The 71,410-nt window shown below is 44.4% G+C and overlaps 4 protein-coding genes across 4 annotated transcripts; all 4 read left to right on the forward strand.

Moving 5' to 3' along the window:
- The first annotated feature begins 919 nt into the window (after positions 1-919).
- Positions 920-12,619, forward strand: LOC139262555 (ferritin, higher subunit-like). The gene is made up of 3 exons (XM_070877718.1): positions 920-1,048; positions 1,457-1,582; positions 12,464-12,619. The coding sequence occupies exons 1-3, from the start codon at positions 920-922 to the stop codon at positions 12,617-12,619; spliced, it is 411 nt and encodes a 136-aa protein (XP_070733819.1).
- Positions 12,620-25,342: 12,723 nt separating this feature from the next.
- LOC139262556 (ferritin heavy chain, oocyte isoform-like) lies at positions 25,343-29,629 on the forward strand. The gene is made up of 4 exons (XM_070877719.1): positions 25,343-25,444; positions 28,261-28,407; positions 29,038-29,163; positions 29,474-29,629. The coding sequence occupies exons 1-4, from the start codon at positions 25,343-25,345 to the stop codon at positions 29,627-29,629; spliced, it is 531 nt and encodes a 176-aa protein (XP_070733820.1).
- A 4,095-nt stretch (positions 29,630-33,724) lies between these two features.
- LOC139262209 (ferritin, higher subunit-like) lies at positions 33,725-37,217 on the forward strand. Its single transcript, XM_070877354.1, has 4 exons — positions 33,725-33,826; positions 36,032-36,178; positions 36,580-36,722; positions 37,064-37,217. The coding sequence occupies exons 1-4, from the start codon at positions 33,725-33,727 to the stop codon at positions 37,215-37,217; spliced, it is 546 nt and encodes a 181-aa protein (XP_070733455.1).
- A 9,339-nt stretch (positions 37,218-46,556) lies between these two features.
- LOC139262557 (ferritin heavy chain, oocyte isoform-like) lies at positions 46,557-51,096 on the forward strand. The gene is made up of 4 exons (XM_070877720.1): positions 46,557-46,658; positions 49,974-50,120; positions 50,475-50,600; positions 50,941-51,096. The coding sequence occupies exons 1-4, from the start codon at positions 46,557-46,559 to the stop codon at positions 51,094-51,096; spliced, it is 531 nt and encodes a 176-aa protein (XP_070733821.1).
- Positions 51,097-71,410: the final 20,314 nt, after the last annotated feature.

Here is a 71,410-nt window from a genome sequence, read left to right on the forward strand (position 1 = left end):
CCTTTTGCTTTATTGGCGGTGAAGCCTTCAGTCATTTCCCCCCTACTCTGTAGAACTCTCCCTTAACCCCTCTGTTTCCCTACCTTGAGCTTTATCGATGACCTCAAACTGAGGGGTGGTATCTGGTTGTCCGCTGGAATGCCTTGATGTTTAGTTTTGAAGGTGCCAAATGAATGCTGCTTAGTTTTGGTTCCATGGGATGAATGTAGCCAGCAACACTTGGGCCACATGTACAATGTGAATTGTGTGCTGTGACTAGACCTCTACTTTAAGGGCTTTGCTTCCAGTTCTAGTAGTGCCCCTTGCATAGCCTGTACAAAATGGATCTTGGTCAATAAACCATGATTGGAGTGGTACTGTTAATAATAATCATTGACTAATTTCTAAACCTAGACTTGAGCATTGGGTGCCAAGATTTAAGGTTATAGTTTTGAGCATGTTCTATCAAAGCTGAATTGGTAACCATGGGAAGATGCAGCACTGAAGGAGGCCATTCGGCCCATCCTGCCTGTGCTGACAGTTGGGTGGAGCTATCCAACTAGTTCCACTCCCATGCTCCATCCCATAGCCCTGCAAATTTGTCTGTATTATGTCTTTTTTTGTTTAAGCTGTTGCCATTTAATTTACTTCCACCATCCTTTCGAGCAGCCCAGGCATTTATTTTTTTTTAAAAAAAAAGCTTGTCTCCTGTTGCCTCCAGTCCTTTCACCAAGCACTTTTGATTTTCCATTATCCACTCTAGACCATATTAGTGAAGTCAGTCGGCTGGTGCTAGCTTGTGTAACATTGTACATGGAAATTCAGGGAGACTTTGAAAGAAGCAAAATTGAGTTTCTGTACAATACCCACAATAATGGATCTGCCATGTGATACAGAACTACTCTTCTGATCCCTCTGTAGTCCTTCTACTTTGACCGGGATGATGTTGCCCTGCGTCACCTTTGCTGAGTTCTTCAAGGAGCAGTCACATGAGGAACGTGAGCATGCTGAGAAACTGATGGAATTCCAGAATTGGCGTGGAGGCCGAATCATCTTGGCAGACATCAAGGTTTGGTTCCATAAACGAGGGGCCCTTCTGTCTGGCTCCCCTTAGACTGATTGCTCCCAAAACATTTTAAAGCAGTTGGTGCCAATTTACAGCACAGAAATCAGCCGTTTGGACAAACTGGTCTATGCTGGTGATCAGGCTCCAGATGTCTCCTCCCACCTTGCTTTATCCAGCAACATATCCTTCTATTTCTTTTTCCCTCGTGTACTTATTTAGCTCCCGCTTAAATACATCTTTGCTATTCACCTGATCAATTTGATTCCAGTGGTTGATGGCTTAATGCAGTAATTCTATATTCTAACACATTGCTTCATTGTATCTTTGACTTCTGATTGCATTTTTTTCATCCCTAATTCCTTCAATACTTTGTTTAATCCATTGTAAAGGCACTGTGATGTTCCTCTTCAGAAACCAGAGCAGGATGAGTGGAGCAATGGTCTGGAGGCCATGCAGAGAGCTCTGCAGGTGGAGAAGAATGTGAACCAGAGTTTGCTGGATCTGCACAAACACTCCACTGGGAGCACTGACCCTCATGTAAGTTTCTCATGTGGGGTTCTGGGTAAGTTGGAGGTGGTGGCACCTTGCTGTCCTTGAGCCTATTACAAAAATCTCTGCTCAATAGCTTCATGTTGGGGTGTGTTTTTTGGTGCAGTGCAGTGGGGTGGGGGTGGAGCAGCAGCGGTAGGAAGGGACGGGAGGTTGGCCTGCTGTGGACATTGACTAGTAAATATGTCCCAGCAACTATCGTGCAGCAAGTTTAATCTAAATGATGCAGTAATTCCATTGATTTCAATTGCACCAGTTGACTATCCTCCAGTTCAAGAGGATTAAAATCCAAGCACTTGATGGGTAAGCTCTGATGTTCCTAGATACCTGCTCCTGGTCACAACTAGTTTCCCTCTTCTCCTTCAGTTGTGTGACTTCCTGGAGGCCCACTACTTGGATGAACAAGTGAAGATGATCAAGAAACTTGGAGATCACATCACCAACCTTAAGAGATTGGGAGCCCCTGAGAATGGCGTGGGGGAGTACCTGTTTGATGAGCACACCCTTTGGGAGAGCGATTGAACAGACTGCCAGGAACAAGCTTATTGTGTTCAGTACGAGTGTTTATATAATTGTGTGTGAGACCCTGTCCTGTAGCGAATGACAGCCTGTGACTTTGTACAGGCTGTGAGACCTGGCTGTATGATGTGAAAGGTAAAAAAACTGTTCAGTATTGGACTGGATTTTGTCTCATTGTAAATTTGAGTGAGTGGTTGCTTATTTTCAGATTAATGTCAGCCCAGAATTACACTGGGCTGTGTAACCACTTTCTTGTTCCTCCTTTTCTTTGGGTGTACATCTCATTTGTTGAGTTGCATCATCAAGGTCTCGTGTTGAAGATGTCATTCCAAGTCTGTGTATCCATTTAGAGTAAATTATTTGGTGCCTTTCAAGGATTGTTGCAATGCTGTAATCCAACAACTTGCATTCATGTAGTACCTGTAAAAAGGCCTGAACCACATGTGAATGGAACAGATACCCAGGAGCATAGTCCAAGAGGTAAGCTCTTTGGGTGTCGATGATTCTGGGGAGCATGCAGCAAAGTGGATTTGAGGCCAAGATCACATCAGTCGTGATCTTACTGATTAATACAGCAGGCTTGAGGGGCCAAATGGTCAATTCCTGCTATTTCTTATGTAGGGAGGGGACTCTACAATAGGGGGCCAAGGCAACTGAATACGAGTAACCACTCCCACTAGTGATGAATATTCTCTCTGCCCTTTGCCCTTTGCATCAATAGCAACAATTTAACCCCTTGCTACAACAAAATGCCAACTGCTGTAATGTTCAATGTAGGAAGAGTGTTTGTTTAACTATTTCATTCTAAATGAACCCTCCCAGTTTAGGTATTATTTAGTTAAAGTAAACTACCAATGCTGCTTCTGAGTTACTCCTGTAGCATACACTGCAGGTCCCTCACTCAACTAAACACATTGGGCCCAAGTTTCCACAAGAAAAAAAAAACGGGCACCCCTCTGAGCTGGGTGCCCGATTTTCATGCCTAAAAAAATCCTCGGTAGTCTGCACCTACTTACAGGTCCTCTGGCCCTTGGCACAGTCAGCATGAGCTGTGGGGGGGCGGAGCCAGGTCCCGGCGCTGAAAACAGGGCCGGGACCTCTGCACATGCGCGCTACAGTCGGCACGCAAGTGCAGTAGCTCCAGGCGCTGAACTTTGTGGGAGGGGCCCGAAGCACGCAGCCCCTAGCCCTGGCCCAATGGCCTCACTAGGGCTCCTCCCACGGCCAGCTCCTGCTCCCCGCCTGACCAGACTCGCTCTCTTTTCCCCCTCCGCCGACCAGACCCGACCCGACCCGACACCCGCTCCCCCCCCCGCACCGACCCGAGACCTGCTCTTCCCCCCCCCCCACCGGACTGACCCGACCCGATTGCCCCCCCTCTCTTTGCTCTCGCTCTCGCTATCTCTCTTCCCCCCCCCCCTCTCCCGCTCAGCGGCACAAACGGCTGCAGAATTCTCCCTGGCTGAAGCACTTTCACACAGCTAGGAAGATGGTTTATTTAATCTTTTCGTGGCTTATAAATGTTTATTCAGGTTGGATTTATTTGTAGAAGTATAAATAAGGATTTATTGTCGAATTTAATGAGTTCCCTTCCCCCCCACCTCGTTCTGGACGCCTAATTTGTAACCTGCGCCTGATTTTTTAATGTGTAGAACAGGTTTTTTCAGTTCTACAAAAATCTTCACTGGCTCCATTCTACTTTAGTTTGGAGTACGTTTTCACTGTGGAAACTTTCAAATCAGGCGTCAGTGGCCAGACACGCCCCCTTTTGAAGAAAAAAATTCTGTTCTAAACTCGAACTGTTCTATCTGACTAGAACTGCAGAAAAAAAAATGTGGAGAATTGCGATTTCTAAAATAGTCCGTTCTCCACCAGTTGCTCCTAAAAATCAGGCGCGAATCATGTGGAAACTTGGGCCCATTGTTGCTGCTATCGACTTTCTGGTCAGCTTTGTGGGCAAATTGCACATACTATTGATCTCCACCCCCAATGACTGAGCTCATTGAGTGAGCCATGGTACAAGGGGTCAATGGAAGTACAATTGGGTGACTGGGAAATCCACGCTCAACTTCATTTACACAAGTTAACTTTATAAAATTAGTTCAGAGCTGTAGTGAGTGCAATGAAATTGCTGTTGTGTCATTCCATGTATTTGCATCACAAAGAAGTTTCTAGTCACCATATATCGAATGGCAGTATCTGGTGCCCATCGGGGTCACCATTGAGTGTGACCATGTGATGTCCATCAGTTTGCTCGAAGCCCTGTGTGACTGCAGGACATTCACTGCTTAGAAACATAGTAAATAGGTGCAGGAGTAGGTCATTTGGCCCTTCCAGCCTGCACCATTATTCAACAAGATCATGGCTGATCATTCACCTCAGTACCCCTTTCCTGCTTTCTCTCCATAATCCTTGATCCCTTTAGCTGTAAAGGCCATATCTAAGTTCTTCTGGAATATATCCAATGAACTGGCATCAACAACACTCTGCGGTAGGGAATTCCACAGGTTAACAACTCTCTGAAAAAATTTCTCCTCATCTCAGTCCTAAAGTCCAAAATGGCTTACTCCTTCCTTCGACTATGTCCCCTGATTTAGGACTTCCCCAACATTGGGAACATTCTTCCTGCATCTAACCTGTCCAGTCCTGTCAGAATTTTATATGTTTCTATGGGATCCTCTCTCGTACTTCTAAATTTCAGTGAATACAGGCCTAGTCGATCCAGTCTCTCCTCATATGTCAGTCCTGCTATCGCGGGAATCAGTCTGGTGAACCTTCGCTGCACTCCGTCAACAGCAAGAACATCCTTCCTCAGATTAGGAGACCAAAACAGAACACAATATTCCAGGTGAGGCCTCACTAAGGCTCTGTACAACTGCAGCAAGACCTCCCGGCTCCTATGAACAATACAGGTGTAAATACACAGACACATGTTTGATTCACGTGGGTCAACTATGCTAATTGGTGGCATCTCCCCTGAAAGGGCAGTGCCTGTGTTGTGATTGGTGGCTCCGGATCTGAATCACGGCCGCACCCTCTGTCCAATCTAAAGCAGAGTTTTAATCCAAGGGAACACCTCTCATCAGCTAATCCAGGACTGAACCACTTCTGCACTGAAATCCGACATCAGGGCTTTGGATCTCTGAGAAACACCAACGTGAAAGGCCAATGACCAGAGGGGAGAGATGAGGATGATTATTTTTACGCAGCATGTCGGTGTGATCTGGAACACACTGCCTGAAAGGGCGGTGGAATCAGATTCAACAGTAACTTTGAAGAGTGAATTGCATATATACTTGACAAAATTTGCAGGGCTATGGGGAAGGTGCTGAGGAGTGGGGCTAATTGGATTGCTCTTTCAAAGAGCCTGCACAGGCACGATGGGCCGAATGGCCTCTTTCTCTGCTGATAGAATCTATGATGAGCCAGAGAGTTAGAGCATATCTGAGCCTCATCATTTCAATCAGATTTAAATATTATTTTGCCTCACTGAAAGGCGACTGTAAAAGGACGCGTCCAACACACCAAAATGAGGGGCAGGAAAAGATCAGCTGGTCCATCAAGCCTGCCCCAAAACATGCCGGAGTAAATCATAGAATGATAGAATGGTTACAGTACAGAGGGTGGCCATTCGGCACATCGAACCCGTGCCGGCTCTCTGATAGAGCGCTTCAGCTCGTCCCACTCCTCCATCCTTTCCCCGCAACCCTGCTATTAATTTTTCCTTCAGGTACTTATCCAATTCCCTTTTGAAAGCCACGATTGAGTCTACCTCCACCACCCTCTCGGGCATTGCATTCCAGATCCCAACCACTTGCTGCGTAAACATGACGCCTTTGGTTCTTTTGCCAGTCACTTTAAATCTGTGTCCTCTGGTTCTCGACCCTTCCACCAATGGGAACAGTTACTGACTATCGACTCTGTCCAGACACCTCATGATTTTGAATCTCTCTATCAAATGGAGATGTGTCTGTGGGTGACAATGTGTTCAGTAATGTTCACTCCCTCTCATTCTCACTCACTATACTGAATTTTACCAGGCATCATTCCATGAGAATAAAAATGACAGATCATTGATGCCCCCATGTAGCCAATCCTCAGACACATGCCCATTCTCTATATTCGAACTGGGGGCAGTTGACACCATCCACAGGATGGAATTCCCATTCCACTGGCCAATGGTTGGTTTGAATATTGTCTCAGTGCCACAGAAACTTGCAAGTAACAAACTTTGCCAGATTATGAAAAACCCCTTCGGCGAAAGTAGAAAATTATCGTTTCATTCAAGTGAGAGCGTTAAACAATGGCACACTTTCAGATTTGAAGAGGTTCAAGGAACCCAAAGGCAGTGACATCACCAAGACTGATCTCCCCCAGACCCCTCCCCCAAACCCCCTCTCCTTTGTTATTTTGTGCCTGAATTCAGGGAAGATTCCTGATTGACAATCCTTGAGAGCCAATCATCATTGGTGATGTCATACCCTGTTTGAATGCAACTGTTCCAATAGTATAAATACAGGAGCTTGTGCAAGACAGAGTGAGTTTCAGAACTGTGTAGGTGACAGTGAAATATAGATAGTGAAGATGGCTTCCCAAGTGTGTCAGAACTACCACAAGGACTGAGGCTGCTGTCAACAAGCAGATCAACATGGAACTCTGTTCCTCCTATGTTTTTCTCTCCATGGTGAGTAGTGTATTCCTTGTTGCTGCATTCTGAAAAGTTGTTAATTCTCCAGTTCAATGAATTGGCTTTAAGTTGTATTTCTTTTGACTTCCTTCCCTGGGGGAGCAGAGTCTTTGGGCAATGAGGACTTCAGGTGTGTAATACAGGGGGATCTTGTTGAGTTCATGGACTGCTCCCTGTAGCAGCTGCCCTCTATTGATGTTTAATATCAGAAACTAGCCCAGCTGCTGCCTGAGTGTGTGACAGAAGAGCACAAATCTGGTCAGGGGCCTGTTGTTCAGTTTCAGTGGGGGAATTGTAGTGAGTGAAATGTGGGCAGGTACTCACTAGTGTTCTTATTGGAGGTGAAGTACTGAGAATCCTGGTGTTGGAGCCTTGCTTCCTGTGCTGAGATCTCTCTATTACACTATTGCTGTGTAAACTACTGGAGTTAATGGTTATTCTCATTCCATGCACAAACTTGGACTAGAATTGAAGAAGAATAATTTCTATAATGTCTTTCACTACCTTGGCTACAAAGCACTTTGGGAGATTCCAATGAAGGAGTTAAGTGTAGTTACCTGTTATGTGGGAAATGCAGCAGCCAATTGGTGCACAGTAAGCTCCCACAAACTGCAATGAGATAATGATTAGATCATCTGTTTTAGTGGTGTTGGTTGAGGGATAAATATTGGCCAGAACACTGCAGAGAGCTCCCTGCAGTAGTACCTAGCACATAGAGTAGGCTTGAGGGGCCAATGGCTTATTCCTGTCATACATTAAGATCATTGCTGATCTTGTAACTCAAATCCACCTCCTGCACTGTCCCCATATCCCTTGGTATCCAAAAATCTATCATGCACTCTCTCTTGAATATATTTGATGACTGAGCTTCTGGGGTAGAAAATGCCATCCTCAATGACGGATCCCTGGTTCTAGACTCTCCAGCAAGAGGAAACATCCTCCATGCATCTAATCCTCAACCTCTAAGAATTTTGTATGTTTCTAATGCGATCACCTCTCATCCTTCTAAACTCTATAAAATAGAGGTCTAGTCTGCTCAATCTCTCCTCCTTAATCTTTCACATCCACCTGATGACTGACACACTCTTGTGTGAATGACAGAAAGTAGAGGAGGTATTGCTTATCCAGGAGTAGAATTTAGTTTGACTGGACATGAAATATAATACTGAACTTTAGGTTTATAGATTCAGCCAGCAAAGAAAAACTTTCATTGTGCTTTTGGGGGGTGAGGCTCAACTTTGATTGATGAAGTCAATGGCATTTTGCTAGTTTACAAATGGTGTCTATTTTTGAAGGATTAAGAATTCACTAACTAGGGGAAAAATAACTCTGCATTGTATATGAAGATCAAGTTCTAAAGAAACTGTTTTAAATTCTCTCTGCAGTCCTTCTACTTTGACTGGATGATGTTGCCCTGTGTCACTTTGCTGAGTTCTTCAAGGAGCAGTCACATGAGGAATGTGAGCATGCTGAGAAACTGATGGAATTCCAGAATCGCCGTGGAGGACGGATCATCTTGTCTGACATCAGTTTTGGTTGAATAAACTATTGGCCTTTTGTCTGGATACCCTTAGACTGATTGTTTCAAATATCTCCGAAAGCAATTGGTTCCATGGTTGTGGTAGTAGAATGCAATAATTCTATATTCCTATGACACATTATTTATGGTAACATGGATGTCTGGTTGCTTTTTCACCCCTATTTTACTTGTACTGTCTCATGTATTTTGATTGTTCCATTGTAAGTGACTTTCCTCTTCAGAAACCAGAGCAGGATTAATGGAGCAATGGTCTGGAGGTGATGCAAAGAGCTCTGCAAATGAAGAATGTCAACCAGAGTCTGCTGGATCTGCACAAACTCTCCACTGGGAGCACTGACCCTCATGTAAGTTCCTCGTATGGGTTTCTGGGTAAGTTGGAGGTGGTGGAACATTGCTGTCCTTGAGCTGTTTCAAATGAGCTCCATGCCCAATAGCTTTGTTTTTGGGGGGTGTCTCTCCTGGGTTCTTCAGGGTGTGAGGGAGAGGACTGGGAAGTTGGCCTACTGTGGACATTGAAAAATAAATGTGTCCCAATGTTTATAGGATCTAAGCTCACATTGTACAGGAGTTACTGATAGAAACATAGAAACATAGAAAATAGGTGCAGGAGTAGGCCATTCGGCCCTTCTAGCCTGCACCGCCATTCAATGAGTTCATGGCTGAACATTCAACTTCAGTACCCCATTCCTGCTTTCTCGCCATACCCCTTGATCCCCCTAGCAGTAAGGACCTCATCTAACTCCTTTTTGAATATATTTAGTGAATTGGCCTCAACAACTTTCTGTGGTAGAGAATTCCACAGGTTCACCACTCTCTGGGTGAAGAAGTTCCTCCGCATCTCGGTCCTAAATGGCTTACCCCTTATCCTTAGACTGTGACCCCTGGTTCTGGACTTCCCCAACATTGGGAACATTCTTCCTGCATCTAACCTGTCTAACCCCGTCAGAATTTTATATGTTTCTATGAGGTCCCCTCTCATTCTTCTGAACTCCAGTGAATACAAGCCCAGTTGATCCAGTCTTTCTTGATAGGTCAGTCCCGCCATCCCGGGAATCAGTCTGGTGAACCTTCGCTGCACTCCCTCAATAGCAAGAATGTCCTTCCTCAGGTTAGGAGACCAAAACTGTACACAATACTCCAGGTGTGGCCTCACCAATGCCCTGTACAACTGTAGCAACACCTCCCTGCCCCTGTACTCAAATCCCCTTGCTATGAAGGCCAACATGCCATTTGCTTTCTTAACCGCCTGCTGCACCTGCATGCCAACCTTCAATGACTGATGTACCATGACACCCAGGTCTCTTTGCACCTCCCCTTTTCCTAATCTGTCACCATTCAGATAATAGTCTGTCTCTCTGTTTTTACCACCAAAGTGGATAACCTCACATTTATCCACATTATACTTCATCTGCCATGCATTTGCCCACTCACCTAACCTATCCAAGTCGCTCTGCAGCCTCACAGCATCCTCCTCGCAGCTCACACTGCCACCCAACTTAGTGTCATCCGCAAATTTGGAGATACTACATTTAATCCCCTCATCTAAATCATTAATGTACAGTGTAAATAGCTGGGGCCCCAGCACAGAACCTTGCGGTACCCCACTAGTCACTGCCTGCCATTCTGAAAAGTACCCATTTACTCCTACTCTTTGCTTCCTGTCTGACAACCAGTTCTCAATCCATGTCAGTACACTACCCCCAATCCCATGTGCTCTAACTTTGCACATCAATCTCTTGTGTGGGACCTTGTCAAACGCCTTCTGAAAGTCCAAATATACCACATCAACTGGTTCTCCCTTATCCACTCTACTGGAAACATCCTCAAAAAATTCCAGAAGATTTGTCAAGCATGATTTCCCTTTCACAAATCCATGCTGACTTGGACCTATCATGTCACCTCTTTCCAAATGCACTGCTAAGACATCCTTAATAATTGATTCCATCATTTTACCCACTACCGATGTCAGGCTGACCGGTCTATAATTCCCTGTTTTCTCTCTCCCTCCTTTTTTAAAAAGTGGGGTTACATTGGCTACCCTCCACTCCATAGGAACTGATCCAGAGTCAATGGAATGTTGGAAAATGACTGTCAACGCATCCACTATTTCCAAGGCCACCTCCTTAAGTACTCTGGGATGCAGTCCATCAGGCCCTGGGGATTTATCGGCCTTCAATCCCATCAATTTCCCCAACACAATTTCCTGGCTAATAAGGATTTCCCTCAGTTCCTCCTCCTTACTAGACCCCCCGACCCCTTTTATAACCGGAAGGTTGTTCGTGTCCTCCTTCGTGAATACCGAACCAAAGTACTTGTTCAATTGGTCCGCCATTTCTTTGTTCCCCGTTATGACTTCCCCTGATTCTGACTGCAGGGGACCTACATTTGTCTTTACTAACCTTTTTCTCTTTACATATCTATAGAAACTTTTGCAATCCGTCTTAATGTTCCCTGCAAGCTTCTTCTCATACTGCATTTTCCCTGCCCTAATCAAACCCTTTGTCCTCCTCTGCTGAGTTCTAAATTTCTCCCAGTCCCCAGGTTCGCTGCTATTTCTGGCCAATTTGTATGCCACTTCCTTGGCTTTAATACTATCCCTGATTTCCCTTGATAGCCACGGTTGAGCCACCTTCCCTTTTTTATTTCTATGCCAGACAGGAATGTACAATTGTTGTAGTTCATCTATGCGGTCTCTAAATGTCTGCCATTGCCCATCCACAGTCAACCCCTTAAGTATCATTCGCCAATCCATCTCAGCCAATTCACGCCTCATACCTTCAAAGTTAGCCTTCTTTAAGTTCTGGACCATGGTCTCTGAATTAACTGTTTCATTCTCCATCCTAATGCAGAATTCCACCATATTATGGTCACTCTTCCCCAAGGGGCCTCGCACAACGAGATTGCTAATTAATCCTTTCTCATTACATAACACCCAGTCTAAGATGGCCTCCCCCCAGTTGGTTCCTCGACATATTGGTCTAAAAAACCATCCCTTATGCACTCCAGAAAATCCTCCTCCACCGTATTGCTTCCAGTTTGGTTAGCCCAATCTATGTGCATATTAAAATCACCCATTATAACTGCTGCACCTTTATTGCACGCACCCCTAATTTCCTGTTTGATGCCCTCCCCAACATCACTACTACTGTTTGGAGGTCTGTACACAACTCCCACTAACGTTTTTTGCCCTTTGGTGTTCTGCAGCTCTACCCATATAGATTCCACATCATCCAAGCTAATGTCCTTCCTAACTATTGCCTTAATCTCCTCCTTAACCAGCAATGCTACCCCACCTCCTTTTCCTTTTATTCTATCCTTCCTGAATGTTGAATACCCCTGGATGTTGAGTTCCCAGCCCTGCTCATCCTGGAGCCACGTCTCCGTAATCCCAATCACATCATATTTGTTAACATCTATTTGCACAGTTAATTCATCCACCTTATTGCGGATACTCCTTGCATTAAGACACAAAGCCTTTAGGCTTGTTTTTTTAACACCCTCTGTCCTTTTAGAATTTTGCTGTACAATGGCCCTTTTTGTTCTTTGCCTTGGGTTTCTCTGCCCTCCACTTTTCCTCATCTCCTTTCTGTCTTTTGTTTTTGCCTCCTTTTTGTTTCCCTCTGTCTCCCTGCATTGGTTCCCATCCCCCTGCCATATTAGTTTAACTCCTCCCCAACAGCACTAGCAAACACTCCCCCGAGGACATTGGTTCCGATTCTGCCCAGGTGCAGACCGTCCGGATTGTACTGGTCCCACCTCCCCCAGAACCGGTTCCAATGCCCCAGGAATTTGAATCCCTCCCTGCTGCACCATTGCTCAAGCCACGTGTTCATCTGAGCTATCCTGCGATTCCTACTCTGACTAGCACGTGGCACTGGTAGCAATCCCGAGATTACTACTTTTGAGGTCCTACTTTTTAATTTAGCTCCTAGCTCCTTAAATTCATTTCGTAGGAACTCATCCCTTTTTTTACCTATGTCATTGGAGCAAATGTACATCAATTGCAATTGCCTGACTTGACACTTCTCCACTCCCAGAGAATTAAAATCCCAACTCCAGGGGATGCTCTGATGTTCCATTATCTGCTAATGGCCAGAACTCATTTCCCTCTTTTCTCTTTCAGTTGTGTGACTTCCTGGAGACCCACTACTTGGATGAACAAGTGAAGATGATCAAGAAGCTTGGAGATCACATCACCAACCTGAAGAGACTGGGAGCCCCTGAGAATGGCATGGGAGTGTACCTTTTTGACAAGCACACTCTGGGGGAGAGTGACTAAACTGACTGATGGATCAAGCTAATTGTGTTTAGAACTTGTATTTATATAATCAGGCACCTGTCCTGTAGGGAATGATGGCTTGTGACTTTGTACAAAGAGTGAAGACCCATAACTGTAAATAAACTTTTCAACAGTGGGCTGTGTTACCTTGTAAGTTTAAGTGGTTACTTATTTTTCATTAACATAACTTGGTTTCCCTCAAACAAGAATTACACTCAGCTGTGCAATAGTTATATGGGATTCAGTCCTATGAAATGTGTTTATCCTCTAGTGTAATGTATACGTATTGATTGGGATATTCAGGCAGCTGTTGTAAGATCTAAAATGTTCAAGAATGTGTTTGGATAACTGACAGCCCCAAGGGATATTGGCCTACTGACCACAAGCCTGGTCAGAGGTATGGAATATAGACATGTTTAGGGAGGCATCTCGAGAGCTTGGGATTTAGAAGCTGTATAAAATTACCTGTTCCAACTATCTGTCTTTGGACAAATGATAATTCAATCCAACAAGATGTAACATCTGTTAAACACATGGTCAGTTTACCAGTAATTCATTGTCGCACCATTTCAGTCCAGTGAAGAAAAAGTCCTGGATTAGCTTCCTATTTAGTGTATCTGCCTTGTGAAAAACAGTTTGTATTCAGTAGCTGCACCAGATCCTATTCAGTTATCCAGATAATTCAGTAAGTGGACTCACAACACAAAGCCTATAGCAGCAGTGAAGCTTTGTTGGCAGACAAGCAAAATGGCTGGGCACTACAATTGGGTGAGGAGGGAAAGCAACAGGTGTTATCAGCTTGCTGTCACAGCTTCATTGGTTAGTGTGGATATCCTAGTGCGTGTGGTTGTGGGATAGCTTCTCTTCCACCTGCTCCCATCATGGTTGAATAACTTGCCAACACAACCACCATTCACAGTGTAGTGTCCTTAAACCTTACCATAGTTTCACATGAGGCATGTACGTGACCTGAACCTTTATTCCCAGGACCAAGAAGTGCTGACCCTGCGTGGGACCTCCCGTTATATTCCTGGATGACCAGGTGAGGAGTGTCTGCCACACGTTCACCCCCTGTGGTCAAGGTGTGCATTTCTCAGGTGTGTATAGTGTTGTTACATAAAGGTGACAGTTATGTGCCGGTTACAAACATGACATCACCTTCCCCCCGCACCCCGCCCTTGCCACCATCTTTGGGTCAAAGATTCAGTCTTTTAGGCGCTCGACGCTCTCTCTTGAAGCACCGCAGTTGGGGCTCTGGTGGTTGAACCTTGGCATACGTCTCTGTCACCTGAGGTCTGTCTGGGCTGACCGCAGGGACTGTGCATGTTGGTGCATGTCCTTGTTGCTCGTTCACTGGCAGTGGTGTAGGTAACATCTCATGTTCTTCCTCCATGTCCATGTTGAACCTTTTCTTTACTTGGTCCAGATGTTTGCGGCATATCTGCCCATTGTTAAAGTCTGACCACTATGACCCTATTCCCCTCTTTTTTTGCCGTAATTTTGCCAATTACGGTACTCTCAAGCCACTTGCGTCCAAAAGCATAATAACGAATACAGGGTCATTGATTTCTATGCATCTCCCCACTGAGTTGCGATCATGGCACCCGATTTGGGACTGGCGCTTGCCCTCAAAAATGTCTGACAGGATTGGATGAATGAGGGACAGCCGCGTTTCATGAGTAGTTCCGCGGGCGGCACTTCCGTGAGCAAATGCGATCGGGACCTATGGGCCAGCAGGAGGCGCGATAGTCGCGACTGAAGGGAGGGTCCTTTAATCCGGAGCATGCTCTGTTTTATGATTTGAAACGCACGTTCCGCCTGGCCATTGGAAGCCGGCTTGAATGGCACTGTCCTGAAATGTTTGATACCATTACCCGACATAAACTCCTGGAATTTATAGCTAGTGAAACACGGGCCATTGTTGCTAACCAGGATGTCCGGCAAGCCGTGGGTCGCAAAGACCGAACGCAGACTCTCCACAGTGGTGGATGTCGTGCACGAAATCAATATGATGCACTCGATCCATTTCGAGTGTGCATCGACAACAATCAGGAACATTTTTCCCATGAGCGGACCCGCATAGTCTACGTGAATGCATGACCATGGCCTGGTGGGCCAGGGCCACAGGCTAAGTGGGGCCTCCCTGGGGGCATTTCCCAGCTGAGCACACGTCGTGCACCTGCGAACAAAGTGTTCCAGGTCTGAATCAATTCCCGGCCACTATACATGTGACCGGGCAATGGCCTTCAATAACACGATGCCAGGGTGCTCGCTGTGGAGTTCCCTGATGAATGCTTCCCTTCCTTTCTGGGGCATGACTACCTGGCTGCCCCATAGCAGGCAGTCGGCTTGGATGGAGAGCTCGTCCATCTGTCTGTGAAACGGTCTGACCTCCTCGGGGCAAGCTCCATGTGCGGGCGCCCAATCCCCAGTCAGGAAACATTTCTTTATCAGGGATAGGAGGGGATCTCTGTTGGTCCAGATTTTGATCTGGCAGGCTGTGATGGGGGAGCCTGCAGTGTCGAAAGCCTCAACAGCCATGACCACCTCCGCGCTTTGCTCCGACGCCCCCTCAGTGGTCGCCAGTAGGCGCCTGATGAGCGCGTCAGCACAATTTGTGGTGCCAGGCCGGTGCCATATGGTGTAGTCATAAGCAGCCATGTGAGGGCCCACCGCTGTATGCGAGCTGACGCATTGGCATTGACAGCCTTGCTGTTGGACAACAGGGATGTTAATGGCTTGTGGTCCGTTTCTAACTCGAACCTTCTACCGAAAAGGTACTGGTGCATCTTTTTCACCCCATAGACACATGCGAGTGCTTCCTTTTCAACCATCTCGTATGCCCGTTCTGCCTGGGAGAGTGACCTGGAGGCATAAGCCACAGGTTGGAGTTGGCCCTCATCATTACTCTGCTGCAACACGCACCCAACCCCATAGGATCATGCATCATACGTTAAAACCAGTTTCTTACAGGGGTTGGACAAGGTCAACAGCTTGTTAGAACAAAACGGGTTCCGTGCCCGGTTGAAAGCCCGTTCTTGACAGTCCCCCCAAAACCATTCGCAACCCTTATGCAGGAGTACATGTAGCGGCTCCAACAATGTGCTTAAGTTCGGCAGAAAGTTTCCGAAGTAGTTCAAGAGTCCCAGGAATGACCGCAGCTCCGATGTGTTGCTGGGCCTGGGCGCACGACGGATCGCCTCCATTTTGGATTCGGTAGGCCAGATCCCATCTGCGCAACGCACCTGCCCAAAAACGCGACCTCTGGGGCCAAAAACACGCACTTGGACTTCTTTAGTCACAGGCCTACCCGGTCCAGTCGGCATAGCACCTCCTTGATTGTGGAGGTGTTACTCGGTTGTCTCGATCCGTGATTAGGAGGTCATCTTGGAATACGATTGTTCCAGGAATGGATTTAAGCAGGCTTTCCATGTTCTTCTGGAAGATAGCGGCCGCTGAATGAATGCCAAATGGACACCTATTGTAAACAAATAGCCCCTTGTGCTTAGTGATGGTGGTCAGAAGCTTGGATTCTTCAGCCAGTTCCTGAGTCATGTTGGCTGATGTGAGGTCCAACTTGGTAAACAGCTTGCCACCTGCCAGTGTGGCAAAAAGATCCTCCGCTCTCGGAAACGGGTATTGGTCCTGTAGTGACACTCGGTTGATGGTGGCCTTGTAGTCGCCACAAATCCTGACCGAGCCATCCACTTTAAGGACAGGAACGATGGGGCTTGCCCAGTCACTGAATTAAACAGGTGAAATTATACCCTCTCTTAGCAGCCTGTCCAACTCACTCTCAATCCTCTCACGCATCACATACGGCACTGGTCTGGTGTCCGGGGTGATGCGTATCACTACTTTGGTGCCCTTAAAAGTCCCAAAACCTGGTTGAAAAAGTGACTCAAATTTCTGTAGGACCTGTGAGCATGAACTTTTCTCCACAGATGAAATGGCGTGCACACCCTCCCATTTCCAGTTCATCTCGGCCAACCAGCTCCTCCCCAAGAGCGCGGGACCATTCCCGGGACAATCCAGAGTGGCAGCCAGTTCTCCGATCCATTGTGTGTGACCACCAAGTTTGCACTGCCTAGCACTGGGATGATCTCTCTGGTGTAGTTCCTAACTGCATGTCAATGCGTTCCAGTTTGGGCCTGTTAGCTCTGAGTGGCCATAGTTTTTCAAATTGTTGGGCACTCATAAGTGACTGGCTGGCTCCTGTGTCCAGCTCCATGTGTACCGGGATGCCATTTAATAGTACTTTCATCATCATAGGTGGCGTTTTGGTATACGAGCTGTGGATGTCTGCCACATGAACCCGCTGGACTTCAGCGTCCATGGCTTTGCCCCAAGCATCAACCTGCCTTGCAGACTCCTCGTCTTGTTCCTCTGCCTCGTAAATTAGCCTCGCAACGGGTTTTCTGCACATTCTGACCAAATGTCCACTGAAATTACAGTTTCTACAGATAAATTGTTGAAACCACAGGTTTTCGCAGCATGTCTGCCACCGCACCTCCAGCATGAGCTGAGATTGTTGTGAACAAAGGAACTATTACCAGGCATTCCTCTCTAATTGTCTCTTTGATTACTCCTGAGCACTCTGTTGGTGAGTGTCAATGGTCCCATCCTGGGACACATTGTCACTTGTGTTGGCATGAATTGCCGATCCCCCTGCCATTGTCTCTGTTGCCGGCCCACCCGAGAGTCTGTTGCTGCCTGGGCGGTGTCGAATTGCCCTTGCCTGCCTGCGGGGTTCTGAGTCACGTTTACAATGTTAACTCCCTGGTCCATCGCTACGTTGGAACCAGGACTGCGCACGTAAATGATCTTGGTCTCCTCTTCCCCTGCCATGAAGGTCTGAGCTATCAACGCTGCCCTTTCCAAAGTCAAGTCCTTGGTCTCAATAAGCTTCCTGAAAATCCTGGCTTGACCAATGCCCTCAATGAAGAAACCCCTTAACATCTCCCCCCTGCAGGCATCTGTGAACTTACAGAGGCTGGCCAATCGCCGAAGGTCCGCAACGAAGTCCGATATGCTTTGTCCCTCCCGACGCCGGTGTGTGTAGAACCGGTGCTGGGCCATGTGTATACTGCTCACCGGTTTGAGGTGCTCACCGATCAGTGTGCTGAGCTCTTCAAAGGACTTGTCCACCGGCTTCTCAGATGCGAGCAGGTCTTTCATCAGCGCAAAAGTCTTGGATCCGCAGCTGCTCAGTAGATGTGCCCTCCGCTTCTCAGCCGCTTCCTCTTCCAGCCAGTCGTTCGTGCCAAAGTTCTGCTGGAGCCTCTCAATGAAATCGTCCCAGTCCTCACCAACACAGTACCGTTCCTCTGTGCTACCAGTGACCATCCTCATGGGTCACTCATTCTCGTTTTCCCATCGCCAAATGTAGTGTCCTTACACCTTACTATAGAATCACACAAGTCATGTACTGCAGAAAAAGTCACGACGTGACCTGAACCTTTATTCCCAGATCCAAGAAGAGCTGACCCTGCGTGGGACCTCCCTTTATATACCTGGATGACCAACGGAGAAGTGTCTCCTGCAAGTCCACCCCCTGTGGTCAAGGTGTGCATTTCTCAGGTGTATACAGTGTACAGTGTTGTTACATAAAAGTTACAGTTATGTGAAGGTTACAAACATGACACACATGAATAAGGAATTGGGTAAAGTATTGAAAGACTAACGATACTCTAACAAAATTTAATACATCTGGAAGGAGTAAAAGTATTTAATTCCACAAAGCAAAAGGCCCAAGATGTTAAAACCATTTCTACCCTGCCCTGGCCGCAATGCCTAAACACTCAATTTATAAGCTACTATCAATTTTATTTTTAGTACCATTGTGAATTTCATTACTATCACCCTGGATTAGATCTCCATTTCTCTCCTTCGTGGCGATGAATGGATACAAATGGTATTGCTGCAGTTCCAATAATCCAGTGTTTACAAGTTATTTTTAGGAATTTAGCTGAGAACTTTATTGAGTGCAATTAAATTGCTGTGTACAGACATTCCAGGTTAATGTTTTCGCAACATTCAAGCACCTTTGGTATATCAATGTTACAAAATGTCATATATTGATGAGCCACAGTTCCATGAGTCAGCCTGGGTTTGCGTGCTGATGCGTTTGATAGCTTCATGTATTCAACAAAATCTCCAGCTCACTCGATGTGAAACTTTACAGGTGCTCATGTTTTAAGAATTACTTACAATTTACAGCACAGGAAAAGACCATTCGGGCCAACTGGCCCATGCTGTGGTTTAAGCTTCTCCCACCCCACTTCATCTAGACTTATTAGCATATCCTTCTAATCCTTTCTCCCTTATGTTTATCTGGCTTTCCCTTAAATGCATCTATACCCTTTGCATTCAGAGTTATTACTGCGAGTAGCTCAGTAAACGCACCGCTGCTGCTGTGGATTTTCTGTTAAGCTGTGTGGGTAAAGAAGTGAGTAACAGCTATAGAGACCCGCAATGTTTGAGCTCAAGGACAGCTTTTATTGCCCGTCACTAATTGCCTTTGAGAAGGTGCTGATCAGCCATCTTCTGGAACCGCTGCAGTCTTGTGGTGAAGGTACTCCCACAGTGCTTTTAGGGAGGGAGTTCCTGGATTTTGCCGCAGTGACGAAAAAGGAATGGTGATATATTTCCAAGTCTGGTTGGTGTGTAACGTGGAGGTGAAATTGCAGGTGATAGTATTCCCAAACTTCTGCTGCCCTTGTCCTTCTAATTGCTAGAGCTCGTGGGATGGCTTGTGCTGCTGAAAAAGCCTTGGCGAGTTGCTGCAGTGCATCTTGTCGATGGTACACACTGCAGCCATGGTGCACCGGTGGTGGAAGCAGTGAATGTGGAAGGTGGTGGATGGGATGCCAATCAAGTGGCCTGCTTTGTCCTGGACGGTGTCGAGCTTCTTGATGATTGCTGAAGCTGCACTCAGCCAGTCAAGTGGAGAGTATTCCACCACACTCCTGACTTGTGCCTTGTCGATGCTGGAAAGACGTTAGGTGTCAGGAGGTGAGACACCCAGCGCAAAATACCCAGCCTCTGGCCTGTTCTTATTACCACAGTATTTATGCAGCCAGGCTAGTTCAGTTTCTGATCAGAGGTGACCCCCAGGGGTTAATGCCGGGGAATTCAGCGATAGTGAATGTTAAGGGCAGGTGGTTAGACTCTTGCTTTTTGCAGATAGTCATTGCCTGGCACTTGTGTGGTGCCATTGTTACTTGCCCATTATCAGCCCCACACTGAATGTCATCCAGGTCTTGCTGCATGTGAGCATGGACTGCTTCATTGTCTGATGTCTTGCAAATGGAACAGAACACTGTGTAATCATCAGCGAACATTCCCACTTCTGGCCTTTATGATAGAGGGAAGATTATTGATGAAGCAGCTTAAGATAGCTGGGCCAAGGACACGGCCCTGAGGTATTCCTGCAGTGATGTCCTGGGGCTGAGATGATTGACCTCCAACAACCACTTCCTTTGTGCTAGATATGAGTCCAGCTCGTCGAAAGTTTTCTATATTCGCATTGACTTCAATTTTACAAGGGCTACTTGATGCCACACTCCGTCAGATGCTGCCTTGCTGTCAAAGGCAGTCACTCTCACCTCACCTGGAATTCAGATCCTTTGTACATATTTGGACCAAGGCTGCAATCAGATCAGGAGCTGAGTGTTTCTGGCACAACGCAAACTGGGCATCGGTGAGCAGATTATTGTCAACAAATCTTCCATCACTTTGCTGATGATTGCTGATGGGGAGGTAATTGGCCTGAATGGATTTGTCCTGCTTTTTCTGGACAGGACTTACCTGGGCAGTTTTTCAAATTGTTGGCTAGATGCCAGTGTCTCTGTACTGGAACAGCTTGGCTAGAGGCGTGGTGCAATACAAATCTTTAGTTGTTGAAGGATCACAATGCCTCATGGATGCCCAGTTTTGAGCTGCTAGATCTGTTTTTGAATCTATTGCATTTAACACTGTGGTCGAGACACTCGCTACGAAGGAGGGTGTCCTCAAAGTGAAGACAAGACTTTGTATCCACAAGGACTGTGTGGTGGTCACTGCTACCAATACTGTCATGGACAGATGAATCTGTGACAGTTGATTGGTGAGGACGAGTTTAGTAGATTTTTCCCTTGTGTTGATTCTCTCACCATCTGTCTCAAGCCCAATCCGGCAGCTTTGTCCTTCAGGACTCAGCCCGCTTGGTCAGTGCTACCGAGCCACTCTGGGTGATGGCCACTGAAGCCCATTGCTACTATCAGTGCATCTTACAAGTGGCCTTCAACATGGAGGAGTACTGATTCACCAGCTGAAGGAGGGCGGTAGGTGGTAATCAGCAGGAGGTATCCCTGCCCATGCTTGATCTCAACCCATGGGACTTGATCGGGACCAGAGTAACAGTTGAGGACTCCTACCACTACTCCCTCCCGACTGTAAACCTCTGTGTCGCCACCTCTGGTGGATCTGCCATTCTGGTGGGACATGACATACGCAGGGATGGTGATGGAGGAATCTGGGACATTGGCTGAAATGTATGATTCTTTGATTATGACTATGTCGGGCTGTTGCTTGACTAACCTGTGGGACAGCTCTCCCCATTTTGGCACAAGATACCAGATGTTAGTGAGGAGGACTTTGCAGGGTCGACTGGGCTGGGTGTACCATTGTCATGTCAGAAGCCGGTGCCGAGGTCGATACCAGGTGGACTGTCCTGTTTTATTCTTACTAATGCTTCTCGTAGTGGTCTGTTACAAATGAGTGGCTTGCTAGGCCTTTTCGGAGGCAGTTAAGACTCAACCACATTGCTTTGAGTTTGGAGTCGCATATAGGCCAGGCCAGGTAAGGACGGCAGATTTCCTTCCCTAAGGACATTAGTGAAGCAGATGGGTTTTTAAGACAATCCGCTAGTTCCCTGGGCAACATTACTGATACTAGCTTTTTATTCCAGATTTTAATTTACTTAACTGAATTTAATTTCCCCAGCTGCTGTGATGGGACTTTGGATCATTAGTCCAGGCCTCTGGATTACTCGTCCAGTAACATAACCACTATGTTACCGTACTCTTTGTGATGCTTTCACTATAAAGGATAAAACTGAGTACTGTGAACAATGAGCAATTGTGACCTTAGCTCCTTTAATAACACTCCAGTGTGCAGGAACCTCGTGGGTGGCATGCTTATATACCGTGCTCCCAAGGGATGCTCGGATCCCTTTGGACTCCCACAATTAGGCCCTCTGGTGGTGATGTAATACAGGGTGCAAGGGGTTAAATACATAAAACTTTGCATATCTCAATGGCATTTTTGGAGTATCGATGTCACCACAATTCATACGTTGAAGACGCACAATTCTACAATTTAGGTTGGTTTTGCATGCTGATGGGTTTGATGGCTTCATGTTTCCGACAAAACAAATTCTTCAGCTCACTGATTGTGAAAAACTTTACAGGTGCCCGTGTTTTAAGAATTACATAGAATTTACAGCACAGAAAAAGGCCATTCAGTCTGGCAAATTGCAGTGGTGAGCGGTTCTTCCCGAATGTAAAACGCATCAAGGATGAGGTGATGAACCGAATGGGACAAGATTGATTTAATAGTCTTTCAATCATGAGCATGGAGAGTGAGAGGACTTGACTTCACACACTGAGCCTCCTCCCAACTTCATTTAACCCTATCAGCATATCCTTCCAATCCTTCCTCCCTCATGTGTTTATCTAGCTTCCCTTTAAACGCATCTATGCTTTTTGCCTCAACTATTCCTTTCGATAGCGAGTTAAACATTCTTAATACTCTCTGAGTAAAGAAGTTTCTTTTGAAGTCTCTCTTCGATTATTAATTCTAACTTTCTATATAATTCTATGGAGAACAGAACTGTGCACAATACTCTAAGTGTTGTCTCGCCAAGGTTCTATATAAATTTAACATGCTACACAGGGATGTGGTTCAGTTCACCTCAACCGTCTTGTCCGTGTGGCCGAGGAGCTCATCCCAGAGTCACAGTGCGGATTTCGTCCCCTACGGGGAACAATGGACATGATCTTTGCAGCACACCAACTGCCGGAAAAGTGCAGGGAGCAGCGCCAGCCCTTATACATGACATTTTTCGATCTTACAAAGGCCTTTGACACTGTCGACCATGAGGGCTTATGGAGCGTCCTCCTCCGTTTTGGCTGCCCTCAAAAGTTTGTCAACTTCCTTCGCCTGCTCCACGACGACATGCAGGCCGTGATCCGTATCAGCGGATTTGTTGCAGACCCATTCCTCGTCCAAAGCGGGGTCAAACAGAGCTGCGTCATTGCTCCAACGCTTTTCTCAATCTTCCTCGCTGCCACGCTCCACCTCACTGTCAACAAGCTCCCCGCTGGAGAGGAACTAAACTACAGAACCAGTGGGAAGCAGTTTAACCTATGCCGTCTCCAGACCTGGTCCAAGACCACCCAAAACCTCTGTCGTTCAACTGCAGTATGCGGACGACGCCTGTGTCTGCGCACATTCTGAGGCTGAACTCCAGGATATATTCGATGTATTCACTGAGGCATATGAAATCATAGGTCTTACGATTAACATCTGTAATACAAAGGTTGTCCACCAGCCTGTCCTCGCCGCACAGCACTGCCCTCCAGACATCAAGATTCACGGCGTGGCCCTCGACAACGTGGACCACTTCCCATACCTTGGGAGCCTCCTGTCAACAAAGGCAGACATTGATGCGGAGATTCAACATCGCCTCCAGTGCACCAGAGCAGCCTTCGGCTGCCTGAGGAAAGAGTGTTCGAAGACCAGCCTCAAATCTACCACCAAACTCATGGTCTACAGGGCTGTAGCAATATCCACCCTCCTGTATGGATCAGAGGCATTGACGACTTACAGAAGGCACATCAAGTTGCTAGAGATATATCGCCAAAGATGTCTCTGCAAGATCCTGCAAATCCCCTGGGAGGACAGATGCACCGACATCAGTTTCCTCGCCCGGGCTAACATCCCCAGCATTGAAGCAGTAACCTCACTCGATCAGCTTTGCTGGGCAGGCCACTTAGTCCACATGCCAGACATGAGACTCCCTAAGCAACTGCTCTATGCAGAACTCCTTCATGGCAAACGAGTCAAAAGTGGTCAGCGGACATGTTTCAAGGACACCCTCAAAGCCTCCCTGAAGAAGTGCGACAGCACCACTGACGCCTGGGAGACCCTGGCCGAAGACGTCCCTAGGTGGAGAAAGTGCATCCGGGAGGGTGTTGAGCTCTTCGAATCTCAAAGCTGCGAACATGAAGAGGTCAGGCGCAGGCAGCGGAAGGAGCATGTGGTAAATCAGTGCCACCCACCCCCTTCCCCCGATGAATATCTGTCCCATCTGTGACAGGGTCTGTGGCTTTCATGTTGGACTGTTCAGCCACCAAAGAACTCACTTTAGGAGTGAAAGCAAGTCTTCCTTTATGCCGAGCGACTGCCTATGATGATGGGTTCAGCTGCAGGTATTCCTCGCTCTGAGTTCAGAACTGCGCTCATGGATAACCCTCATCTGTGGCTTTTTAGCTCTAGAATTGACTATTTCAATGCTCTCCTGCTAGCCTTACATGCTCCATAAACTTAAGCTTATCCAAAACTCTGCTGCCTGTATCCTAACACACATCTAGTCCCACTCACCCATAACCCCTGTGCTTGTGGACCATCATTGGCTCCCGGTCTGACAGCGCCTCAAATTCAAGATTCTTATCTTTGTATTAAAATCCCACCATGGCCCCTCACTCACCTCTTTTTCCAGCACATTGATAACATCGGTGCCTTTTCCTGCTCTCACAATAAACTGGAAAATTTAATTCACTATGTTCCCAATTTTCACCCTTCACTCACCTTCACATGGTCCATCTCTGTCACTTCACTTCCCTTTCTCGACTTCTCTGTCTCTATTTCTAGACATAAGTCTATCGACAAATATCCAATGAGTTGTTTGGATGTTGCTTCAAACCCGCAGATACCTGCAAATGACCAACCCACCGAACAATCCAGAACTATTAAAAAGACACTGACTCGCAAACAACAGAGGATTCAATGAATCTTTCAAGGTGGCCATGAATTGGTCCAGGCAGAGCACAGTCGATGGGTGTTCTCTCCATCTGCCTGCCTCTCTTCCGCGACTTTTTCCGTGCCCGAGTGTCCCTGGAATGGGAGCACGCGGTGTCTGCCGGTATGCTTGAGGCTTTCCGTGACCGGTGGGCACCAGAGGGACTGGAGTGCAGCGTGGATACAGGGAAATAAAGTAACATTTTTCAAGTTTTTATGTTAGTTTTGTCATAATGTGGATCTTACAGTTTATTCCCTCTTATAAAGGGGGCACTTATTGTTTAAGTGTTTCCGATAGTTGAATTAAACATTCCAATAATTAGCCCAAAGAATAGAGGATCCAATTAAACCTGTGACTCGGGATATTTGAACTGTGTTTGAGGAAAGTTTGGACAATTGAGATCCTCATTGAGTTGTCAGCCAATGAAGCTCATTCTTCAAAGATCTGACTGGCTGTGGGAGTCCATCCCCCTCCTCCCTTTACTTGATTGGTGCTCTGAGAGGCTGCAACTTCTGATTGGGTATTGAGGACTGCCACTCATCATCAAGAGTGCCACACCCTGGATTATCCCTCAGTGTAAATATAGGAGTTTGAGCTTTGCTCAATGTTACCTTTGTAATTTGATAAATTTTTTACTTTGAAAAAAATAAAACATTAAGATGGCTTCTCAAGTGCGTCAGAACTATCACCAGGACTGTGAGGATGCTGTCAATAAGCAGATCAACATGGAGCTCAATTCCTCCTATTTTTATCTCTCTATGGTGAGTTTTGTGATTTTTGTCACTTCACAATGGAGACTGTGTAATGTCAATTTATGAAATCCTGTGCTGTACCCAAACCACCTTTTTCTATCTGCACACCCCCTTCAATTTATGTCGTTAATTCATTGTAAAGCTACAATATAATACAATTTATCTTCCTGTGAATTCATTAACAAACTCTCTCTGTTCCTTGCAGTAGCTGAATCATCATCATCTGATTATCTTTAAACATTTTCCTGGGCTCTTTAGCTTGATCAAGTTTATTTGGAATAAATTCTACACTCAATGTGAGGAATTCAGAATTTGTATCCTCATTCTAAATCATTCCATGGACTTTCCTTACATTGCTGGTTGAATGGGTGATGTCATAAAAATACAGCTGGGCCATTTAGGAGGGAAGTCAGGAAGTATTCTTTCCCACAAGTGTGGTGGAAATCTGAAACCCTTTCTTTCCCAGCCATCCCTCGCCTCCACAGGGGGAGGATGGGAAGAAAGTGTTACAAATGTTTCTGCTTCCCTCCTGTTCCTAGTGTTTCTAACCTCTGAATTTTAAACACCAGTTTGTATCCCTCTGTCTTTCCTCCAACTTTAACCACCAATAAAACAAAAAAAGTTAATCATCAATTGTCTGTGCTCAGCAGCCTCTCCTTTAACCCCTCTGCTTTCCTACCCTGCGACCTTCACAAGCACCTTAAATTCTGAGAGGTTCTCATAACTTTTATTCTGTGGTCTCTGGTTCTCCTCTACAATGCTTTGATTTGTGTAGACTGTGCCAAATTAATGCTGCCTGTGGTAGTTTTAGTTCCTTGGCATGAATGTAGCCAGTAAAATTCAGCTGGTTTTTCTCCTTTTTTGTATGTTATGAATACTACACTATGATTAGATCTCCAGTTTCGGAAGCTGCTTTGACTTCCAATACTGCCCCTCAACTAGCCTATACAAAATATATTTGGGTCAATCTACAATGATTATTGGAATGTGCTACTGGTGACCAGTGTATAAATTTTGTGGCAATTCCTTCACTAATTTCCAGAGCTACAATGAATATTGGGTGCCAAGATTAATGTTCCAGTTTTGAGCATGTTCAATCAAAGCTGAATTGGTGATCATGGAATGATGCAGTACAGGAGGCCATTCAGTCCATTGTGCCTTGCTGAATGTTGGGTGAAGCGATACAACTCCATGTGTTCCCATAGCCTGCAAATTTGTGCAAATCAGTAAGAGGATGAGACTGGGGAATTAGTAATGGGGCACATAAAGATGGCAGAAAATCTGAACAAATATTTTGTATCTGTCTATGGTAGAGGACAGTAACAACATTCCAATGGTGGATTGTCAAGGGGCTATGGGGTGGGGGGGGGGATGCGGGGGAGGAAGTTAATACAATCTCAATCACCTAAGGAGGTAGTACTTAGTAAGATAATGGGGCTAAAGGCAGATACATTTCCTGGACCTGATGGCTTGCATCCTAGAGTCTTAAGAGAAGTAGCGGCAGGAATTGTGGATGCATTAGTTGTAATTATCCAAAATTCCCTGGATTCTGGGGTGGTCCCAGCAGATTGGAAAACTGCAAATATAATGCCCCTATTTTAAAAAAGGAGGCAGACAAAAAGCAGGAAACTATAGACCAGTTGGCCTAATGTCTGTGATTGGGAAAATGTTGGAGTCCATTATTAAAGTAGCAGGACATTTGGGAAAAGCAAAATTTGATCATAAATCCATGTTGACTCTGCCTGAAGGGGAAGTTGTGTTTGGCAAATTTGCTGGAATTCTTTTGAGGATGTAACGAACAGGGTGGATAGAGGGGAACCAGTGGCTGGTGTATTTAGACTTCCAGAAGGCATTTGACAAGGTGCCACATAAAAGATTGCTGCACAATGTAAAAGTTCATGGGCTTTGGGGGTAATATATTAGCATGAATAGAGGATTGGCTAAGGAACCGATTCGGGATAAATGGTTCATTCTCTAGTTGGCAACTAGTAACTAGTAGTGTTGCAGGGGATCAGTGCTGGGACCCCAACTATTTACAATCTATATTACACCCAGTTCCTTCTTCCAAGTTAGTAACATAGCCTAGTTTGCTGTTCCTCCCAGCTTTTTCATCAGTCACATGTGAGGAGGACACACAATTCTGCAAAAGGACATAAGCAGGCTGTGAGTGGGCAAATTTTTGACTGTTGGAAAGGGAGTTCATGCACTTTGGCAGAAAAAAAATCTAAGAGCAGATCTTTATTTAAAAGGATAAAAATGAAATTCAGAAGAATGAGGTGATCTTATTGGAATGTATAAGCTTGAGGGGGTTGACTGAGTGCATGTAGAGAGGATGTTTCCACTGATGTGGGAGACTAGAACTAGAGGGCATGATCTTAGAATAAGGGGCTGCCCATTTAAAACTGAGATGAGAAATTTCTTGAGGTTTGTCAATCTGGAATTTATTGCCTCAGAGCTGTGGAAGCTGAGACATTGAATAAATTTAAGCCTGAAATAGTCAGTTTCTTAAATGACAAGGGGTTATGGGGGAGCGGGCGGGGAAGTGGAGAAGAGTCCATCATCAGATCAGCCATGATCTTGAATAACTGAGCAGGCTCGAGGGGCCGTATGGCCTACTCCTGTTCTTGTGAAGTTTCCCTATTGCTGGAGGTGAGATTATCCACTGTCTTTGCCAGGTTAGTTGAGTAGGTGTTAGTTTCCATAACTATGTACATACAAGTTCAGTGAGAGACAGCCCTTGAAAGGAAGAAAAATGAGTGGCTTCTTGTACAATGTCTGAGGATGGGTCTGCCATACAATAATCAACTACTCTTCTCTCTCCATAGTCCTTCTACTTTGACCGGGATGATGTTGCCCTGCGTCACTTTGCTGAGTTCTTCAAGGAGCAGTCACATGAGGAACGTGAGCATGCTGAGAAACTGATGGAATTCCAGAATCGGCGAGGAGGACGGATCATCTTGTCTGATATCAAGGTTTGGCTCAATATACAAGTGGCCTTCTGTCTGGCTCCCCTTAGACTGATTGGAACCAACTGCTTTAGAATGTATTGGGAACAATTTGCAGCACAGGAACCAGCCATTTGGACAAACTGGACTATGCCGGTGATCAGGCTCCAGACATTGTCCTCCCACCTTGCTTTATCAAGCAACATATCCTTCTATTCCTTTTTCCCTCATGTACTTATTTAGCTTCCCCTTAAATACATCTGATATTCACCATCAATGTGACACCAGTGATTGATGGCTTAATGCAGTCATTCTATGTTCTAACACATTGGTTCATGGTAACCTAGACTTCTGATTGCATTTTTTTCATCCCTAATTTCCTTCAATACTGTCCTGTTTCCAAACCTGTTTACTAGTTGTACTATTACATATGTGCCACTAGAGGGCACTGCAGTCAGATTGTAGATTACCTGTACAGGTATGCCAGGCCAAGTATAACAGGCAGGCCACCATGTGTGATCCTCACACGAATTGCATTAAATGGACTAAGGTCACTACAATACATTGCCTTGTGGAGTCATTATCAGAACATCTGAAGGCATAAAAAATACTTGTTTGTTTCATCCATTGTAAAGGAACTGTGACTTTCCTCTTCAGAAACCAGAGCAGGATGAGTGGAGCAATGGTCTGGAGGCCATGCAGAGAGCTCTGCAGATGGAGAAGAATGTGAACCAGAGTCTGCTGGATCTGCACAAACTCTCCACTGAGAGCACTGACCCTCATGTAAGTTCCTAATGCTTCAATGTGGGCTTTTGGGTAAGTTGCTGTCCTTGAACTTAATTTTAAAAGATCTCCATGCCCAATAGCTTTGTGTTGGGTCTATTTTTGGGGGGAGATATTGTACATGTGTCTGATCCCAGCACCCTTTTGTACAGCAAGTTTTCATCTAAATGATGCAGTAATTCCATCAATTTCAATTGCACCACTTAACTATCCTCCAATCCAAGAGGATTAAAATCCAAACTCCAGGGGTAACCTCCAATGTTCCTTGATATCTGCTACTGTCATAACTCATTTCCATTTTCTCCTTCAGTTGTGTGACTTCCTGGAGGCCCACTACTTGGATGAACAAGTGAAGATGATCAAGAAGCTTGGGGATCACATCACCAACCTGAAGAAACTGGGAGCCCCTGAGAATGGCCTAGGAGAGTACTTGTTTGACAAGCACACCCTGGGGGAGAGTGACTGAAGCTTCTGACCAGTACTCGTGTGTGGTGTGTGGGTGTCCTGGGCTCTTGATGTGAAATGTAATTAACTAAATAAACTGTTCAACATTGGACTGGGTTTTGTCTCCTTGCAAGTTTGAGTGGTTGCTTATTTTCCATTTACCATAACTTGTTTGCAGCACAAGTATTGCACTCAGCTATGCAACAGTCATACATTGGTTACAGCCCGGGAGGCCATTCAGCCCATCAAACCTGTGCTGGCTTGCCAAGAGCACTTCAGCTAGTCCTATTCCCCTGCACTTTCCCTGTAGCACAGCAATTTTTATTCTTTCAGCTACTTGTCCAATTCCACGATTGAATCTGCCTCCACCACCCTCTCAGGCAGTGCAGTCCAGACACTAAGCACTCACTGCATAAAAGTTTTTCCTCATGTCCGCTGTGGTTCTTCTGTCAATCACCTTAAATCTGTGTCTGCTGGTTCTCAACCCTTCTGCCAGTGGGAACAGTCCTAATAATTTTTCTCTTTTTGCTGGGTTAATTTTAATATTTATATTCATAAAAACATATAGGAGCAGCAGTAGGCCATTCAGCCCTTTAAGCCTGCACCGCCATTCAATATGATCAAAACTGATCCTTTAACATCACCATGTTCATGCTTTTACCCCATAGCCCTTGATGCCTTTTGTATCAAGATATCTATCTTTCTTCCTCCTTTTTAAATAGTGAGGTTACATTTGCCACCATCCAATCCGCAGCAACTGTTTCATAATCTATAGAATTTTGAAAGATGACAACCAATGCATTCACTATTTCGATGGTTACCACTTTTAGTACTCTGGGATGCAGATTATCAGGGCCCTGGTGATTTATCAGCTTTCAGTCCCATTAATTTTTCCAGCACTATTTTCTTACTCATATTCATTCCCTTTAAGTTCTCTTGCTCACTAGACCTTTAGTTCCCTAGCATTTCTGGGATGTTATTTGTGTCCTCTTCTGTGAAGACAGCTGAAGTATTTAATTGTCTGCCATTTCCTTGTTCCCCATTATAAATTCTCCTGTTTCTGACTGTAAAGGACCTACATTTATCTTCAATATCTTTTTCTTTTTATGTACTTGTAGAAACTTTTGCTGTCGGTTTTTATGATCTTTGCAAGTTTAATCTCATACTCATTTTTCCCTCTTAATCAATCTCTTGATCCTTTTTTGATGAATTCTAAACTGCTCCCAATCCTCAGGCTTGCTACTTTTTCTGGCAATTTTGTATAACTCCTCTTTGGATCGAATATTACCCTTAATTTATTTTGTAAGCTGTGGTTTGGCCAATTTTCCTTTTGTGTTTATGTACCAGAAAGGAATGTATAAATGTCGCAATTCATGCATTCGTTCCTTAAATGTTAGCCATTTACTATCTATCGTCATGACTTTTAATTAATATTCTCAATCTATCATAGACAATTAATTCCTTACACCTTCGTAGTTTCCTTTGTTTAGACTTATGACCCGAGTTTTGGATTGGACTACTTCACTTTCCATCTTCTTGATGAATTCATGAAGAAATTCTATCATGTTATGGTCACTTTCCTAAAGGACCCTGCATAAAAAGACAATTAATTAACCCCTTTTCATTGCACAAAACCCAATCTACGACAGATATCCAGACATGTTGAAGACCTCATTTCAATTCTACGTATATCTTGCAAATTCTATTCATGCATTTCATTCTTGTGTTGCAATGCTGTAATACAACAGCTGAAATGGTCAAGTGTCTTAAAGGAGGCAGAGAGGTTTACATCATGTGATTAGTCCATTTGGCCACTCAAGCCTGCACCTCCATTCAGTAATATCATGACTAATCTGATCTTGGCCTCAACAATTTCCTGCCTGTTCCCCATAACCTTTGACTCCCTTATCGTTCAAAAATCCATCTATCTCCACCTTAAATGTATTCAATGACGCAGCCTCCACAGCTCTCTGGGGTTGAGAATTCCAAAGATTCACCACCGACTGAGTGAAGAAATTTCTCCTCATCTCAATCCTAAATGGCCGACTGCTTATTCTGAAACTGTGAGCACGTATTCTAGACTCCCCAGCCAGGGGAAACATCCTCCCTACATCTATCCTGTCAAGCCCCGTCAGAATGTACTGCAGAATTACCGTAGTACATGTAAAATCAGACAGAATGCACAAGTGCAAAAGGTGTCTTCTCAGATATTTAAAACATAAAAAAAACCACATACACATTCAAAACTTGCATGGATCTAATAATAGGGGCGAGGCAGTCCTACAAATACAAAGGTATCGAGATGGGCTGCTGGGTGGGAAATGGCATTAAATTTGGGAAGATGCAAGAGAATGAGAGAAGGGAAGTTAATTCGACAGTGGGAACACAAACTAAATGGCTCTGGGCCACAAGCCACCAACACAGGAGTTGAGTCTGGGAATCGCGGAGGTAGAGACCGTGGAGAATTTAGAGATGATTGAGCTAGATATTGACAGACAAGGGGTAGTACTGAGGGAGTGCTGCACTGTTGGAGGGGAAGTACTGAGGGAGCATTGCACTGTCAGAGGGACAGTACTGAAGGAGCGCTGCACTTTCGGAGGGGCAGTACTGAGGGAGTGTTGCACTGTCAGTGGTGCAGTACTGAGGAGTGCTGCACTGTTGGAACGGCAGTACTAAGGAACTACTGCACTATTGGAGGGGCAGTACTGAGGGAGCGCTGCACTGTCAAAGGCGCAATACTGAGGGAGTGCTGCACTGTCGGAGGGGCAGTACTGCGGGAGCGCTGCACTGTCAGAAGGGCAGTACTGAGGAAGACCAGCACTGTCGGAGGTGCTGCCTTTCGGATGAGGCGCTAGACCGCTGCTCACTGAGGTGGACATAAAAGATCTCAGGATGGTATTTCGAAGAAGCGCAGGGGGAGTTCTCTCTGTTATCCTTGACAATATTTATCCCTCAACCTAAACAGATTATCTGGTCATTATCACACTGCTGTTTGCGGGAGCTTGCTGTGCGCAAATTGTCTGCCGCACGCATTGTTGTAATTTCCTACATTACAACATTGACTATACTTCCAAAAATACTTCATTTGTTGTAAAGACCTTTGGGACATCTTGAGACCATGAAAGGCGCTATATAAATGTAATTATTTCTTCTTTCTAATAGGATAAGCGTTCCCAAGGCTGCCACAATGAAGTCTAGATGCAAGGAGATATTCGGATGCAAGTCTTTCTTTCTTTTTGGACAGCAGTCCATTTCATTGTTTGTAAAATGTCATGGTAACATAACAAGAACTCAAAATCCCACGGTCCTCGCCACATTCTAGCTCCTGTGTGTACAGGTGCTCACTAAACTTGGAAGTGATGGAGTATCTGAGCACTTGCGCTTGTCACATTCCTCACACGCACTGTCCAGTCACCTGACCCGCTGTCGGTTGCTTTGCAGACTCACTGGTCTGCCTTTGGATGTTGCATCCGCAGATACCTGAAAATGTTCAACCCACTGAACCGCGCAGAACTATTAAAAAGACACTGACTTGCAAACAACGGAGGATTCAATTAACCTGGGCAAGTGGGCCATCAACAGGGTCGGGCAGTGGCTGTTCGAGGTGTTCATTCGGTCCGACTGCCCATCTCTCTTCCACGGCTACGTTCGCGCCCGGGTGTCCCTGGAGATGGAGCATGCGGCGTCCATCGGCACGCTCGTAGCCTTCCGTGAGAGAAGAGACTGGAGTGCATCATCACCTTGGGTATAGAATTTTAATTTAATTTCTTAAGTTTCCTCTAACATATTTTTTAGCAGTCTTTATTGGTTATGCTCCTTTAAAAAGAGGGTACATGCTTGACTTTATATTGACAATTGCCGGCAAAAAGCAGAGTCATTCAATGATGTTCATTCTTCAAAGTTCATGACTGGCGCTGGGAGTCATGGCCCCTCCTCCCTTTACTTGATTGGTGCTCTGACAGAGGCTGCAACTTGTGATTGGGTATTGAGGAATGTCACTCACAGCTAGGCTGTCCCCCCCTGGATTATCCAGCAGTGTAAAGACAGGAGTTTGAAATTAGCTAACTCTCAGCTTCTTGCTTCAATAAGGCTTAGAATTTTGGAAAAGCAAATTAGGATGGCTTCTCAAGTGCGTCAGAACTACCACAAGGACTGTGAGGCTGCTGTCAACCAGCAGGTCAACATGGAGCTCTGTTCCTCCTATATTTACCTCTCCATGGTGAGTCTTCTATTTCTGAGCACTTCACAATGGAACCTGTGCAATGTGAATTTACTGGATTCTGTGCTGTATCCGGCCCACCCCTCACTTGTTACACAGTGAATTCATTTGTTAAAGCTATACTATAATATAAGATATCACCTTGTGTATTCTTTAACAAACTGCCTCTCTATTTCATGCAGTACCTGAGCCATATTTGGAGAATCTTAATGACTCACTTTCCTGGGCTCTTGTGAGCTTGTAGTTGAAGTTTGTTTGGAATACACTCTGCATTCAATGCATGGAATTCTGAATTCATATCCTAATTTCTAAACCACTCCATGGCCTTTCCCTACCTTGCTGTTTGCAATGAGGGTATTCCATCTTCAAATTAGAACCAGGCCATTTAGGAGGGAAGTCGGGAAGCAATTTTTCAAACGTGTGGTGGAATTCTGGAACATAGTCTCTCTCCCTGCTTCCCACATTCCACCCACCCAAGGCTGTGGCTGCCTGGGCAAGGTTTTTGTTGGGTAAGGGTATCAAGAGATTAGAACATAAGAAATAGGAGTAGGCCATTTGGCTGATCTTCTCCCTCAATTCCACCTTCCTGCACTATCCCCATAATTTCGGTAGTTCCCAAAAATTCATTGACCTCTGTCTTGAAAATACTCAACGACTGAGCATCCACAGTCCTCTGGGGTAGAGAATTCCATAAATTCATCACCCTCTGAGTGAAGAAATTTCAACTCCTCTCAGTCTTTAATGGCCAACCCCTTGTTCTCAGACTGTGACCCCCCTGGTTCTATATTTCCTTAGTTAGGGTAAATATTTTTTCATTAACCCTGTCAAGCCCCTTAAGAATTTTGTTTAATTAGATTTGTACCTCATTCTACTCAACTCTAGAACATTGGCCTAGTCTACACAATCTTTCCACATAGGGCCATCTCTTCATTCCAGGAACAAGTCTAGTGAACCTTTGTCGTTCCACCTCTAATTCAAGTATGTCCTTCGTTTGGTAAGGAGAACAGGACTGTAGACAATACTCCAGGTGTGTCCTCCCCAATGCCCTATATAATTATAGCAAGACTTCTTTACTCTTGAACTCTAATCTCTTTGTAACAAAAGCTAACCTACCATTTGCTTTCCTAATTACTTGCTGGATAATTGGAGTTAAGCTGCAGATCTGACCATTGAACGGTGGAACAGGTTTGAGGGGCTGAATGGCCGACTCCTGTTCCTAATGTTCTTGACCTCCTCGCTTTAGGTACCAGTTTTTGCCCTTCTGTCTTTTCTCTAACTGTCTTTGTTTTATTGGTGGTAAAGCCTTCAGCCATTTTCCCCCTAATTCGGCAGGACTCTCCCTTAACCCCTCTGCTTCCCTACCTTGACCTTTACTGATGACCTCAAACTCTGAGGGGTGGTATCTGGTTGTTTGCTGGAATGCCTTGATGTTTAATGTTGAAGGTGCCAAATGAATGCTGCTTAGTTTTGGTTCCATGGGATGAATGTAGCCAGTAACCCTTGGGCCAGATGTACTACGTGACTTGTGCACTGTGACTAGATCTCTACTTTAAGGGGTTTGCTTCTAGTTCCAGTAGTGCTCCTTGGCTAGCCTGTACAACATCGATCTAGGTCAATAAACCATGATTAGAGTGGTACTGTTAATAGTAATCTCTCTCATTTGTAACTCTACAATTGGGTGCCAAGATTAAGCTTATTGTTTGAGCATGTTCTATCAAAGCTGAATTGGTAACCATGGGATGATATAGCACCAAAGAAGGCAATTCAGCCCATCAAGCATGTCTGAAAGTTGGGTGGAGCTATCAAACTAGTCCCACTCCCCTGCTTGATCCCAAAGCTCTGCAAATTTGTCCATATTATGTCTATTTTTAACTGTTGCCATTTAATTTACTTCCTCCATCCTTTTCAAGCAGCCCATGCATTTAAAAAAAAAGTTTCCCATTGCTGCCTCTGGTTCTCATCCTTTTGCCAATCACCTTTCATGATTTTCTATTATCCAGCCTCCCTATTGCGAGGGGATTATCCCCTCTCTACCACATTAGTGAAGTCAGTAAGCTGCTGCTAGCTTGTTTAACATTGTACATGGAAATTCAGGGAGACTTTGAACCCTTTGAAAGAAGCAAAATTGAGTTTGACTATATGTACAATACGCACAATAATGGATCTGCCATGTGATACCCAACTATGCTTCTGATCTCTCTGCAGTCCTTCTACTTTGACCGGGATGATGTTGCCCTGCGTCACTTTGCTGAGTTCTTCAAGGAGCAGTCACATGAGGAACGTGAGCATGCTGAGAAACTGATGCAATTCCAGAATCAGCGTGGAGGACGGATCATCTTGGCGGACATCAAGGTTTGGCTCCATAAACGAGGGGCCTTCTGTCTGGCTCCCCTTAGACTGATTGATCCCAATACATTCTAAAGCAGTTGGTTCCAATTTATAGCACAGGAACCAGCCATTTGGACAAACTGGTCTATGCCGGTGATCAGGCTCCAGACATCTCCTCCCACCTTGCTTTATCGAGCAACATACCCTTCTATTCCTTTTTCCCTCATGTACTTATTTAGCTTCGCCTTAAATACATCTATGCTATTCACCTGATCAATTTGACTCCAGTCTTAATGCAGTAATTCTATATTCTAACACAGTGTTTCATGGTATCCTAGACTTCTGATTAAATTTTTTTCATCCCTAATTCCTTCAATACTGTGTTTGTTTAATCCATTTTAAATGAATGAGAATTTTCTCTTCAGAAACCAGAGCAGGATGAGTGGAGCAATGGTCTGGAGGTGATGCAGAGAGCTCTGCAGATGGAGAAGAATGTGAACCAGAGTCTGCTGGATCTGCACAAACTCTCCACTGGGAGCACTGACCCTCATGTAAGTTTCTCATGTGGGTTTCTGGGTAAGTTGGAGGTGGTGGAACCTTGCTGTCCTTGAGCCTATTACAAAGATCTCTGTCCAATAGCTTCATGTTGTTGTGTTTTATTTTGTGGGGGGTGGGGGTGGCGAGGTAGGAAGGGACAGGAGGCTGGCCTACTGTGATCATTGACTCGTAAATGTGTCCCCGCAACTATCGTGCAGCAAGTTTAGTCGAAATGGTGCAGTAATTCCATTGATTTCAATTGCACTACTTGCCTATTCTCCAATTTAAGAGGATTAAAATCCAAACTCTCGAGGGGTAAGCTCTGAAGTTCTTTGATATCTGCTCCTGGTCATAACTCGTTTCCTCTTTCAGTTGTGACTTCCTGGAGACCCACTACTTGGATGAACAAGTGAAGATGATCAAGAAGCTTGGAGATCACATCACCAACCTGAAGAGACTGGGAGCCCCTGAGAATGGCCTGGGAGAGTACCTGTTTGACAAGCACACCCTGGGGGAGAGCAATTGAACTGACTGCCAGGAACAAGCTTATTGTGTTTTATATAATTGTGCGCGAGATTCAATCAAGTAGAGAATGACGACTAGTGACTTTGTATAGGTTGAGACCTGTGCTCTTGGTGTGAAATGTAATTAACTGTAAATAAACTGCCCAATATTGGACTGCGTTTTGTCTCCTTGTAAATTCGAGTGGTTGCTTATCTTCAGATTAACATGAATTGGTTTACATCAGACTAGAATTACACTGGGCTGTGTAACAGCTTTATTTTCGATTTTCCTTTAGATGTAAGTTTAATTTACTGAGCTGGATATTCAGTGTTGCATGTCGAAGATCTAATTTCAATTTGGTTTATAACTTGGGAGCAAATTGTCTTCTTGCCTTTCAGTGATTGTGTTGCAGCAGAGGTGAAGATAAATGCTGTAACACAACAATTTGCCGATTTTATATAGCTCCTTTAACATAGTACATTTCACTAAGACATTTTGCAGGAGTGTCACTAAATACGTTTTGAGTGAGACACATGAGACAGGAAGGTATTAAGGAGTGTCTTAGACGAGGGAGGAGGGAAGAGAATTTTCGGGGTGTGAACTTTGAGCTTGGGCCAAAGTAACTGCTTCTACTGGTAAATATTCTTTCTGCTCTCTGCATCAATGGCAACTCTCTTTAATCCCTCAATACAACAAACTCTCAGCTGCTGTAACTGTATTAAAATGCAAGGAGAGTTTGCCAATGAATTAGAGTGACATTGTTTCATTCCCAGAAACAATCCAATTTCAAGAATGGTATCTGCTTGGGAAGAACAGTCTAGGTATTTATTGTAAGCTTCTACCAGTCCCACTGAGTAGTACCTGTGGGATACACTGCAGGTCGCTCACGGAACCAAGCTCCATGCTGCTGCTGCAGAATTTCTGTGCTACTTTACCCACAAAATTGACCAGAACGAGCTTGACCCATCCACCTCCACGGAGGTGTGTGGGGGACCTGACCCATCCACCTCCATGGCACGAACCTGGTATTGCAGTACTTCCAGGAACGGTGCAGTGGCTCTAGGCCTTTTGGCTAAGAGCATTGGCACAGAGTGATCCTTGGCGTGTGCAAGGTGACCTCTGGCGTTTGTGATTTGACAAAGAATTGGAACGATTGGCTACGAATTTCAAAAAAAAAAAAAAAATTGACCAGAACGACTGGCAACCAGCAATGTCTGAGCTCATTGTGAGAGCTCCCTGAACCCAGGGTACTAAAGGTAACTATGATTGTGAAATACACCTGAAATAATATATTTACTTACTGGCCTCTTGGGGCAAAAAGTGTGGATTCCTTTTAGGGGAGAGGACTGAATTTGGTTCTTAACATTTTCTCTGTTTTGTCTCTCTCTGGATTGAATAACCTGTCTACTTCGACTCCTACATGTATAAAAAGTTGTACAAGGCATTAAAGGGAGAAGTAATCATGAATTGCACTCGAATAACATGTAATTCTTCGGGAAAGAGTAAATGTATTTCATTAAATGCAAAAAGCAGTTAACTTAAACACCAAGCAAAAACAATAGATATTTCTCCTGCCTCACCACACCCTTCCACAAATTAATAAACCCAATACAGCTCCTCCATAATCTTATCCATTTGTGCATTTCATACCAAATAGCAATCAGCCTCTCCAAATCCTGCTGGATCCCCATGTGTCTCTTTCACTGCAGGAATGGATTCAAATGTTCACACTACAACTGTTTATCCAATGTTTATAAATTAATTATTTGAGAACTGCACTGCGTGCAATAAAATTGCCATCTTCAGTCATTCCTTGTTAATGTCTTTACATCTCTCCAAGTTTCCAGTCACCTTATTTGCTATTGTATGAAAATTCATCAAGGGCCAAGGAAGCATCTCACCACCTTGGGCTTTCTGTGCCTATCACCATCCCGATTCCCCACAGGGAGTGACACTGAATTCGAAGAGATCCTGTGGAAAGGATCAAAGGTTCCCTCAGACCCAGTAACCATAGGCCTGAATCAAAGTCTCGAGTGCCCACCGGGGTGGCCATTGAGTGTGACTATGTGATGTCCATCAGTTTGCTCAAAGCCCTTTGTGACTGCATCATGGATCCTTCGACCAATACAGGTGTAAATACCCAGATACATGTTTGGTTCAGGTGGGTCAACATTCTCTCTCTATCCACTCTATCAAACTTTTCGTAATTATAAGGACCTGTGGTGTGATTGGTGGCTCCGGATCTGATTCATTGCCACTCCCTCTGCCCCATCTAAAGCAGAGTTTTAATCCAAGCGAATGCCTCTCATCAGCTAATCCAGGACTGAACCACTTCTGCACTGAAACCAGACATCATGGCTTTGGATCTCAGAGAAACACCAACATGAAAGGCAAAGGACCAGAGAGGAGAGATGAGAATTGTTTTTACACAGCGAGTTGTTGTGATCTGGAACACACTGCCTGAAAGGGCCATGGAAGCAGATTCAACAGTAACTATGAAAAGGGAATTGGATATATAAGAGGAAAGAAAAATATTGTAGGGCGATGGGGAAGGAACTGAGGAGTGGGACTAATTGGATCACTCTTTCAAAGAGCCTGCACAGGCATGATGGGCTGAATGGCCTCCTTCTGTGCTGTATGAATCTATGACGAGGCACAGTTACAGAACAACTGAAGAGGGTGCAAAAAAGATTTACAAGGATAATACCAGAAATGTGAGGATATACCTATCGTGAATGGATAAACAGGCTGAGTCTCTTTACTCTTGAAAAGAGAACGCTGAGGGGGGGGGGGTGACCTAATAGAGGTCCTTATAATTATGAAAGGTTTGATAGAGTGGATACAGAGAGAATATTTCCACTTGTGGGAAAGAGCAAAACTAGAGGCCATCAATATATGATAGACACCAAGAAATCCAATAGGGAATTCAGGACAACCGTCTTTACGCAGAGAGTGGTGAGAACGTTGAACTCGCTACCACAGGTAGTGGTTTAAGTGAACAGTATGGAAGCATTTAAGGGGAGGATAGACAAGCATAAGATGGAGAAGGGAATAGAGGGTTATGCTGATAGATGTAGAGGAAAGGCGGGAGGCTCGACTGGAACATAAACACCGGCATGGACTGATTGGGCCAAATGGCATATTTTCCAAAGCTCTGATTGGCTCTGGGCTTCAGCCCCACCCCGCCCCCCCCCCAAAAAAAAAGCAAGAATATGGTGTTGAGATAGAGGATCAGCCATGATCAAATTGAATGATGGTGCAGACTCTAGGGGCCGAATGACCTACGACTGCTCCTATTTTTCTATGTTTTCTTTGTTAATTGGTAACTGGATTCAAGGAAGATTCCTGATTGGCTCTCAGGGATTGTCAATCATCATTGGTGATGTCATTCCTTCTTTGAATTCAGGCTGTCCCAGTCGTATAAATACAGGAGCTTGTGTGAGAAAGGGTCAGTGTTAGAATGTGGCAGGTGATTGTGAGAAATAATAGTATAATATAGATAGTGAAGATGGCCTCCCAAGTGTGTCAGAACTACCACAAGGACTGTGAGGCTGCTGTCAACAAGCAGATCAATATGGAGCTCTGTTCCTCCTAAGTTTACCACTCTATGGTGAGTCTTGTATTTTTGTATTCTGAAAAGTTGGAAATTCTCCAGTTTGATGAACTGTCTTTAAACTGTATTTTTCTGGACTTCCTTTCCTGGGGGAGAAGTGTCTATGGGCAGTGAGGACTTCAGGTGTGTAATACAAGGGGATCTTGTTGAGTTAATGGACTGCTCCTTGTAGCAGCTGCCCTCTATTGAGGTTTAATATCTGAAACCAGCTCAGCTGCTGCCTGAGTGTGTGACAGAAGAGCATAAACCTGGTCAGGGGCCTGTTGACCTGAGACAATGTTCAGTTTCAGTGGGGGGACTGTAGTGAGTGAAATGTGGACAGCTCCTCACTAGTGTTCTCATTAATTGGAGGTGAAGTACTGAGAATCCTGGTGTTGGAGCCTTGCTCACTGCTGAGATCTCTATTACACTATTGGTGTGTAAACTACTGGAGTGGAGGATTGTTCTCACTATCTGAATCTTGAAGTAGAATGGAGAATAATCATTTCTATAGTGCCTTTCACTACCTTGGAATGTCCCAAAGTGCTTTGTAGCCAATGAAGGAGTTAAGTGTAGTTACCTGTTATGTGGGAAATGTTGCACCCAATAAGTGCACAGTAAGCTCCCACAAACAGCAATGAGATAATGATCAGATCATCTGTTTTAGTGGTGTTGGCTGAGGGATAAGTATTAGCCAGGACACTGCAGAGAGCTCCCTGCAGTAGTACATGGAACATAGGAGTAGGCCATTGGCCCCTCGAGCCTGCTCTGTCATTCAATAAGATCATTGCTGATCTTCTACCTCAACTCTAGTTTCCTGCAGTGTCCCCATATCCCTTTGTTCCCTTAATATCCAATAATCTATTGATCTGTCTTGAATATACTCTTCTGGGGTAGTGAATTCCAAAGATTCACCACCCTCTGAGGGAAGAAATTTCTCCTCCCCTCAGTCCTGAATGGAAATTTCTCCTCCACTCAGTTTTATTCTTGACTACCCAGCCAGGGGAAACATCTACCCTGTCCAGCGCTGTAAGAATTTTGTATGTTTCATTGAGATCACCTCTAATTCTTCTTCTTAACTCTAGATAATATAGGCCTAGTGTAAATGTCTCTTCCTTGAGATCTTTCACATCCACCTGAGATGGGGCCTCTGTTTGACCGGAAGTATTACTTGTCCAGGAGTAGAATTGAGTTTTACTGGGCATCCCTAATCCTGTTACAGGGAGGAGTGGTTATCCAACTCCGATTAGTGAAGTGAAATGCACTTTAGCTAGTTCACAAATGGTATTTATTTTTGAAAGACTCAGAATTAGCTAACTAAGGGGAAAATAATAATCTTGCATTGTGTATGAAGATCTAAGTCTGAAGAAGCTGTTTAAAATTCTCTCTGCAGTCCTTCTATTTTGACCGGGATGATGTTGCCCTGAGTCACTTTGCTGAGTTCTTCAAGGAGCAGTCACACGAGTAACGTGAGCATGCTGAGAAACTGATGCAATTCTTGAATCGGCGTGGAGGACGGATCATCATGTCTGACATCAAGGTTTGATTCAATAAATGAGTGGCCTTCTGTCTGGCTCCCCTTGGACTGATTGATTGTTTGAAATACTTTCTAAAGCAATTGGTTCCAATTTGATTCCATGGTTCTGGTGGTGGAATGCAGTAATTCTATATTTCTGACACATTGTTTATGGTAACATGGATGTCTGGTTGCTTTTTCACCACTATTTTCCTTGTTCTGTCTTGTGTATTTTGTTTGTTCCATTGTAAGTGAACTACCTGTGACTTTCCTCTTCAGAAACCAGAGCAGGATGAGTGGAGCAATGGTCTGGAGGTGATGCAGAGAGCTCTGCAGATGGAGAAGAATGTGAACCAGAGACTGCTGGATCTGCACAGACTCTCCACTGGGAGCACTGACCCTCATGTAAGTTCCTCATGTGGGTTTCTGGTTAAGTTGGAGGTGGTGGAACATTGCTGTCCTTGAGCTGTTTCAAAAGAGCTCCATGCCCATGACCCCCTTTGTTTTTCGGTGTCACTCGTGGGTTCTTCAGCGGGTGGGGAGAGGACCGGGAAGTTGGCCTACTGTGGACATCGAGAAGTAAATGTGTCCCAGTGATTCTAGGATCTAAGCTCACATTGTACAGGAGTTACTGGATCATTAGAGCAAATTTACATCAATCTCAATTGCCCAACTTGACCCTCCTCCAGTCCAAGACTTAACATCCCACCTCGAGGGGAAGCTCTGATGTTGCGTGATATCTGCTACTGGCCATAACTAGTTTCCCTCTTTCAGTTGTGTGACTTCCTGGAGACCCACTACTTGGATGAACAAGTGAAGATGATCAAGAAGCTTGGCAATCACATCACCAACTTGAAGAGACTGGGAGCCCCTCAGAATGGTGTGGGGGAGTACCTGTTTGACAAGCACACCCTAGGGGAGAGTGACTGAATCTTGTGTTCTGTACTTGTGTTTTATATAAATGTGAGACTCTGTCCTGTAGAGAATGATGGCTTGTGAATTTGTACAGGCTGTGAGACCTGGGCTATTGATGTGAAATGTAATTAACTGCAAATATACTTTCCAATATTGGACTGGGTTTTGTCTCCTTGTAAATTTGAGTGGTTACTTCTCTTCAGATTAACATTTGGTTTACTTCAGACAAGAATTACACTGGGCTGTGTAACTGCTTTATTTTCCTCTTTCCTTCAGGAGTAAGTCTAATTTATTGAGCTGGATATTCATGGTTGAAGATCTAATTTCAATTCTGTTTATACCTTGGGAGCAAATTGTCTTCATGCATTTCTATATTGTGTTGCAACCATAGGTGAAGAGAAATGCTGTAACACAACTTGCTGATTATATAGCTCCTTTAACATAGTAAATGTTCCAAAGCATTTTGCAGGAGTGTCAGTATATTTGAATGAGACAGGAAAGATGAACAAACTCTTGGTCAAACAGGGAGGCTTTAAGGGTGTGTCTTAAAGGAGGCGGGAGGGAAGAGAATTTTCGGGGTGTGAACACTGAGCTTGGGCCACAGTAACTGCTTCTACTGGTAAATATCTTTCTGCTCTTTGCATCAATGGCAGCTCTCTTTAGTCCCTCAACATAACAAACTCTCAGCTGCTGTAACGTTGGCAAACTCTCCTTGCATTTTAACAATGAATTAGAGTGACACCATTTAATTCCAGGAACAATCCAATTTCAAGAATGGTATCTGCCCTGGGAAGAACAGTCTAGGTATTTTAAAGTAAGCTTCTACCAATCCCACTGAGTTGTCCCTGTGGGATACACTGCAGGTCACTCACACAACCAAACTCCATGCTGCTGCTGTAGACTTTCTGGTCAATTTTGTGGATAAAGTAGCATGGAATGATTGTGGAGACCAGCAATGTCTGAGCTCATTGTGGGAGCTCCCTCAACCCATGGTATTGTAAGTGGTTTTGCTCTGTTATTTCAAATCACCCTTCCCCATTCCCCCACCCCCTTAATCACTTCTAGACCCCAGGATTATAGTAGTGAACAGCATACACCATTATAGACAGATCTTTCAGTCTCAACCATCACAATGCTTTTATTCGAGTTAAAGCACACACTTGCTTCCAGTATAAAACGCCCTGGTGGTGTGAAACAAACACAGTACAAAACACAACACTGCCCCATCTGAACAGGCCCCCTATTGCAAAGTATCCACTACTAACACACTCCTGATTGAGTGGTGCAATATTGATCTAATCTGTCCAACAGACTGTGCTTATGCCTAAACTCCTAAGGCTTGAATGGGACACGACACCCCTTCACACTATGCGGTGGTCTAAAGGATATGTGGGCTGGGATAATGCTCACCAGTTACCCCTCTGGCTTACTCGCTGCTTCTCCCGCTGCGTCGTATCTTCTGGTTCGGTACCAACCTGTGGTTTGCAAGTCCGAGTCTCAAGGTCAGGTTCCCAGTCAAAATAGTGAAGCTCTTTTTTTCGTAGATGGTTTATTCTCTCCGTCCCAGACAGAGTACTCGGTCCCTGAATGCGTTGAACGAAGCAAGCAAGTGTAGAAGAGGAAAGAGAGATGGCAGCAAACTGTCTTCTCTTATACCTAAAAAATGTTACTGAATCCTTGAGCCAAAAAACTGTCCTTTGCCTGTGAAGGCCCAACTAAAGAGCATGAATCACATCTCTGGCCTGTGTCTTTGTTACCGGGCTCTTCCTGGGGACAAAGGCTTCAGCGAGTCTGGGTGCCAATAACTTCCTTTGTTCCGAAGTTCCGGGTCTATCTCATTTCAGGATGATGGTTTGAGCACTGACCAGTTTACCTGATCTCTCACTGATGGGTTCCCATTACATGATGAATTCAAAGAGATCCTGTGGAAAGAATCAAAGGTTCCCTCAGACCCAGTAACAGGCCTGAATCGAAGTCTCTGGTGCCCATCGGGGTGGCCATTGAGTGTGACCATGTGATGTCCATCAGTTTGCTCAAAGCCCTTTGTGACTGCATCATGGATCCTTTGACCAATACAGGTGTAAATACCCAGATACATGTTTGGTTCAGGTGGTTCAACATTCTCTCTCTCTATCCACTCCATCAAAACTTTCATAATTATAAGGACCTGTGGTGTGATTGGTGGCTCCGGATCTGAATCATTGCCATCCTCTCTGCCCCATCTAAAGCAGAGTTTTAATCCACCGAACGTCTCTCATCAGCTAATCCAGGACTGAACCACTTCTGCACTGAAACCAGACATTACAGCTTTGGATCTTAGAGAAACACCAACATGAATGGCAAAGGACCAGAGCAGAGAGATGAGAATTTTTTTTACGCAGCAATTTGTTGTGATCTGGAACGTGCTGCCATGAAAGGGCCGTGGAAGCAGATTCAACAGTAACTTTGAAAAGGGAATTAGATATATAGGAGGAAAGAAAAACATTGCAGGGCTATGGGGAAGGAGCTGAGGAGTGGGACTAATTGGATCCCTCTTTCAAAGAGCCTGCACAGGCACGTTGGGCTGAATGGCCTCCTTCTGTGCTGTATGAATCTATGATGAGGCACAGTTACAGAACAACTGAAGAGGATGTAAAAAAGATTTACAAGGATGATACCAGAAATGTGAGGGTATACCTATCAGGAAAGGATGAACAGGATCGGTCTATGTACTCTTGAAAGGAGAAGGCTGGGGGGGGGGGGGGGGTGACCTAATAGAGGTCCTTATAATTATGAAAGGTTTGATAGAGTGGATACGGAGAGAATGTTTCCACTTGTGGGGAAGAGCAAAACTAGAGGCCATCAATATAAGATAGTCACCAAGAAATCCAATAGGGAATTCAGGAGAAATTTCTTTATGCAGAGTGGTGAGATTATGGAACTCACTACCACAGGGAGTGGTTTAATGAATAGTAGGGAAGCATTTAAGGGTAGGCTCGAAAAGCATAAGAGGGAGAAGGGATTACAGGCTTATGTTGATAGATTTAGAGTAGGAAAGACGGGAGGAGGCTCAAGTGGAGCATGAACGCTGCCATGGACTGGTTGGGCCGAATGTCATGTTTTACAAAGCTCTGATTGGCTCTGGGTCTCACTCCCTTCCCCACACACCCTCTCCTTTTTAATTGGTGCTTGAATTCAGGGAAGATTCCTGACTGGCTCTCAGGGATTGTCAATCATCATTGGTCATGTCACTCCTTGTTCGAATGTCGGCTGTTCCAGTAGTATAAATACAGGAGCTTGTGTGAGATAGTGTTAGTGCCAGAATTGTGTAGGTGATAGTATAAATATAGATAGTGATGATGGCCTCCCAAGTGTGTCAGAACTACCACCAGGACTGTGATGCTGCTGTCAACAAGCAGATCAACATGGAGCTCTGTTCCTCCTATATTTACCTCTCCATGGTGAGATGTGTATTCCTTGTTGTTGCATTCTGAAAAGTTGTTAATTCTCCAGTTCCATGAACTGGCTTTAAGCTGTATTTCTTTGAACTTCATTCCCTGGGGGAGAAGAGTCTTTGGGCAGTGAGGACTTCAGGTGTGTAATACAAGGGGATCTTGTTGAGTTAATGGACTGCTCCCTGTAGCAGCTGCCCTTTATTGAGGTGTAATATCTGAAACCTGCTCTGCTGCTGCCTGAGTGCAACAGAAGAGCACAAACCTGGTTAGGGGCCTGTTGACCTGAAACAATGTTCAGTTTCAGTGGGGGACTGTAGTTAGTGAAATGTGGGCAGCTCCTCACTAGTGTTCTCATTAATTGGAGGTGAAGTACTGAGAATCCTGGTGTTGGAGCCTTGGTCACTGCTGAGATCTCTATTGCCCACTTGCTGTGCAAACTACTGGAGTGGAGGATATTTCTCACTCTATGCCCAAACTTGGATTAGAATGGAAGAATCATCATTTCTATAGTGCCTTTCACTACCTTGGAATGTCCCAAAGTGCTTTGTAACCAATGAAGTAGTTCAGTGTAGTCACCTGTTGTAATGTGGGAAATGCAGTAGCCAATTACTGCACAGTAAGCTCTCCAACTGCAATGGGATAATGATCAGATCATTGGTTTCAGTGTGTTGGCTAAGGGATAAATATTTGCCAGGACACTGCAGAAATCTCCCCTACCTAGAACATAGAAGCAGGATTAGGCTAACTAAAGAAATAAAGGATGGTATCCAATTTTAAAAACAAGGTCATACAAAGTGGCCAAAACTAGTGGGAGGACAGAAGATTGGGAAGCTTTTAAAAGCCAGCAAAGATTGACTTAAAAAATGTTTATGAAAGGATGCTAGACTAAAGTAAACTAGCATGAGATATAAAAACAGAAAGCAAGAGTTTCTATAGGTATATTAAAAAGGAAGAGTGGCTAAAGTAAATGTTGGTCCCTTAGAGGGTGAGACTGGAATTAGTAATGGGGAACATGGAGATGGTAAACTCTGAACAAATATTTTGTATCAGTCTGTATGGTAGAGGACACTAAAAATATTCCTATAGGGGGGAGGAACTATCACCATCACTAAGGAGGTGGTACTCAGTAAGGCAGATACATCCCCTGAGCCTGATGGCTTGCATCCTAGGGTCTTGAAGAGGAGTAGAGGCAGGGATTGTGGATGCATTGGTTGTAATTTACCAAAATTCCCTGGATTCTGGGGAGTTCCCAACAGTTTCAGAAAACTACAAATGTCTATCTATAAATCAGGAAACTATAAACCAGTTAGAGGAAATTTGGTCAGGCAGTCAGCATGGATTTATGAAGGGGAAGTTGTTTGACAAATTTGCTGGAATTCTTTTGAGTATGTAATGAACTGGATGGATAAAGGGAAACCAGTGGATGTGGTATATTTGGATTCCAGAAGGCATGTGACAAGGTGCCACATAAAAGGTTACTGCACAAGATAAAAGTTCATGGGCTTTGGGGGTAATATTAGCATGGCTAGAGGATTGGCTAACCAACAGAAGAGTTGGGATAAATGGTTCAATCTCTAGTTGGCAATGAGTAACTAGTGAGGTGCTGCAGAGATCCATGCTGGGACCCCAACTATTTACAATCTATAACGACTTGGAAGAAGGGACTAAGTGTATTGTCAGTAAACTTGGCTACATTACAAAGATAGGAGGAAAAGCAATGTGTGAGGAGGACACCCAAAAATCTGCCAAAGGACATTGACAGGCTAAGTGAGTGGCAAAAATTTGGCAGATGGAGTACAATGTTGGAAAGTGTGAGGTCCTGCACTTTGGCAGAAAAAAATCAAAGCCAGTTATTTAAATGGAGGAAAAATTGCAAAATGCTGCAGTACAGTGGGACCTGTGGGTACTTGTGCATGGATTACAAAAGGATAGTATGCAGGTACAGCAAGTGATTAGGGTGGACAATGGAATCCTGACCTTTATTTCAAAGGGGATGGAATATAAAAGCAGGGTAGTCTTGCTACAGTTATACATGGTATTGGTGATGCCACACCTGGAATACTGAGTGCAGTTTTGGTTTCCATATTTATGAAGGGATAAGCTTGCTCTGGAGGCAGTTCAGAGAAGGTTCACTAGGCTGATTTCTGGAGATGAAGGGGTTGACTTGAGCATAGGTTGGGCCTCTAGACATTGGAATTCAGAAGAATGAGGTGATCTTATCAAAACATGATTTTTGAGGAGGCTTGACAAGGTGGATATAGAGGATGTTTCCACTGATGGGGGAGACTAGAACTAGAGGGCATAATCTTAGAATAAGGGGCTGTCCATTTAAAACTGAGGAGAAATATCTTGAGGGTTGTAAATCAGTGGAATTTGCTGCCTCTGAGCTGTGGAAGCTGGGACATTCTATAAACTAAGACTGAAATAGACAGTTTCTTAAAGATGTTATGGGGAGCAAGCAGGGAAGTGGACCTGAGGCCATGATCAGATCAGCCATGATTGTATTAAATGGCAGAGCAGGCTCGAGTGGCTGTGTGGCCTACTCCTGCTCCTATTTCTCATGTTGTATGTCGAGTGTTCTTTACCCCTCAAGCCTGTTCTATCATTCAGTAAGATCATTGCTGCTGATCGACCTCAACTCTACTTGCTGCACTGTCCCAATATCCATTGATACCCTTAATATCCACAAATCTATTGCTCTCTGTCTTGAATATACTCAATGACGGAGCCTCCACAGCCCCTGTGGTGGAGAATTCCAAGGATTCACCACCCTGTTGAGTGGAGAAATTTCTCATCTCAGTCCTAAATGGCTGACCCCTTAAGAGACTGTGACCCTGGGTTCTAGACTCCAGCGAGGGGAAACATCCTCCCTGTGTCTAATCCTTCAAGCCCTGTAAGAATTTTGTGTATTTCCAATGAGATCATCCTTCTAAACTCTGGAGAATAGAGGCCTAGTCCACTCAATCTCTCTCTCTCTCTCTCTCTCTCTCTCTCTCTCTCGATATTTCACACCCACCTGAGGACAGAAGTTTTGTGTAAATAACAAAGTAGAGGAGGTATAGTTTATCCAAGAGTTGAATTTAGTTTGACTGGACATGAAATATAATCCTGAATTTTAGTTTATAGTTTTTCTTTGCTGATTGCACCTTTCATCCTGTAATAGGGAGGTGAGGCTCAACTCAAGTGAATTGCATTTTGCTAGCTAACAAATGGTATCTATTTTTGAAGGTTTAAGAATTCACTAACTGGGGCAAAAATAATAATATTGCATTGTATGTGAAGATCAAGGTCTAAAGAAGCTGTTTTAAATTCTCTCTGCAGTCCTTCTACTTTGACCGGGATGATGTTGCCCTGCGTCACTTTGCTGAGTTCTTCAAGGAGCAGTCACATGAGGAACATGAGCATGCTGAGAAACTGATGGAATTCCAGAATCGGCGTGGAGGCCGAATCATCTTGGTGGACATCAAGGTTTGATTCAATAAATGTGTGGCATTGTGTCTGGATCCCCTTGGACTGATTGTTCCCAATACATGCTAAAGCTGGAATTGGTTCCAATCTGGTCAATGCCAGTTTTTATGCTCCACATGAGCCTCCTCTCTCTCCTGGCTTCATCTAACCCAATCAACATATTGTTCTATTCACTTGTCTATCATGCACTTGCCTAGCCTCCCCTTAAATATGCTGTTTGCTTCATCAATATGACTCCAATGTTTGATAGCCTCATAGCAATTTTATATTCTAACACATTGGTTCATGGTAATGTTGATCTTTTTTTATTGTATGTTTGTTTAATACATTATGTGAATTGTTTTTTGTTTCCAGAAACCAGAGCAGGATGAGTGGAGCAATGGTCTGGAGGTGATGCAGAGAGCTCTGCAGATGGAGAAGAATGTGAACCAGAGTCTGCTGGATCTGCACAAACTCTCCACTGGGAGGACAGACCCTCATGTAAGTTGTTAATAATTTTAATGTGGGCTTTTGGGTAAGTTGGAGGTTGTGGAATCTTGCTGTGCTTGAGCCTAATTAAAGGCTCTCCATGCCTAATAGCTTTGTTGATGGATTATTTTTGAGTTGTGGGAAGGAATGAGGGTAGTTGGCCTACTGTGGACATAGACTCGTAAAGGTGTCTGTGATCCCAGGATCTGAGCACCTATTATGCAGAAAATGTAATCCCAATTGCACCACTTGACTATCCTCCAGTTCAAGATGAATTAAAATTTAAATTCTCAAGCAGAAGTTGACATTCCTTGATATCTGCTCCTGGACATAACTAGTTTCCCTCTTTCAGTTGTGTGACTTCCTGGAGACCCACTACTTGGATGAACAAGTGAAGATGATCAAGAAGCTTGGAGATCACATCACCAACCTGAAGAGACTGGGAGCCCCTGAGAATGGCTTGGGAGAGTACCTGTTTGACAAGCACACCCTGGGGGAGAGTGACTAAACTGACTGGATCAAGCTTGTTGTGTTTAGTACATGTATTTATAATTAGACCCTGTCCTGTAGGAAATGATGTTTTGTGACTTTGTGCAAAGAGCTGAGACCATCACTCTAAATAAATTGTTCAACATTGGATTGGGTTTTGTCTCCTTTTTAAGTTTGAGTGGATGCTTATTTTTCATTTCACATAATGTGGTTTACATCAAACAAGAATTATACAGGGCTGTGTAACAGTGCTATGGGATTCAATCCAATGAAATTTGTTTATCCTCTTGTGTAATGTTGATTTTTGTATTGACTGGGCCATTCAGGCCCCTGTTGTAAGATCTAAAATGTTTCAAGGGTGCATTCAGACAGTTGACAGCCTGCTGGGTTATTGGCCCAGTGACCAAAAGCAGAGTTAAGGAGGTGCAGAGATGTTTTAGGGAGGGAGCTCCAGAGCTTGGGACTTGGACAGCTGTATAAAATTACCTGTTCCAATAATCAGCCCTTGCATAAATGACAATTTTTAATCCAACAAACTGCAAGTTGAAACATGTTAAACTGAAATTTTGCCAGTAAATCAGTGTTGCACCACTTCAGTCCCGTGAAGAAAGTCCTGAATTAGAATCCTATTTTAATAACTATTGGCCCTGGCATTAGTGAAGAGCAATTTGTATTTGGTAGTTGCTACAGATCCTGTTCAGTTATCCAAGTAGTTTAGTAACAGAATTCACCACTGCTGCTATAGCCTTTATGTTAAGCTATGTAGGCAGACAAGCAATGTCTCAGCACACTGAACTCTGCACTACAATTGGGCGAGGAGGGAAAGTGACAGGTGGCATCAGCTTGCTGTCACAGCTTCTTGGTGTGGATACCCTAGTGGATGTGGTTCTGGGACAGCTTCTCCTCTGCTTGCTTCCATCATGGTTGAATAACATGCCAACACAACATAGATTCACATGAATAAGATATTGAAGGATGGACTACACTCCACCCAAATATAATCCTCTTGGAAGGAGTGAATGTGTTTCATTAATTAGACAAAGCAAAAGGCCAAGAAGTTAAATCCATTTCTCCCTGGCCCCAATGCTTAAACCCTCAATTTATACACCACTATCAATTTGTATTTGGTCCCACTGTGCATTTCCTAACCATCATCCTGGATTCGATCTACATTTCTCTCCTTCACAGCTATGAATGGATTCAAATGTTAATGTTGCAGCTCCAATAATCCATTGTTTGCAAGTTATTTTCAGGAAATTAGCTAAGAACTCTCGGGTGCAATTGAATTGCCATGTACACCCATTCCAGGTTAATGCCTTAGCAACTTTCAAAAGCACCTATGGGGTATCAATGTAACAAAATGTCATATATTGATGAGCCACAGTTCCACGAGTCGACCCGGGTTTGCATGCTGATGGGTTTGATGGCTTCATGTATTTAACAAATATTTGTTCCTGCAAATCCCCTGGTAGGACAGATGCACCAACGTTAGTGTCATCGATCATGCCAACATCCCCAGCATTGAAGCGGCGGGTCACATTGTTCGCATGCGTGACACAAGACTCCCAAAACAAGTGCTTTACTCAGTACTCTTATACGGCAAGCGATTTCCCCAGGTGGGCAGAGGGAAATGCCTCCTTGATAAAATGCAACATCCCCACCAGCACCTGGGAGTCCTTGGCCAAAGACTGCCCTAACTGGATGAAGTGCATCTGGGATTGCGCTGAGCACCTTGAGTCTCACTGCTGAGAGCATGCAGAAACCAAGCGCAGGCAGTGGAAGGCGCGTGCAGCAAATCAGTCCCACCCACCCTTTCCTTCAACAACTGTCTGTCCCACCTGTGACAGAGATTGTAATTCCCATATTGGACTGTTCAGTCACATAGGGCCCAAGTTTCGGGCCGCGCCTAAAATGACGCAGCCTGGACCTGGATGCCCGTTTTTCGCGCCAGAAAGTGCGCCTAAAAAAAAACGTACCTATTCTCCAGCTCCCTGGAGGCCCTCTGGAGCTGGGCGCAGCACAGCACGAGCAGTAGGGGGCGGAGCCAGGTCCCTGCGCTGAAAACAGTGCCGGGACCTGTGCGCATGCGCGCTACAGTGTGGGAGGGGCCCGAAGCACGCAGCCCCTAGCCCTGGCCGAATGGCCTCACTGGGGCTGCGTGCATAAGGCTCCTCCCACCCGACCCGACCCCTGCTTCCCCCCCCCCCCGGACCTCCGCGACTCTTCCCCCCCCCCCCCCCCCCACCACCGGACCTCCGCGACCCCTCCCCACCGAGACCCGACGCCACCTACCTGTAAATCCAGCCCGAGGCCTTGGGCCCGGCCATTCAGCCTCCTCTCCCTCCCCCCCTTCCCTCCTTCCCCCCTCCTCTCTCTTTACCTCCCTCATCTCTCCTTCCTTCCCTCCCTCCCTCCTCTCTCCTTTCTTCCCTCCCTCCCTCCCTCCTCTCTCCTTCCCTCCCTCCCTCCCTCCTCGCTCCTTTCTTCCCTTTCTCCCACCCTCCTCTCTCCTTCCCTCCCTCCTATCTCCTTCCCTCCCTCCCTCCCTCCCTCCTCTCCCCTCCCTCCCTCCTCTCTCCCTCACTCTCTCCCTTCTCCCCCCACCCCCGTTCCCCCCGTCCCCTCGCTGTCAGAAACACAGACACTGACAGACAGAGAGTGAGAGACACACACACACACACAGATAGAGACACTGACAGAGACACACTGTGGGGGCAGTCCCAGCACGCTGTTGGAGGACTCCCGGTGCTGCAGTCAGTAAGTAGAAAATGTTTTATTTATTGATTTTTTAAAACATTTTTTATTTTTTATTAATTTTTTTTGATTGATTTATTGGTTGATTTATTGATGTATTTATCATTTATTATTGATGATGGCTCTTTATTTGTAAAACTGAAGTGTTTAATGTTTGTAAACTTCCCTTTAAATCCACCCCCCCCACCCATTCCCTACGACTAATTTGTAACCTACACCTGTGTAGACAAGGTTTTTTCGAACGTACAAAAATTTTCACTTACTCCATTCTAAGTTAGTTTGGAGTAAGTTTTCACTGCCTAAACTTTGAAAACAGGCGTAAGTGGCCGGACACGCCCCCTTTTGAAAAAAAAATTCTGTTCCAAAGTGAAACTGTTCTAACTGATTAGAACTGGAGCAAACTAAATGCCGAGAATTCAAATTTCTAAGATACTCCATTCTAAACCAGTTGCTCCAAAAAAACAGGAGCAACTCAGGCCGAAACTTGGCCCCATAAGAACTCACTTTTAGAGTGGAAGCAAGTCTCCTTGATTTCGCGGGATGGACTATCATGATGATGATGATGATGTATTCAACCAAGTCTCCAGCTCACTCGAGGTGAAACTTTACAGGTGCTCGTGTTTTGAGAATTACTTACAATTTACAGCACAGTAAAAGAACATTCGGGCCAACTGGGCCATGCTGTGGTTTATGCTCCATGTGAATCTTCTCCCACCATACTTCATCTAGACTTATTAGCACATCCTTCTATTCCTTTCTCCCTTGTGTTTATCTAGCTTCCCCTTAAATGCATCTGTACTCTTTAGATTCAGAGTTATTAATGCAGGTAGCTCAGTAAATGCACCACTACTGCTATGGATTTTCTATTGAATTGTGTGGGCAAAAAAGCGAGTAACAGCTACAGAGACCAGCAATGACTGAGCTCAAGGCCAGCATTTATTGCCCGTCCCTAATTGTCCTTGAGAAGGTGCTGGTCAGCCATCTTCTTGAACCGCTGCAGTCTTGTGGTGAAGGTACTCCCACAGTGCTGTTAGGGAGTGAGTTCCTGGATTTTGCCCCAGTGACGAAGAAGAAATGGCGATATATTTCCATGTCAGGATGGTGTGTAACTTGGAGGGGAACTTGCAGGTGATAGTGTTCCCAAATTCTGCTGCTTGTCCTCCTAGTTGGTAGAGCAAGTGCTGCTGAAGAAGCCTTGGCGCGTTGCTGCAGTGCATCTTGTCGGTGGTACACACTGCAGGCACGGTGTGCCAGTGTGGTGTAGGATGTTTGTTTTACACTTTACCTTGTTTCGTAGACCTCGGGAAGTACAGGAAAAAAGGACTACACATGATGCACAGTTTAGGCTTAACTCAGTGTCAGTTTTATCACGCAAAACCTAACTAAAAACTACAGAACTAGACTTCGAAGAGAATTAACTGAAGACATACAATCACCCATCCAGTTCGTAGCTGTAATCGCAGATTGTAGGTTCATGATCATTGGTTCCGTGACTGGTTGTTCCCTCTTCTGGTCGTTCTCTTCAGTTCTGTTTCTTTCCGTTTGCTTCCGTTCCTTTCCATTTGCTTCCGTATTTCGCCTCTGAGCTGCTTCTGGCTTGTATACTTATATCCATTATAAGAATAATACCCCTGCTGAGCTGCAGTTTCCGATAATGTGTTTGTATCGATACATTGTTGGTGGTGATCCATTTAACAGACTGCCATGATGAACATGGATGTCCCCAATTTGCACATGGAGTCTACAGGGCAAAAGATAACTCCTTATCTGAAGTACCCCATTCTTCAAAAATGTACACCTTGTGGGATCCCTTTGTTTTTCTGGTTCCTTGCAGACTTGGAGTCTTCAGAGAGAATTGTTTTTTCCCCCTCTGGCCAATCAGTTCAGGGGCTCTTCTATGGGTTTATATCAAATGTATCAAACCCATTGTTTCTATGCATAAACCGGTCTGGTTCTCAACTGCAGAGATTGTCCTTAATTGGCGATGAGTCACCACCTGCCCCAGGCTGGCACCCTTTTTCTCCCTTTGTCCAGTCAATCCCAAAAACTTGTATTAAATCAATTTAATCAATTTTTGTTCGTGGCCTCTTTCTGTGCCTTCTGTAAAAGTGTGTAACCTTACAGTGGAGGCAGTGAATGTTGAAGGTGGTGGATGGAGTGCCAAACAAGCCGTTTGCTTTGTCCTGGATGGTGTCGAGCTTCTTGAAGATTGTTGAAGCTGCACTCATCCAGGCAAGTGGAGAGGATTCCACCACACTCCTGACTTGTGCAGTGTAGATGGTGGAAAAACTTTAGGAAATCAGGAGGTCAGACACTAACCACAGAATACCCAGCCTCTGACCCGCTCTTGTTACCACAGTATTCATGCAGCTGGTCTAGTTAAGTTTCTGGTCAACGGTGAGCCCCAGGGGTTTATGCTGAGAAATTCAGTGACAGTGAATGTTAAGGGCAGGTGGTTACAACTCTCGCTTGTTGCAGATAGTCATGGCTTGGCACTTGTGTAGCGCCATTGTTACTTGCCCATTATCAGCCCCACACCGAATGTCATCCAGGTTTTGCTGCATGTGGGCATGGACTGCTTCATTTTCTGAGGTGTTGCAAATTGAACTGAACATTGTGTAATCATCAACACACATCCGCACTTCTGACCTTATGATGGAGAGAGGGTCGTTGATGAAGCAGCTGAAGATGGTTGGGCCTAGGACACTGCCCTGAGGAACTCCTGCAGCGATGTCCTTCGGCTGAGATGCTTGACCTCCAACAACCACGACCATCTTCCTTTGTGCGAGATATGACTCCAGCTAGTGGAGAGTTTTCTATATTCGCATTGACTTCAATTTTACTAAGGCTCCTTGATGCCGCACTCCGTAAGATGCTGCCTTGATGTCAAAGGCAGTCACTCTTACCTCTGGAATTCAGCTCCTTTGTACATGTTTGGACCAAGGCTATAATGAGGTCAGGAGCTGAGTGGTCCTGGCGCAACCCAAACTGGGCATCGGTGAGCAGATTATTGATGAGTAGCACTGTCTACCACATCTTCCCTCACTTTGCTGATTATTGAGAGTAGACTGATGGGGCGGTAATTGATTGAAATGCATTCGCCCTGCTTTTTGTGGACAGGATGTACCTGGGCAGTTTTTCACATTGTCAGGTAGATGCCAGTGTCTCTGTACTGGAACCGCTTGGCTAGAGGCGCGGCTAGTTCTGGAGCATAAGACAGCTAGGATGATATCGGGGCCTATTGCCTGTACAGTATCCAGTGCGCTCAGCTGTTTCTTGATATCATGTGAAGTGAATTGAATTGAATGAAGACTGGCTTCTGTGGTGGTGGGCACTTCAGGAGAAGGCCGAGAAAAATCATCCATGAGACACTTCTGGCTGAAGATTGTTGCAAATACTTCAGCCTTGTCTTTTGCACTCCTGTGCTCGGCTCCGCCATCATTGAGGATGGGTTTATTCATGGAGCCTCCTCCCTCCAATTGTTGTTTAATCGTCCACCACCATTCATGACTGGATGTGACAGGACTGCAGAGCTTTGATCTGATCCGTTGATTGTGAGATCGCTTAGCTCTGTCTAGCATGTAACTTCCACTGTTTAGCATGCATGTAATCCTGATTTGCAGCTTCCCCAATTGACAACTCATTTTTAGGTGCGCCTTGTGTTGCTCCTGGTATCCTCGTCTGCACTCCTCATTGAACCAGGATTGGTCACTTGGTTTGATTTTAAAGCTAGAGTGAGAGGTATGCTGGGCCATGAATTTACAGATTGTGGTGGAATTCAAATCTACAGTTGCTGATGGCACACAGTGCTTCATGGATGCCCAGTTTTGAGCTGCTCGATCTGTTTTGAATCTATTCCATTTAACACTGAGGTTGAGCCACTCACTACGAAGGAGGGTGTCCTCAGTGTGAAGACAGGCTTCATCTCCACAAGAACTGTGTGTTGGTCACTGCTCCCAATGCTGTCATTGGCAGATACATCTGTGACAGGTAGATTGGTGAGGACGAGGTCAAGTAGGTTTCTCCCTTGTGTTGGTTCTCTCACCATCTGTCGCAAGCCCAATCTGGCAGCTATGTACTTCAGGACTCAGTCCGCTTTGTCAGTGCTACTGAGCCCCTCTTGGTGATGGACATTGAAGTCCATTGCTACTATCAGTGCTTCTTCCAAGTGGCCTTCAACATGGAGGAGTACTTAATCATCAGCTGAGGGAGGGCGGTAGGGGGTAATCAGTAGGAGGTTTCATGCCCATGCTTGACCTCAACCCATGGGACTTGATCAGGTCCAGAGTAAATGTTGAGGACTCCTACCGCTACTCCCTCCCAACTGTATACCACTGTGTCACCACCTCTGGCGTGTCTGCCCTTTCGGAGGGACAGGACATATGCATAAATGGTGATGGAGGAATCTGGGACATTGGCTGTAATGTATGATTCTGTGATTATGACTATGTCGGGCTGTTGCTTGACTAACCTGTGGGACAGCTCTCCCCATTTAGGCACAAGATTCCAGATGTTAGTGAGGAGGACTTTGCAGGGTCGACTGGGCAGGGTGTACCATTGTCATGTCAGAAGCAGGTTCCGAGGTCGATACCAGGTGGACTGTCCTGTTTTATTCTTATTAATGCTTCTCGTAGTGGTCTGTTACAAATGAGTGGCTTGCTAGGCCTTTTCGGAGGGCAAATTAGAGTCGACCACATTGCTGTGGGTTTGGAGTCGCATATCGGCCAGATGAGGTAAGGACGGCAGATTTCCTTCCCTAAAGGACATTAGTGAAGCAGGTGGGTTTTGACAACAATCCGATTGTTCCCCGGTCAACATTACTGAAAATAGCTATTTAATCCAGATTTTTGTTTAATTAAATGAATTTAATTCCCCAGCTGCTGTGGTGGGACTTTTACTCACGTCTCTGAATTATTAGTCCAGGCCTCTGTATTACTAGTCCAGAAATATAACTACTTTGTTACCGTACTCTTTATACCTCTCAATGGCACTTTTGGAGTATCGATGTCACCACATTTCATACATTGATGAGTCACAATCCTACACTCAGGTTGGGTTTGCGTGCTGATTGGTTTGACGGCTTCATGTTTCAGACAAACCAAATTATTTTGCTCACTCGATGTAAAAAACTTCACAGGTGCCCGTGTTTTAAGAATTACATAGAATTTACAGCACAGAAAAAGGCCATTCACCCCATGCCAGAGTTTGCATTCCACATAAGCCTCCTCCAACCCCACTTCACGAAACCCTATCAGCATGTCTTTCCAATCCATTCTCCCTCTTGTGTTTATCTCACTTTCCCTTAAATGCATCTATGCTTTTTGCCTCAACCATTCCTTTTGATAGTGAGTTCCACATTCTAACTGCTCTCTGAGTAAAGAAATTTCTCTTGAATTCCCTCTTAGATTTATTTGTGACTATCTTATATTTATGGCCCTTAATTTTAGACTCCCCCACAAGTGCAAATAATTTCTCAACGTCTACCTTATCGAATCACCTTTATAATTTCAAAGGCCAGAATGATGTTGCCCTGCGTCACCCCTCAGCATTCTCTTTTCTCAAGAAAAGAGTTCCGTCCTGTCCAATCATACCTAATGGGTATAACCTCTCGGTTCTGGTATCATCCTTGTAAATCATTTTTGCACCTTCTTCAATAACTCTGCTCCTTTTTGTAATATTCTGCTTAGAGCAGAGACGGCTAAGAGGAGATTTGATCAACTTGATAGAGGTGTTCAAAACCATTGAGGGTAAATCAGGAGAAACAGTTTCCAATGGCTGAAAGGTCAATAACCAGCGGGTATTAAGGTAATTAACAAAAGAATCAGAGGTGACAATAAGAAAAACTTTTTAACTGAACGAGTGATTAGGATTTAGAATACACTGCCTGATAGGGTGGTGGAAACAGATTCAACAGTAGCATTCAAAAGGGAATTGTATAAATACCCTTATGGGGTATTTGGGGATTATGGGGAAAGAACCGGGGAGTAGGACTATCTGGATTGCTCTTCGAATGAGCTGGCACAGACTCGATGGGTCAAATGGCCTCCTTCTGTGCTGTACTCCTCTATGATTCTATGGAGACCAGAACTTTGCATAGGACTCCAAGTGTTGTCTAGCCCAGGTTCTATACAAATTTAACATGCTGAACAGGGATATGGTTCAGCTGCAGGCATTCCTCACTCTGAGCTCAGAACTGCGCTAATGGTTAACCGTTTGCTTACGAATCACAAAATATGTCAGGTCAATGTTCCCCCCCACTCCATGCTAATAACATAAGAACATAATTTGGTGCAGGAGCATGCCCAATGGCACCTTGAGCCTGGTCCACCATTCAATAAGATCATGGTTGATCGTCAACTGTACTTTCCCACCCTATCTCCATATCCTTTGATTCCCTGTGCTGATACCTTCTGACTCAGAGACAAGAGTGTTAGCAACTGAGCCAAGGTTGATCAAATCTTGCATTTATATGTCCGTTTCCTCCAGGACAGCCCAAAGCACTTCATAGCTAATGAAGTTCTTTTGAAGTTCAGTCTCTGTTTTGTAGCAGCCAATTTACACACAGAAAGGTTCCCCATCAGTCTGTTTACAATGGGGCGATCTGGATTTGGCTGAATGTACACAGGTGGATTTGTAACACTGCTCCAACTTAAGGAGACAGCCAGCCCCACTCAAAATAAATGCAAAGTCCTATATGTATGGAGGCTCAGGGAGGGACAAGCAATGAAGGGCTGCAACAACTGAGGATTGTGCCCACAATCAATCAGTGGAGAATCAGGTTGTGGATATTGACAAGTTCCTGTGTTAAGAGCCATCTTGTAAAGTCTGTGTGTTGTGATGTCATAATGAATATACAACTTTGGCGATGTAGGATAGGATTTCTGGATACGTTAGCTGAAATTTTTGCTGGTGAATGATTCAGCCAACAAGACTTTGAGGGCTTATTTTTTTGAATAACAGCTAAAAATCCAAAGAAAATTTCAAGCACACTTGGCTGAACTGAGGATTCCAGATGGCTGCGCCTCTGGGAATAACTGGGCACTTGGATGAGTTTCAACGTGACTGAGGGACATTCGGAGCGTGTGTGGAGCGGCTAGAAATCTTTTTCACGGTGAATAGTATAATCGAAGTCCCCGATTTTGAAACCCGTAACTGGGTGGTTTTGGAAAGAAAACGGGCAATTTTCCTGAAAGAAGCAGGCCCCGAGGTGTATGAATCCCTGAAAAATGTGTTTGTTCCTGTCAAGCCAAATGACACTTCACTTATGGAGATTCTAAACAGCACTAAAGTCTTGATCCCCTAGAAATTGCTGAAAGTTGTCATTTCAGAATACGAGATCAGTTAACTGACGAAAGTATGTGAGTACATTGTAGCATTATAAAATCTGTCCATTTGCTGTCATTTCGGAAATTTTCAGGACTAAACATTGCATGACTGCTTTGTTTGTGGGGTGAAAAATGAAGCAAACATAAAAAAGGTGTTGACAACTCTTAACTTGACTTTTGATTTAGATTGTCAAACAGCAATGTCAATGAATATGGCCGACCAATATTCCCAAGTATTTTGAGCCATTTCCAGTCATCAGATAACCGAGGTGAATCGTCTGCAGATTAACAGAAAAAGGCAGTTGGGCCCCAAGGCCTCAGCCACTGGACAAAGCAACAATACATTGAAGTCATGCTATCAGTGCCTGGGATTGCTCAAAATTGTCCATATATGAAGACAGAGTGTTTCTTCTTCAGGAAAACTGTGCATCTTGCGAAGGCATGCTCACTGAAGAGTAAACCAACTTTCAAGACTATAAGTAGAAATCCCCAGAGACTGAATAAGATGGAAGAAATGCAACAGGACGAGGAGATACAAATCATCAGGAGCATGACGGTATGTAACAGCGATTCAAAAAGTATCGCCATCCAAGTAGATGGTGCAGGAAACAAGAATACCCATGGAAATTGACACTGGCACATCCATGAGCATAGTACCAGAATCGCTATATCTCTACAAATTGCATAATTTTATATTGGAGAAATACAAGGTAGAGCTGTGAGGCTACTCAGGAGATAACATTCCTATAGTAGGAAATACAAGGATCAATTTCAGAGCTTGCCTCTCTTCGTAGTAGCAGGAGACAAGCCTGCCTTATTAGGTAGTAACTGGTTGGGACCAATGAAGCTGGATTGGAACGATGTCTTCAAGAAGTATCCGAAGGTGTTCTGTGAAACAGGCAGTCCGAGCCAAGGCTTCAAGACGAGTGTTAGGGTACAGAAGGACGCTAGACCAGTTTACTGCAAGTCCGCGCACTCAAGGAGAAAGTTGAGCAAGAACTCAAAAGACTAGAAACTGAGAACATTATCTCTAAGATAGATCGATGTAATTAGGCTACACCCATTGTTATTGTACCTAAGCCAGATGGTAAGGTAAGATTGGGTGACCACTTTGTGGAGCACCTCCGTTCAGTCCGCAAGTGTGACCCCGAGCTTCCGGTCGCCTTTCACTTTAATTCTCCACTCCACTCCCACTCTGACCTCTCCATCCTCGGTCTCCTACACTGTTCCAACGAAGCTCAATGCAAACTTGAGCAACAGCACCTCGTCTTTCGTTTAGGCACTTTACAGCCTTCTGTACTCAATATCGAGTTCAACAATTTCAGATTATAACCACTGCCAATCTTTGGCTCCCTTTTTCTCGCTCTTCCCCCCCCCAACCCCACCCCCCACACCCCACCGAGCCTGTTTCTTTTTTTCTCCTTGTCTCTAATGGCAGCTGATCATTATTCTGCCATTCACACCTGTAGGGTGTTTGTTTTGTTCACTCTGCTCTGATTCTTAGACCTCAGAACTTATAGTGGGAAAGGACAGCACGTGCACAACATTTTAGGCTTAACCCAGTGTTTTTTTTAATACGCAACAAAAACCGACTAAAAACTACAGGACTAGACTGCCCGAGAGAAATTGACCTAAGACATACAATCGCCAGCCCTGGCTGTAGCTATTGTAGTTTTGTGGTTCTTATTCTGGCCGTTAACTGCAGCTTCTGTTCCTTTCCTTCCGTGCCTACGTGCTGTTTCTTCTTGTGTTCTTCCTCCTGCTTCTGTTTAGCTGTTGCTTCGTATATTTATATCCAGGTTTTGAATAAGTTTCCTGCTGTGACGAAATTGGATTATTGATCCATTTAACTGGTTGGTGATGAAGTTCAATGGTTCCTAATTTGCATGTGGAATTGACAATGCAAAAGATATTTCCTTATGCTGAAAGCTGTTAGCCCAAAATTTGTGGGGATTGTTTGTTGTTACAGACTCGATGTCTCCAGTGGCTGTTTTCCCCACCCTGGTCAATCAAGTTCAGGGCCTCACGTAACAACTCCATTGTTGTTATGCATGAAGTCAGTTTTGGTTCCTGACTACAGGATGTCCTTAATTGTCCAGTTTAATTCCAAAGTTTGTATCAATCAATTTTTAGTTCATGGTCTGTATTTTTCTGAAGATTAGTAACCTTACAATATCCCTACTTTTAATGTCTCTTATAATAAACTCAGACATTATTCTGGGTGGCGTCCTCTTTTTCCACACACGTTTTGGATGATTGCAGCCTTTGTCAAATCTCCCCATTACATTTCTTTTTACACACAAAACCCAATGTTTTTACAATACAACAGTGTTTCTTACAACAAAACCATGTTTGGTCTTATTCTGATTTTGGTTTATACAATTTTTTACAAACACTTCAGACTGGGTTTACTTTAATAAACCTTCCCGATTTCCTTTCCTCATCCTTTTCTTTAATATATAAGACAAGTAGATACAACACTATTATCAATTGTACAACTACTAATGAGTGTGATACGATTCGAACCCAGGGGGGATTTCAATATTGAGTCCCAGATCCCATCATGGAGGGCCATCCTTTCCTCGATTTTCCCCCTTACTTTATCATTCTCCTGGAGTAACGTGTAATGTTTGTGAGACAGCTCGATTTTCTTTAATAGTTCAGTCAGATGTTCGGGTAACAGCGGAATATCTTTTCCAAAACGTGATATGTATTCCTGGAGGTTCAGTAAAGTACCGGTGTGATACTTATGTGTTTGTGGTCTGAAATAGGAATTATCCTTTCTTGTGCTACTTGTGTTTCTACCTGGGGTTTGAAACAAAAAGTAGAATCCCTCATTGGGCACCAAGTGTCCTGGTGTATTCTATACCGACTTTCCCTGGTGGTGACACAGTATGTACTGTTTCCCTTATACGCAACCTGTGGCAGAACATGGTTGTGAGTCGTCACTTCCATGATACGGCTTATAGGCTGCCCGTCCTCGTACTTGAACCCACATACCGGCCGGTCGAAAGGATTCAGATGATTGGGGCACAATATCACAAGTGTACCCCTTCTCTGGCATCCCTCCAGATTAGCACTGGTTATTGAGTCTCCCAATTTTGCCAAATACTGCGGGGTTTTATGATGTTTCACATGTATCCCATTCCGAATTACCCCAATTTTTCTACCCGGTATACCGGTACGGGTTGTTGGGATATCTCCCCGATATCCCAATCCTTTAATGATAATGGCCATCCACAAGCTTATCCACAATGTCCACCTCATCTCATATTCCTGGCTCGATTCGCTCCTATTAAGACAAAAAAAGAAAGAAAATTATTTTGCTCTGTGGGGCCTCCTCCTCACAGGTCCTTCTTCAGTTATTCACCTCTTTACAGAACATCTTTTTACGATCACTGATTCCTTTTTCCTTTGTATCCTTAACTCAATTTAGCTAAATCAATTTTAATTTCACGAACCCCTATGTCCAGCCTTTGTGATTTAACCTTACTGGAGTTCACACAGCACTGCCCCATAAATGTTCAAGTTCAGTAACACCTTGAGGTCATTTCCATATTAAAGGACCTCTCTCGGTAATTGCCTGATTGAAAGAAAAGAAAAAGAACATCCATTGTGGCTTTTCCTGTCAGCCCAATGGGTTCATTCATCAATTCTGATCCCCTTTCTGTTACTTTGGGAAACCATCACTCAAATTCCAAACTTAAAATTTTCTTAAAAATGTTATAAATGCACAGAATATTTATTCGATTCTTAACAAGGTGTTGCTTTCTGAAGTCTTGTACAGAGTGTTACCTTTTTTGCATTTTAAAACTTCGATAAACATGCATACTAATGCAAGGTACCACACATACCAATAGCTTACACAGTACAATGGTTCTCTCTTTCATGCATAATAGCAGTACACACCCTTTTCTCCACTGGTCACACATCCTTAAATCGGTCAGAAATTTTTTATTTTTAAAATACCAAATATATGTGATTGCCCCATGTCCGGAACTAGAGGTTTTTCACACAATTTAAACCAACCAGAATTCCACTATGACCGTCATAAAAGTCTGGTGTTTAACAGGTTAATTAACCTCAATAACTCCTAATAGTTCAAACCAATTTCAAACTAACCAGTGCCAGTTGAAAAAAAAACTATACAGACACACACACTTAAAGACAAGCTAAAAACCATCCACATGCTTTTAACTTAACCATTCACACTGAAACATCAGAGGTTTTTAGTCCAGCTTTTCTCCACCCATGCCCCTAACCTGCTGTAATGCGGCCACTAACATCTGTCATCATCTTCATCATCATAGGCAGTCTCTCGGAATCAAGGAAGACTTGCTTCCACTCCTAAAGTGAGTTATTTGGTGGCTGAACAGTCCAATACGGGACCAAAAAGACCTTGTCACAGATGGGACAGACATTCGGTTGGAGGAAGAGTTGGGTGGGACTGATTTACCACACGCTCCTTCCGCTGGCTGCGCCTGACCTCTTCACGCTCTCAGCGTTGAGATTTGAAGAGCTCAACGCCCTCCCGGATGCACTTTCTCCACCTAGGGCAGTCTTCGGCCAGGGACTCCCAGGTGTCAGTGGTGATGTTTCACTTCAACAGGGAGGCTTTCAGGGTGTTCTTGTAACGTTTCCGCTGCCCACCTTTGGCTTGTTTGCAGTGAAGGAGCTCCGCATAGAGCAATTGCTTAGGGAGTCTCGTGTCTGGCATGCAAACTATGTGGCCTGCCCAGCGAAGCTGATCAAGCGTGGTCAGTGCTTCGATGCTGGGGATGTTAGCCTGGACGAGGACACTGATGTTGGTGCGCCTGTCCTCCCAGGGGATTTTCAGGATCTTGCGGAGACATCATTGGTGAGAGATCTCCAGTCTCTTGAGGTGAATCTGTACTGGGTGGTCGGCTGCCTTCCTGTGGCTGCGTTTTGCCTCAGCACCCTTGTAACCTGGCTTCCCTCCTTTCGGGAGCCTACAATCCCTGCTCCAGTGTCCCAACTTCCCACAGTTATAACACTCTTGGACTGCTGCTTTTTGCACTTGGTCACCTGGCATTGTAAATACTCTAAGTAATTCCGTGTCCTTTCTTCATTCCTACCCTGGTCCTGCCTTTCTTTCTCAGAACTAGCTACCTCATCTTTTAATCTTTTATCCTCCTCCTCCTGCTTTTCTACCTTTTCTCTTAACAGATGTGCCTACATGAGCCAAACCGTCTTCTCTTTTGACCCTTTGTGGTGGCTACTGACTGTCCACTCTGCCGCTTTTTCCTGTGGATTCCCAGTGCAGCATTTCCTATTCCCATGGCTCTGAAATGTCCAATTTGTTGCATATATATGCAGCTACCTTAGCCTCCATGGACTTTCTACGACTGCTCTTAGCCGCGGGCTCTACCACGTTTTGCTGCGGTGAGTCCATTTCCAGTTCCTCTGGCTGAGAAATTCTCCCTGACTACCTTGGTCTCCCCTGAGACCACCTCGCAGTGACCTGTGGTTCCTGTTACTCAGGCTTCTCTCTTTGGCTACCTTACTCCGGTCAGTCAAAGTATGTTTCTCTCCTGGTCCCCTAGTTGCCTTTGAGATCACCCTGAGACCCCTGTTTGCAGAAACATAGAAACATAGAAACATAGAAAGTAGGTGCAGGAGTAGGTCATTCGGCCCTTCGAGCCTGCACCACCATTCAATATGATCATGGCTGATCATGCAACTTCAGTGCCCCATTCCTGCTTTCTCTCCATACCCCTTGATCCCTTTAGCCATAAGGGCCACATCTAACTCCTTTTTGAATATATCGAATGAACTGGCCTCAACAACTTTCTGTGGTAGAGAATTCCACAGGTTCACAATTCTCTGAGTGAAGAAGTTTCTCCTTATCTCAGTCCTAAATGGCTTACCACTTATCCTTAGACTGTGACCCCCTGATTCTGGACTTCTCCAACATCATGAACGTTCTTCCTGCATCTAACCTGTCCAATGCTGTCAGAATTTTATATGTTTCTATAAGATCCCCTCTCATTCTTTTAAATTCCAGTGAATATAAGCCCAGTTGATCCAGTCTTTCTTCATATGTCAGTCCTGCCATCCCGGGAATCACTCTGGTGAACCTTCGCTGCACTCCCTCAATATATTGCAAATGTAGAAGATTTGTTCACAACAGTGACAGGTGGTCAGATCTTCTCAAAGTTAGATCTCAAAAATGCCCACTTACAACTGGAGCTAGATGAGGAGGCCAAGTCATGTTTGACTCTAAGTACTCATCTAGGCCTGTATCAATTTAATAGGCTACTATTTGGATTGTCTTCCACCCCTGCCATTTCCAAGGAGTGATGAACAAGATTTTGCAAGGTATTGAAGGGGTAGTATGTTATTTAGATGACATATTAATTCCAGCAACTAACAGGCAAATCCATACTAACGTATTGAATGAAGTGCTCAACTGGTTAGAGAAGCACAGAGTATGAGTGACTGCTCGCAAGTGTGTTATTTCAAAGCTCAGTGGAGTACTTACGGCACAGAACAGACAAAGATGGGTTACATCCAACCAAGGCAAAGGTGGATGCAATTAGAAATGCTCCCCTCCCAAGAATGTCACTGAACTTCGATCATTTTTGCGTCTTTTGAACTATTATGAGAAGTTCCTCACAAATTGGGCTATGATGTTACATCCACTGAATGAACTGTTGAAGAAACAGGTCCAGTGGAAGTGGTCAGAAGAATGCGATACAGCATTCAAGGAGTGTAAAAACCAGTTGATAGGGAGCTCCCTGTTTGTTCACTATAACGTATCTAAAGAGATCAAGTTAGCGTGTGACGCCTCTCTGTATGGAGTTGGGACAGTGATCTCTCATGTACTACATAGTGGGGAGGAGAAACCAAATGATTTTGCTTCACGTAGTCTCAGTGCCAGTGAGCGTAATAATGTGCAACTTGAATGGGAAGTTTTGGCATTAATTTTTGGGGTGAAGAAGTTCCACAAATACCTGTATGGTCTTAAGTTTAGCATCATTATGGACCATAAGCCCCTGACAGCAATCCTCCATCCAAAATCCTCCATTGCAACCTTAGCTGTAGCCTGAATGCAGAGATGGGCTTTGATTCTGTCAGCATAAACATATGACATTGAGTACAGATGATCAGCTGATCACAGTAATGCTGATGCTATGTCCAGTTTGCCATCACCATCACAAGTTGCACCCAATAGGGAAGAAGTGTTGTATTTTTCATATATTGATGAACTGGCAATCACAGCTGAAGAGATTGGTAGAGCAACCAAACATAATCCAGTTGTGTCAATGGTGTATGGTTACATTGCAAATAGCTGGCCAAACCATATATCAGAGAAAGACATTCATCCATACTTTGTTTGTCGGAATGAATTATCAGTGGATAAAGAGTGTATCATGTGGGGTGCAATTTGGTTATACCAAATAAATTCAGGTCCAAAATTATTAGGAGATCGTCATACCCCCAGCACTTGGGAATATTCTTGACCAAGATTTTTGCATACAATTACTTATGGTGGCCAGGTCTAGATAAAGATATAGAGTACATCATTAGTCAGTGTACAATATGTCAATCGGTAAGCAAGAAACCACCATCAGTACCATTACAGCCATGGAAATGACCTCCCAGGTTGTGGCATATTGATTTTGCTGAGCTAGAAGGACAGTAATTGTTCATTGTGATTGATAGCCATTCAAAGTAAAACACGAGATAATTTGCGAAGATTACTTTCTTCATTTGGCCTCCCAGAAGAAATTGGTCACAATTTTGTTCAAAAGAATTTGCACAGTTCACGAGCAAAAGTTTTGTGAAACATACCAAAGTTCCACCATACCACCCTGCTTCAAATGGTGCAGCAGAGGGCACTGTACAAATTGAAAACATGCCCTTATCAAACAAAAGTTGGATCCAAATCCAAAGAAACAACATTTGTCATTGGACCACAAATTGGCTAATTTTCTAATTACGTATCGTAATACTCCTAGTACAGCTACTTGTAGAACACCAGCAGAGTTTTTCTCAAACAACAGCTATGAACTAGGTCCTCGTTTTTGAAGGCAAACTTGGCACAGTCCGTAGAAGAGAAACAATTAAGACAAAAAGAGAATCATGATAGAGGTAGAGTAAAAGAGAGAAGGGTGAAATTAAATCAGAATGTTAAAGTGAAGAACCATCATCATAAATGGTTATAGTGGTTACCGGGAAGAATGGTAAAGCTATGTGATCCTCGCACATATTTGGTCAAGATGTTTGATTATGGACAGGTTATGTTTGTTCATATTGATCATATGTTACTTACAGATAGGGAAGAAGTTGGAATGATTTGATTATTTCTGACTCATCAGTTAGTCTATTACAAGTACAGTACCAGTAGCATATCCTACATCAAATGTACTAGAAACGAATCCAAGAAAAGTCAGAATTTAAATCCGAGTCCGAGACAGGCAGACAAACAGCCTGAAGTTGTAGAGAGTTCAAATGTAGATCAAGGGCATTCCTTGGAGGAAAAATCTCCTCAGGATCAGATCAGCCTAGAATGAATCTGTGTTCGACACCGTGTTTGGAAAGTTCGAGAGCGAAGGTAGCCTCTTCGAAACAGAGAACAAGTGGTAAAGTTTGATTAGTAAATATGGCAAAATAAGTTCATATCTTTTGTTATATATAACCATGCAAGTTATGTATGATATTTCCATGGCTACCACTTTTAGTACTCTGGGATGCAGATTATCAGTCCCTGGGGATTTATCAGCTTTCAGTCCCATTAATTTCTCCAGCACTATTTTCTTACTAATAATCATTTCCTTTAATTCCTCTTGCTCACTAGACCCTTAGTTCCCTAGCATTTCTGGGATGTTATTTGTGTTCTCTTCTGAGAAGACAGAACCAAAGTATTTATTTAATTGTTCTGCCATCTCCTTGTTCCCCATTATAAATTATCCCGTTTCTGACTAAAGGACCTACATTTGTCTTCACTAATCTTTTTCTTTTTACATGCTTGGAGAAACTTTTACATCGGTTTTTATGTTCCTTGCAAATTTTGTCTCATATTCTATTTTCCCCCTATTAATCAATCTCTTGGTCCTTTTATGCTGAATTCTAAACTGCTCCCAATCCTCAGGCTTGTTACTTTTTCTGGCAACATTGTATGACTCTGTTACACTCATAATAAATGGTGAGACTGAGTACTGTGCGTAAAGAACTAGTGTGACCTGAGCTCCTTTAATAAGATTCCAGAGTGCAGGTACCTCGTGTGTAGCCTGCTTATATACTGTGCTCTCAAGGGATGCTGGGATGCCTTGGGACTCCAATAGGTGGGCCCTCTGTGGTCAGCTGTAATGCAGGTTACAAAGGGTTAAATATGTAACAGACTCCTCTTTGGATCTAATACTATCCTTAATTTCTTTTGTAAACCATGGTTGGGCCACTTTTCCTTTTGTGTTTTTGTGTCAGAAAGGAATGTATAATTGTTGCAATTCATGCATTCGTTCCATAAATGTTAGCCATTGACTGTTCACCTCATGCCTTTTAATCACTCTTCCCAATCTGTCATAGCCATTCTTCATACCTTTGTAGTTTCCTTTGTTTAGATTTAGGACTCTAGTTTTGGCTTGGACTACTTCACTTTCCATCTTCATGAAGAATTCAATCATGTTATGGTCACTCTTCCCTAAAGGACCCCACACAACAAGACTATTATGTAACCCCCTTCTCATTGCACAATACCCAATCTACGATAGCTATTCAGACTTGTTGAAGACCTAATTTCAATTCTTCGTATACATAATGACTCAAAAGTCTAGTTACTGTAAACTCACTCAGGTGCAACCTGATCCATCTTTATTCCAGCCCAAGAGAGCCAGGGTGACAAAGACACCCAGCATATATACAGGTGACCAAGCACACATGCATACAGCCCGATGACGTCCGACCGTGGCTCTGGTGTCTGGTGACCCCCAAACATTAATACATAACAGTATATCTTGCAAATTCTATTCATGCATTTCAATCTAGTGTTGCAATACTGTAATACAACAGCTGAAAATGTTCATGTGTGTTCAGCCACATGAGGCAGTGGGACCACAGGTAGATTTTAGCGTCTTAAAGGAGGCAGAGAGGTTTACATAATAACATGCATATGCCATTTATCACCTCGAGCCTGCTCTACCATCCAATAAGATCATGGCTGATCTGAACTTGGCCTCAACTCCACTTTCCTGCCTGTTCCCCATAACCCTTGACTCCACTATCTTTCAAATA

Source organism: Pristiophorus japonicus, chromosome 4 (assembly GCF_044704955.1).
Source record: "Pristiophorus japonicus isolate sPriJap1 chromosome 4, sPriJap1.hap1, whole genome shotgun sequence".
Taxonomy (NCBI): Eukaryota; Metazoa; Chordata; class Chondrichthyes; family Pristiophoridae; genus Pristiophorus; species Pristiophorus japonicus.

Coding starts and splice junctions, on each gene's coding strand:
- LOC139262556 (XM_070877719.1), top strand. CDS start 25,343: ATGGCTTCTCAAGTGCGTCAGAACTATCACCAGGACTGTGAGGATGCT. Junction 28,408..29,037: donor TCATCTTGTCTGATATCAAG/GTTTGGCTCAAT, acceptor TTTCCTCTTCAG/AAACCAGAGCAGGATGAGTG. Junction 29,164..29,473: donor CTGAGAGCACTGACCCTCAT/GTAAGTTCCTAA, acceptor TTTCTCCTTCAG/TTGTGTGACTTCCTGGAGGC.
- LOC139262557 (XM_070877720.1), top strand. CDS start 46,557: ATGGCCTCCCAAGTGTGTCAGAACTACCACCAGGACTGTGATGCTGCT. Junction 50,121..50,474: donor TCATCTTGGTGGACATCAAG/GTTTGATTCAAT, acceptor TTTTGTTTCCAG/AAACCAGAGCAGGATGAGTG. Junction 50,601..50,940: donor CTGGGAGGACAGACCCTCAT/GTAAGTTGTTAA, acceptor TCCCTCTTTCAG/TTGTGTGACTTCCTGGAGAC.
- LOC139262555 (XM_070877718.1), top strand. CDS start 920: ATGATGTTGCCCTGCGTCACCTTTGCTGAGTTCTTCAAGGAGCAGTCA. Junction 1,049..1,456: donor TCATCTTGGCAGACATCAAG/GTTTGGTTCCAT, acceptor GTTCCTCTTCAG/AAACCAGAGCAGGATGAGTG. Junction 1,583..12,463: donor CTGGGAGCACTGACCCTCAT/GTAAGTTTCTCA, acceptor TTTCTCTTTCAG/TTGTGTGACTTCCTGGAGAC.
- LOC139262209 (XM_070877354.1), top strand. CDS start 33,725: ATGGCTTCTCAAGTGCGTCAGAACTACCACAAGGACTGTGAGGCTGCT. Junction 33,827..36,031: donor CCTATATTTACCTCTCCATG/GTGAGTCTTCTA, acceptor ATCTCTCTGCAG/TCCTTCTACTTTGACCGGGA. Junction 36,179..36,579: donor TCATCTTGGCGGACATCAAG/GTTTGGCTCCAT, acceptor TTTTCTCTTCAG/AAACCAGAGCAGGATGAGTG.